At 40.1% G+C, this 72,089-nt stretch overlaps 2 protein-coding genes across 3 annotated transcripts in view; one reads left to right on the top strand and one right to left on the bottom strand.

The window, feature by feature from the left end:
- Positions 1 to 22,736: 22,736 nt before the first annotated feature.
- LOC111870650 (synergin gamma) lies at positions 22,737 to 50,888 on the bottom strand. 2 transcript variants are annotated; one of them, XM_023863118.2, is made up of 9 exons: positions 50,256 to 50,888; positions 49,618 to 49,813; positions 48,323 to 48,433; positions 43,846 to 44,373; positions 36,346 to 38,406; positions 32,158 to 32,308; positions 31,550 to 31,704; positions 27,415 to 27,664; positions 22,737 to 23,006 (listed from the first exon to the last, which is right to left on the bottom strand). In XM_023863118.2, the coding sequence occupies exons 1-8, from the start codon at positions 50,282 to 50,284 to the stop codon at positions 27,419 to 27,421; spliced, it is 3,477 nt and encodes a 1,158-aa protein (XP_023718886.1). In that variant the 5' UTR covers positions 50,285 to 50,888; the 3' UTR covers positions 22,737 to 23,006; positions 27,415 to 27,418. The 2 variants fall into 2 exon arrangements, with proteins under 2 accessions (XP_023718886.1, XP_033609836.1); XM_033753945.1 differs by lacking the exon at positions 50,256 to 50,888 and adding an exon at positions 50,006 to 50,221.
- Positions 50,889 to 67,699: 16,811 nt separating this feature from the next.
- Positions 67,700 to 72,089, top strand: part of LOC111870652 (CUE domain-containing protein 1) — a 7,550-nt gene continuing 3,160 nt past the window's right edge. The window contains exons 1-3 of the mRNA XM_023863120.2: positions 67,700 to 67,962; positions 69,496 to 69,691; positions 70,787 to 70,906. Coding sequence (XP_023718888.1) covers positions 67,840 to 67,962; positions 69,496 to 69,691; positions 70,787 to 70,906 — 439 coding nt within the window. The 5' untranslated portion in view covers positions 67,700 to 67,839. The remainder of the gene's footprint in view (positions 67,963 to 69,495; positions 69,692 to 70,786; positions 70,907 to 72,089) is intronic.

Raw genomic sequence — 72,089 nt, forward strand, 5'->3', positions numbered from 1 at the left:
TTGGGAAATTGTTACAAATTTCTCGGAAAAAGATGGACACAATAGGTTTCTCCAAAATTCCGGTAACCGTCTATCAGAAGACAGGGCGTCATATCCCAGAAGACCATAGTCATAGCAGTGGCCAGTTCCGGGGCTATTTAAATTGTTAACAAGTTGTTCTGAGATGAACTAATCGCCTATTTTCCTTTAATACGACACAAATTGTCCAACAATTCTTCAACTGGTGAGTGCGTATTCATTACCGCGATAACCGTTTTACCAAGCCGTTGCCTAGCAACACACATATAGAGAAACACAGATTGGTAGGATGGATTTATGAAGTACGCCGTTGAGATGGGCTCAGGTGCCGTGATATAAATGCGAAGTTTCATAAAAATGTATTCAGGCCTTCAAAAGTTACACACACAGACACGCGGACAGGAAGGAATCTCATAAGGAAAGCAGGCTAAGAATGGGTGAACAGGCTGTGTCAGATGAACGACTGTGGAGTGAACTTTGGTGTACAGCGTTGCTGAGTAAACCCTTTTGCGTGTTCCTTGAGTTATCTTACAACAGCCTCAGTAGCTACAATTGTATGGCGTCGGCTGGTATGATGATTCATATGTGATGAATTGGAAAGGAATAGGAAGGAAGCGATCGTGACCTAATCAAGGTATTACCCTGGTTATTACCTGAAGAAACTGAGGAAATCCACGAAACGCTACACCAAGACGGGTGCTTCGACTGAGTTTAATGAAAAGAATCCATCAGGAGATGATGGAGTTACATGTTTCTAGCTCTTCTGATTAAGGAAAATTGTTCCTTGGCCTGACATCTGTCTGTTTGTATGTGCGTCTCCATGACGTCTGGCCTGCTGGATGGAAGTTGCCCATATTCGCCCTAAGCTTTATTCATTATGGGCCGGTCGGAGGGTAATCTGAATGCTGCGTCTTTAAAAACTGGGGCCCTTAAAATTCTCCCGGAAAAAAAAAGATTTATCGAAAAAATATTCTACCGATTTTCATTAAATTATAGTAATGTATGGAGGACATAAGGTAAATCTATCTCTGTAAAAGCCCGTGGAGGCCCATGGTGTTGTGAGACGTCGAGGCTAACATATTTTCTAGACAATCTGCTCGAAGACGGCGGTAATGTTGTTAGCCTTATGCGCCGGCCGCCCTTTACCCCCAGGAAGATTCCTGGTACTTTTTTTCTGTTAGAGGTTTAGTCGATCCCAGGGCTATACCGAGGCTGGAAGGATTAGGTAAATTGAAAAGAAATCCACCTCATCGGGAATCGAAATCGCCACCTTCCGGCTTGTAGCCAGTAGTAGTGTCTCAACCAACTGCCCTACCGCGTGCCCTCTTATGAGGACATATCCCTAAATAAAACTCCATAGGTGACAACTTCAGGAAAACAACGGTACGTCCTCTGTGTGAGAAAGTACATGTTTTGCACCTGATATTTTTTGTTGTTGGCGTTTTCATTGTGTGTCAATACCGGATTGCGTGTCGCAGCTGAAACCTTTGTATATGCCAATCGTATAAAATATCTTCCAGGTGAACAGAAAAAGTTCATTAATATAGGCTTTCCTATTAAGCAACAGGCCCGTCTACATGGGCTGCCATTACTAAACTAGAATGTAATGACGCCTCTCTGTAGATAATTATACTAGAGCGGGTTGGCGCAGCGGTAACAAATCAGAATAGCATTCTGGAGGTGTTCGGTTCGAATCTCGGTTCTTACATCTTTTATCCTAACTGAGGTTTCTTGTGACTTTCCTCAGTCCCTCCAGGCAGATGTTGGGACAAACACAATTCAGTAACAAACACATCCTCCCAAATTCTTTCCAATTCATCACTCAACAATTATTATTCTAAATGTACGGCGTCCTTAAATAACCCGCAGCAAAGAAGACTGCATGTAACATGGACTCCCTAAGTAACTCCATGAAACCGAACCAAGAGCTAATACTCGCTCAGGTACTCAAGAAATTCCTTGCTTTTTATGCAACTCGAAATTTCATTACTATGTTCACCCGCACAGTAAGTTACTTTTACTCATTACTCGTTCATGGAACTGAGCCCTTCTTGAGAAGCTGTAAATTGTGCAGTTACTCAAAAACTTCCAATCGTTTTATGGAAGCCAAAGGTTTATTACCGTGTTCACAAGGGCCCCCCCTGGTCCCTGTCCTGAGCCAGATCAATCCAATCCATACTATCCCATCCTATCTCTCTACGATCCATTTAATATTGTCCACCCACCTACGTCTTGGTCGTCCCAGTGGCCTCTTTCCATCTGGCTTTCCCACCAATATCCTATATGCATTCCTCTTCTCCCCAATTCGTGCTAGATGCCCTTCCCATCTCATCCTCCCTGACTTGATCCTTCTAATTATACTTTACGTAGGGCACAAGTTATAAAGTGCATCATTATGTAGTTTTCTCCAAACCTAAGTCTATGTTCTTCCCTTAAAGTCATAGGCTAGTTTTTCACACACATTCAGAACCACACGCAAAATTATAATTTGTATATTCTGATTTTTTATGTTTTTAGACACCAGACGAGAAGAGAAAAGGTTCTGAACTGAATGGTAGCAAGCATTACCCGAGTTCAGTCTCCTCTTAATTTCCTATTGAATCAGCTTTTGATTTGTTATAGTCGTTGCCAAATATCTGAACTGTACCACATTTTCAAAACATCTGTTACCTATCTTTTTGTTCTGAATTTTCCCTGCATTTTGGTGACGAGAGAGCAACATATACTTAGTTTTCTCTGTGTTTACTTCTAGACCAACCTCATTACTAGCGTCAGTTAAAATTTGTATGTTTCTCTTTATAGTAGATTCACGTAATCAGCATAGATCAACAGCTGACATGTCCCATTTAATTTCAGCCCTACCTGGATTTCTTGGACTTTCCTAATTGAATATTCTAAATCAAAGTTGAAAAGTAGTGACGATAAAGCATCTGCATAAGTTACTTTAAAATTCCTTTTTCTTATTATGCCCCCATCTATGTCTATGCTTCTCAAATTTTCTCTTCCGTTGTGTTCCTGCAGCTGCACTTTTGTTGCACTTCTCATCTTCGGTGCATGCTACGTTTCCTGCCCATCTTGTCGTCCTTGTTGTAGTCAGCCTAATGATACTGGGTGAAGAGTAATTATTTTAGAAATCCCTTGTGGACATTGTAACTGTTTCGGTGCGAGAATTCACATTTCTCTTAAGCAGGAAAACGTATAGAGGAAGAAAGAACTATGATATGAGGAGCACTATATTCGTCCTAACAGTTAACATCTCTGTATCACACTGTACGATGTCATATCCCAGAAGACTGCAATATACAGGCTGTAAATATCTTGCAACGCCCTGCGGTAGATAGATGGGTTCAATGTGATCATATTTTGCTAATACCTACACACTCATGTCTGGAAACGATTTGTTTACGCACTGGGGCGTCTCAAATGTGAAGGAGGACGCCTTACCTCTTACCTCTGTGGCTTACTGGGGACATTTACCTAACAATTCTCCAAGAGACCTTACCTGAGCTGCTGGAAGTGGTGCCTTTTGAAGTCCGTCGTGAAATGTGGTTCCAGCATGATGGCACCCCGTCACACTGCACTAATATTGTCCGTAAGTATTTGGGTGAAACACTTGGCAACAGATGGATTAGACGTGAGGCCCAATAACCTGGCCCCCTCGCTCCCCAGAGTTGACTCCAATGGGTTTCTTTCTCTGGGGGTACATGCAAAGCCTGGTGTACGGGACTCCAGTGGAGAGACAACTTGATCTTGTGGCAGGAATTGCAGTGGCACCTGGAACAAACCGGGAAATGCCGGGACTCTTTCAAAGAGTTCAGCATAACATGGTCAGGCGGTGCAGAATATGCAATGAAGTCGGCGGCTGCCATTTTGAGCACCTTTCATAATGTAAAACAACGATAGCATCCCTTAAAACTTATGCAACCTCTCGGAAAAATTTGTGGCCCTTAGTACCAAAAAGAGCGTTTCCAGACATGGGTGTATTAACAGATATGATCAGATTGAACCTATCTACCACAGAGTGTTGTAACATATATTTATTTACACTCTCTCTCTCTCTCTCTCTCTCTCTATATATATATATATATATATATATATATATAGTATGGTGAATTTGAGGGTTTCAAGACTGTGAATATGAAGGATATTATATTGTGGGATGTGACACCGTGTAATCTAGTAGGAGTTCTCTGTTTCGAAGTAACGTACTACCTCCATTTGCATGGGCAAAAAGGAAGCTAATCGACCAGCAATATGCAAGACGCAGCTGTTTGTTTCTTCCTGGCTGCTTGGCATATTCTTCGACCTTGAGGATGGAGGCAATACGTTCCTCCGAAACGACGGTAAACTCATACAAAACTAAATGACGTCACATCACAGATGATGCTACTCTTTATACAGAGCGTTCAGTTGTCGAGGAGACCTGGCTACAGCTCTAACCGGGAACAACATTCCTCACAGATAGCTGCGATATCTGCCGGTAGCGGCATGAGTCATTAGCGCTGACAAACGCGCTCGCGCTCGCACTCGCACTCGCTAGTGTAGTTCGGATGGATCGTTTCTTGCGCGACTACTGTGTCCTTCCCCGCTAGCGAGAGTGCAGTCGTGTCGCTGATTCCCTCGCATCAGTTTCTGCATATGCACACATTTATAGGAATACTGTAAGAAGGTAACACAACCTTACTGTGCTTTATAACAGGTGTTGGAAGTGACCCCTTCTGCTTGCAAACATGCCTCGCATCTCATAAACAAATTATGCGACACTTTCTGACGTGGGTTCACAGTAATTGAACTAATTACGCGTGTTATTTCATTCTGCAGAGCTTCAGTGCTGCGAGGATTATTCTTGTAGACTTTTCCCTTCAGGTTTCCCCAAATATAAAAATCGCAAAAACTGATATCTGAGGATCTGGAAGGCCACAGTCCTCTGCTGATTATTCTGTCTTCAAACACTTCCCGTATTGCGACTATCGTTGCATTAGCCGCATGTGCTCTAGCGTTGTCTTGCTGAAAATGCCCACATTGTCTTTCTTCAGCAGCCGGCTGATTGAAGAACGGATTCAGTATATCATTAACGTAGAGGTCAGAGTTCACGGTTTCGTGGGAAAATAAGGGGCCAGTGATTCGCCGCGGACTTACAGCACACCACACCCCACCTTTTCACTATGCAATGGCACTTGCTGTATAGCGTGAGGATTTCCATCCCTCCATATTCTTACATTTTGTGCACTGACATGGCCACTAACGTGAAACCACGCCTCATCAGCCATGAACAGAAGCTGTGGATCCATAATTCCACTGTGCGCATTTTACAGCAGTCCGTTGCGAAAACGAATTCTTGCTGCATTCTCTGTTTGTTTCAGCTCATGCACAACTGTTATTTTATACGAACTAAATTTGATTAATTTTGTGGCTGTTTTATTCCTAGCGAAACACTGGTTTCCTCTGCTAAGCGTCTTAACGATTTTCAAGGACTGATCTGTAGTCGTGCCTCAATATCCCGAACTGTTACTTCAGTCAGCACAATCCTCTTCGGTTGATTCGTTATGACGCACACTGAACCTGTGGCCCGCCACCTTTTCACAAGCTTGGATACACACGACTTTGTGGGAACTGGCGCGTCAGGATATTTACGACGACATTTACGGAAACATTTTCTGTAAGTTTTTTCCTGGAAAAAGTTTCGACACCTCTAACACAGACTGAATAATAATGCGACTTCCTGCAGTGACAAGATCACGCCACGTAACTGCGTGCGTTTATCAACACTAATGACTCATTCTGCTATTGGCTGTTGCAGCAGCAATCTGTGAGGAATGCTGGGCCATGTCAGCGCTGCAGCCAAGTCTCCTTCTTGATTTAACGCAGTGCATATGTGTCTAGTTGCCTGTTTGATCCAGAGATTCATAAATGTTTCCATTCATTCCCAGATGAGTATATCGTATTAATCCCACTACAAAATCTGTGCGACACTTGCATTTGGTGGCCGATCCACGAACTACATAATGATAGAGCATAACACTACATTGAGCAATTAAATTTGAATCTTGGCGTACATCATTTTTAATAATTTTTAATATATTTTAATAATTTCAATATATATTTCAGTACTTTAACACATTAATACGAAGTCAATATACTTATATAATAAGTCTTAATATACTCTAGGTATATTTTAAATGTTTATGTGATTGATTTTAATATTATGTTTAACTCGAGGCACAATTCTGTTATACAGCATGACACGTTGCACCAATATGGATCCATATTAGCAGTCCAGTGACCCTAGATATATTCTTATATCGCTGCCTATTGATGGTCCTATGAGATCGAAACATGTGGCAGGAAATAAATATTCAATTGTAAAATATTAATTGATTGTAGATCACTTTGTTGTGGCGACGGCTAACCATATTATAAATATATGCGCAATAGGATGGAAGACAGAAATATTTATCTTGAGAATTATTAAGAATGTAGGATTTGAGGCTCTCACATAAGTGTTTACAAAGGATTCTATCTTCTGGAATATAACGCTGTGAAGTCCGTTGAAAGTCAACAGGCGTTTCGAAGGAATACATCACCTATATTTTCATGGTCGAAGAATAACTCAAGCAAGAAACCAGCGTGAAGCAGGTGGCACACAGGCAAGTAAACAGAGGCGACGTGTTACTCCGAAACGTCGGTTGACTTCCAACTGACTACAAGGCGTTATATCCGAGAAGACAGAACTCTTGAATTGTTAAGAATTTTGATAGATTCCTCAGTATTTCGGGTAAATGCATTCCTACTTAAGTAACGATGGAGACGCCTTGTTTCTCGGCAACTTCTCTGACACTTCTTAGCTTCAGGTAGTCTAAACATAACACTGCAGGCCAAATTTCCTCATGCCGAGCGTGGATTCGTAAAGTTCAGAATCGTATTAGTACCCCTCCCACTGTAGGCCTATTCTGTGGTCACAGTATATGTTACTTCACCCACTCCTACTCAGAACTGTACGGAGGAAATTAATATATCACAATTCTGTCGAATATGTCCCTTTTTCTTCCGGGGTTCTCTTGAATGTAAATGGTATTAAAATAATGCGATTGCTTATTTAATAGGCAAGAAATGCAGCTAGGCCTTATACACTGTATATATGAGCATATCAATTTTGGAAGTGCAAGGTTTAGTACTGTCATTACCTGATTCTGAGCTACTATAGCAACGGCCTGTCGGGCATTAACACGTTTCATGAAGGGAAATTACGCAGTAGGTCGCGAAGAACGGAGAAGTATTTTGTTTCAGCGTATCGTGTCTGTTCTGTGAATATCGATATATTGATGTGAACATATAAAACGTAGTGTACTACTGAAGGAAACTGTTTACCATTGACTATTTTTGTGTGTCATTCGTGGGAGACGGTGTTACTCGTCGCCCTCGCGTTATCATTCGTTAATATGTAGGACTGGAAATGAATGCGAAAAAGAGCAAGTGGAGTGAACAGTAAAAGTAAAGTTGCCCCTATGCTTAATTAATTAAGCACCAGTCCATGAAATCATATGGGGGGAGCGGAGGTATAGATCCTCCATTCTTGACCTCGGCCCTAGATGAATGTGAGTGGTGAGCTTCACGCCCCGGCTGCTTTAACCCCAGCACCCATTGGATATGAAGTTGGATGGGGCCCAGAGTCGGTCAGGACGCTGTTGGGTAGAGAAGGGAATATAACCACGGCCATCGAGACCGTAGCCCGTCGCTGTACCGACTGAGCTATCATGATTCCCGGGAAATTAAGAGTACGAAAGTTTATATAAGAAAAGATAAGACTTCCGTTGAAATCTCAACAGGTGTGACGGTAGTGGTATGAGAGACCGTCAAATCCGTTATGTTTCAAGGCATGCCTGTGCGAGGGGCCTCTGCTAACATGAACAGACATTGCCAGAGGCAGAACAGACATTGTCATCTTGACCGGCAGAGACGAGCGAGGAAGAGAGAAAGATACGACATTCAGCTAATATGGGGAAAGCGGCCTCCGTAGTCTAGGGGTAACGTTCAAGGTACGCGGGTTCAAACCCGGCGGAGGTAGTGGAATTTTTAAGGGCGGAAAATGCAGGGAACAAGTCCTCCGGGAGGGACTTTAAGCCGTGGGTCCCGTGTCATAGCTTTACGGCACGTAAAAGAACCTCATGTCCCAAGGGGACCACTGAGCCAAATTCAGGACATTTCGCGCCCAACAATAGTCTCTAACGCCTCTGGTAGATGGGGGAAGCATCGAGATACCGCTAAGCCAGTAGAGGCCGAACTCGCTGGCTGAGTCGGGACTGATGGCACGCACCGGTACCGGTAGGGAATAGAGACTGGTAGAATATCATAGGGGGACGCACAATGCACCAACAGTTGGTCTAAGTGCATGATGAAACTCACCCACTCCAATACAATAATATGGGGAAGTGTCTCAGAATATGACAGGACACCTTCAGGCGGGAACCATGAAGTCATCTTAAACGAACAAGTTTCTTCTGAAAGACGGCCAGTTTTTTTTGTCTGAAACATAGTTTACCTAATACATAGATCCTGCTGAACCTCCAAATTATCGTAGTGACTTATTTGACATTCACTCTTTCGTTGTCTTTCACCACTAGTGATTTCAATATGGCCGCTCCGCTTATCACGTGGATTAAAGATGAACAGCTTTCAGAGATTCAGTTCTTATGTGTTTAAATGGAAGATTTTAAGCAAAGCCCCTCCCCCCACATCTTGGGAAAAATGTCTTCATGGTGCTCATGAGTTAAAGTCTTGACCGTCTTGACGATTTCACGTATGCGGTCTTCTGGCTTCATTGCCACGTCTGTTTACAAAGCTCTGTTGCGTGCAAACGGACGTATTTCATTTGGCGGCCCGTGTTGCTCTTAATAATGATTTCGGTGCAATGGAACAGCAAAGAAAGTTTATTACGACATTTGATAACGAAGTGCCGTGTTCTGTGTCACGATAATATAATTCTAAACAGCAGCAGCAAAAGTTTCGATTTAGTCTACACAAGGTGCTGAGGTTAGCAAATAACATCCCACTCAAACGATAACTAACCCTGGGATTTCATATTACGTAATGTTGCACACCAGACAGCTTACCACTTGGCAGGAGGAATCCCAGTTTTAAAGCTATTTCAGTTCGGTGACGATTAACACTACGGTGTCGTGGTTTATGACACCGTATATTTTTGTATGTTGTTATCATTATTTCGGAGGAACCTCCTGCTTCCATTTTCAGAGTACAATGGAAACTGGCTTAAACAATGATCTACTCTAATTTGGCTCTGTGTAACGTGGTAGGTGGGTACAGGTTGGGTTTCTAGACTTGGCCTTTGGTTTATACATGAGAAATATGGCAAGCAATAGCGAGCCAGTGATTGCAACTGCGTTTCAGAAGGGAGGGAGGGTGACGCACTGTAACGAAAGTCCCTGATGAACCCACACTCCCTCCATAATCCTTATTTAAGTTAGTGTTCTTGACCATATCCACTGCTGACATTACTAATATGTCGGATGAACCTATTGCCTCTATCTTCAGAGTGTACAGAATTACGAATTAAGATTGTGGTCTTCTGGGTTATGACGCCGTATAGCCTGGTGGGTGGGTACCAACATATGATAGGGAAATATTGAGGGGAAAGCAGAGTACTTCTTTCTACTTCTTGCACGTTGACTAGTTGCTTGATCTACTCTTCAATTATGAAGATGGAGGTACTTCTTTCCTCCGAAACGTCTGTAAAATTATAGTAGACCATATGGCGGCACAACCCAGAAGGCGGTATTTTTCAGTCACCTCCTTGAGAGTATGAAGTTCCATATAGTTTATTGCCATGTTTAGGAGAACTCATTATAAAGAGCATGTCCTAGAGGTAGACAAAATATGGTGTGAGGAAACATTGTGATGAAAACTTGCCTTTGATATAATTGTTATTATTTATATCAATATTTCTTAATATTAGAAATAAAAAGCTTTGAGCAGCTGCAAACAACACCATCTGTCAGACTAATGTTGTGATTAACGTCATCCATTGTGCATATTACCGCGTCCCTGCGTATTACAAAAATACTTCAGACATAATGTGCTGACTTCTTTCCGGCCCGGTACTACACTTCCAACCCATAATCGGCCCTCGACCGTAAAATGCACCGCCCATATGCCATAAGATGAATCTAACCTGCATACTCAACACCCAATTGCTCTTCGATTACTTTTAATATTATCCTACCTTATGTACTTGAGTCTTACTAGTGGTTTCTTTCTTCAGATATCCCGACTAAACCTCTGTATGCATTCCTCATCTCTCTAGTGCATGCTGCATGCTTTGCTCATCTTATCCTCACATTTACTTCCACTGAAGGGAGTACTACCTATACTGTGACATGTAGACCCATTGCCAGATAACAGCTGTGAAAACAGACGACAATTCAACAGCCGTTGCTAGGGAACAGCTTTTGGGTATATTGTTTTCCCGGCAACGAGAGAAAACAATAACAGGAGAGATGTCTTCTGCGCGGCCTGTTCCTGGGCTGTATAACGAGACGTGGCGGAGACTTACTGACCAGTTTCAACCCGTGTGGAGGCGGGATCGAATACCTCCACCGTGACCCTGCGAGTCGTAGGAGGGGACTAAAAGGGAAGTCTCAAGACTGAGACAGTAAAATATGGTCGAGAGTCCAAAGGAACTCAGACCCGAGAAAGACTGCGCTGGCAAGGGCCAGCAGCATATATAAAAGTCAGATCCGTCCTCTCGTCAGAGAGGGCGCCCCAAAAAACAACACCGTAACGGTCAAGCAGTAATAAATATCCGGTCATTAGCCCCAAATGGGGCTCGACACCAAGACTTACTGACTGACTGACCGTCAGTCGCAATATGACTTTGACTTTGGTTGTTGAATCAATTGAGAGTTACGGTTGTGAGAAGTGAGAAGCTGGTGGCTGAGGCAGGGGACAGTTCGGGAACCCAGAGGAAGTGGAATGTCCGCCATTTAAAGCCGCTACTGAGCAACGGCTAAGGAAGACTGAGAAAACTTTATATGTGCGGTAGCTGCAGTGATCTTTGGAGTGTATCACTCAATGAGACTGTGGTAGTTATTTGTAGTTACATTCTGTAAGTGTTCAGTAAATCCGATTACCAATCCAAACACCGTCTACAGTCACTCAATCACGTGACAATATTAATATTTCTTAGACATTTCGTTCGTACTTAAATGTTATTTTCAACTAATTATTTTCATTAATTGCAACCGATCTTGAACTCTCGGGTGAGTCATGTAGAGTGGCAAGTACGTGGCCAGCTGCGTAGTTGTCTTTCAGAAGCGCTGATTCGCTGCTGAATAAGCTCCTCTGCGACCTCGCTTTTCCATTTAGACGTCTCGAATATCGTGTCGAGGGGCCTCTGAATCCTCCGGAACCGATGGAAGGCACGGCAAGTTTCTCTGGCGTCGATCCGGGCTCCTGCTACCCACACCCGAGCGGCCCTTAACCTGATTACGGCGCCCGCAACAACTTGTTCTTGGATGCGGTTATCGTTACACACAGCTCCTGCAGCACCCAAGATATTATGCCCTACCTGCTTCAGCTCTGCTAAGCTCGTAGGATTTGAGGTCTCAAGTTCTGGGATATAGCGCCCTGTAGTCCGCTGAGAGTCTAGGATGTTTCGGAGAAACATGTCGACTCCATCTTCAGTGTCAAAGAATTGACCAAGAAAGAAGCCACATTGAAGGTGTCAGGAAGAACAGTCGAAACCGTCGGTTGAACTTCAACTCGCAGCAAGCCACCCAGCCCTTAGCCAGTTGCTATACCGACTGAGGTATAGCGCTCTTTAATAATAACAAAAGATAAATTTGTCCCAGTGCTTAGCTAAATAAGCACTGCGCCATGAAGACGTATGGGAGAGTGGATGTATATAAGATTTGAGGCTTTCACGGCGGTGACTATGAAGAAAGCAGTCTTCTGGGATTTGGCACCGTGTATATGTGGTGTTAACCGACGTTTCGGAGGAACGTATNTCCGGTACCTATTGGATAAGGGGCTGGGTGGGCCTTAGAGCCGGCCTGGACGACTTGGAGAAAATCCTTGAACGTACCGGGATTCGACCTCCGGCCCCTCTGTCATGCAACCCTTAGCCAGTCGCTTTCCCGACTCCCTTTAATAACGATAATAATAATAGTAATAATGCAACTATAGGACTAGAAGTCTGTCCAATAGGAAGCACACAGTGAGTTTGCTTGGAACTCACTTTTATATGCTTTGTGTCCCTTGCTGATAACACTAGAAACGCTGTAAGTAAGAGTCACGCCTCCTTTCGAGTGCTTGCTTGTTAGATTCTGGGTTTAAAAGGTTTTTGCCACCAAACAATTCCGTGGAACTCTTTTGTTTTCTCCCTAAACAAGAGAAATCGTTAGGAATGCCCATGACAGATAACTGTGTCCCTTGAACAGACTGAATGAAGTGCATGTTTGACGATGGATTCACGATTTCCCTTGGGCAAAGTTACACTGCTTCTGTTGAAGTAACTCGCCCTCTTCATTTGTTCGTACCTGATTACTGGAGATGGGCTACTGCGGTGGTGCCAAAGTGTGATTCGCGACTTGTTGGTCAGGACGGGGAAGGATATTTTGGGAAATTTATGTAATGTGAGGTGTATACCCAGTGCTAAGTAACGACTCGGTAAACACATTTCCCCCGAACCCAACGCGCTCAACAAAAGGACGTCTACTGCTATAAAACGGAGCTGTATACACGCCTCCTTAACAACTGAAGACGGTGTGTTCCGTGGCGTCCATGTCAAGGGGTTATAAAGGGACAAAGAAGGTCACTTGAAGAGCAGTCGAGTCGAGTTCCGAGACGCCAACCTGCCAGGACATGACTTTCTTAGGAGAGGAATAGAATTGGGTCGAGTTCTAGAGATGGCAGTTGAAGGTGATTGAGACGAAATGGCAAGAAAGGAATTTTGCTGTGCAAATAAGACTTCATATGTGATTTGAATTTACAATGCGCCTGTTATAAATCCGTTGCCAGCATACGACTAGTCATGACTGAGGACCCTAGTGCGTGAGCAACTGTGAAGTGTGTAGATCAGCGATTGCGCTGTATTACCTGTAGTCCCGAACTGTAAGAATGTATAAGGTGTAATGAATCCAATCATCCAATTCAAAACTCATCCTATAAGTCACCCCTACACGTGACAATAACGAAATTGAATGGATTATAATTTTCAAAGTGTCGTAAAAGGAGGTAAAGCTATCCCCGTAAGAGGCCGTGAAGGCCCATCGGGTTGTGAGACGTCGAGGCTGCCACATTTTCTCTAGACAGTCGTCACAAAGATGGCGGTAAAGTTGTCAGCCTTAAGCGCTGGCTGCCTTTTATCCCCAAGAAAAAATTCTGGTAATCATTTCTGTTACAAGTTGAGTCGACCCCAGGGCCACAGTGCGGCTGGAAGGATTAGGTAAATTAAAAAACCCAATGGCCTCATTGGGAATTGATTCTGCTACCTTCCAGATTGTAGCGTAGTACCTCAACCAACTACGCTATCGCGTGCCCATTGAAAGTGTCGTAGCATTTGTAACATTTTTTATATATTAGTTGATTTTAACCAGGTTTTAGAAAAATGAAATAGAAAAAGGAATACAGTGCAGCACTCACATAGAAGCATCCACCTGATGACTTTATAAGGCCGGAACATGCCGCGGAAGTAACGTTTATATGAAAGAAAATGACAACATAGCACACGAACAGTCTAAGAGCACGAGAAGAATTTGCCCCTTCAGAACTCTCCCTAAGGCTTAAATCGTTGGTGTCTTACCATACATCTAGCAGTCTTTACAGATCTTCATATATTAGCGAGATTGGTACGGCTTTGACATTTTTAGAGCGATACCACAAAAATAGCGATGAATTTCTCAGTCATATAAAATGAGCAACAGGTGACGAAACCTGGGTTTCATTTGTGAATGCTGAAACCAAAGAACAGTCAAAACAACTGATATACACACATTCACCAAACAATGGTCAAGTGGGATTTGTGGTGGACAAAGTGGCGCTGGGGCAGGTTTTCTCAGAGTACTTCGGTTTCCCCTGCCAATCTTCATTCGACCAATTGCTCCACAATCACCCTCACCTATCATATGGGGCTGGTGCAATAGGCCAGAAGTGGCCGCAGTGCAAGGGACTTAGTCCCACCCCAGTAACAATAATTCACCAAAAAAGCCGAAAACGTTTAAACAAACGCTGCCTGTCAAAAAGCTGATGGCAACTGTTTTCTGAGACAGGAAAGGAGTGCTGATTTTCGGATTCATGCAAAATTGGGCCGCAATAATGTCAGTAGTGTATTGTGAAACACTAAAAATTTATGTAGGCCCATTTAAAACAAAAGGCGTGGAATGCTGAGATACGGTGTAGTGCTCCTCCACGACAATGCGCATAGATATACAGCACTGTTGGAGCATTTCAACTGGGAGTTGTTTGACCATCATCCCTATAGCCGTGATCTCGCTCTGAGCAACTACCGCTTGTTTAGCTACCTGAAGAACTGGTTGGGATTACAGCGTTTCAACAGTAATGATGAGCTGATGGAAGGTGACAAAACGTGGCTGAGCTCATAGGCGGCAGACTTCTTAGGCACAGGCATACAATAAGCTATACCCCGGTACAAGTGCCTCAATTCCTGGGTGACTACGTTGAGAAGTAACTCAAGTATGTACCTATTCTTTTGTAGTATATTGTTACGTGTTTTGTGTGTCACGCAACAAATAAAATCCACGTAGGTCTCGAATCCAGCAGAGCCTTTAATGTTCTTCACACTCACACAATCACACGCTTTACAATTATTAGCACTTGGAGTATTACAATGAGTGCTTACAATATCTCGGCCGGCACATCTGTATCTCTAGGCATCTGTCGCGAGACCCTTATCGAATGTATTGACTTCTTATATGTCTGCGGCCGTTGCTATGCATTGGACCTTCTGTTGTAACCGTGAAGACTCCTGTTAGAACCACAATATCACTATTGTTGTTTCCAATGCAACGGTCTATTCCGGCGTTTCCATAGAAGTAGCTCTTCTGGATTCCAAACACGTTACAATATAATATTTCTTTCTCGTTGCTTGTTTTGTTAATAGCTCATCGGAGGTTACTTTCCGACTATCCCTCGTGTTTTCGACGAAGTTTGCTTTTATTAGCACAAAATGATCAATATGCACAGGACCTGTTTCTTCAATTGATTTTTATGCCTCGAATATGTGATGTTAATAAAATTTAACTTTATTCCCGATGCAATATCAACGAGAATTGTGTTATCTCAGTATTTATCACATGTTTGTCATTTATGTGGCAATTTATTGACATGAAAGTCATGCTGCGTATAGCCGCCTTTTGTAGTCAGAGGTGACAGACCACTTGGCGTGGCAAATGTATTGACGTACAGTTCCGGCCTCAGTAGATCACAGATAAAACTCAAATCCTAGCTGTTCTCCTCACTTTATGAGTCAGAAATGTACCGATATGGTATTTCTCTTTTCTTGTTGCAAGTAAGAAAAAAAACTGACGCATTAGCAGACCTACGGATTGCTTATTAAATTGGCTGCATCTCCATCTATACGTATGAAACTAGAGAAACGATGAATATACAAGATGATTCTAAATTATTGTCAGGATTTCCGTTTATAGGTCACGGAAACGACAATAATTTAGAAACACTCTGTATTTGTATACAATTTTATATCGCAGAGTTTTAATAAAATTTGTAAACACATTGTCAGTTACAGTTAATATTTGACTTAAATAACGGGTACTTTACATGAAGACCTACAGGAGTTTATATGGTTTTCTCGTGCATAACACCTTTAGTATTTATCAGAGCTAAACATATTTTCAACAATAATTGTAGAGGAAGATGAAACGCGTTATACACAGTTCAGTACACTTTTCTGTAATTCTTCAAGTGTTCGAGATAATAAAACAAGTAATGTTACGCTGTGTGTACTTACCCCTACTCCCAAACTTTGTGTTCACTAATGAAAAATAGTCTTCTGAACGCATGCGCAGGCTGGCCTGACAGCACTTTCGGTACAACGTGTTAAGATTGTAACACATTACAGCTATGTGTTTCTCTGTACGCGTATTCTATAGATGTAGTTTAATTAATCGTTAGGTTAAAACAGAGATAATTGCAAAAATGCTTAGGGTCTATATTTTGTTGTGTTTAAGTCCTATATCAGCTCATATTAATTATGCGCCCCAAATTTCTGTAGCGGCACGCGGTAGTGTAGTTTCTTGAGGCACTGTGTTACAAGCCGGACGGTCGCGGGTTCGATTCCCCATGAGCTCATTGGATTTTCCAATTTACACAATCCTTCCAGCTGGACTATGGACCTGGGCTCGACTCAGCCTCTAACAGAAATGAGTACCAGAAATCCTCCTGGGGGGTACAGGGCGGCCGCGCGTAAAGCTGACAACCTCACCTCCATCTTGAGCCGATTTTCTAGAAAATGTGGGACCCTCGACGTCTCACAACCTTATGGGCCTCCATGGTCTGTTACAGGGACCGTTTTATTTTTTTATACCCCCAAATTCCTGTATATAATGGAAGACAACCGAACATTCACAGTTGTACACCTGTAAGCCAAATGGGTTGGCGTAGTGATAACTTTCTAAAACTCGTACTCCGGAGGTGCGCCATTCGGTTCTTGGTCGGGACACCGGTTAGTCTGAAAATTTTCATGGTTTTCTTCAGTCTCAGTAACTTGGATTAAGCCAAGACGCCTTCTATCCATGTCCCTTAAAAATTCGCCATTCGTTTATCATCCTACGATTCGTCGCTGAGTTTGCTTAGTCTAGGCACTGTCACGCCTTATGTGGAGATGCCGGGAACTAATTCGTCGAAGCAAAGAAGCCATATCTGCTCCTCTGTCTGTAACTATGAGGGACATGGCCAGACAAGATGGCCTCTTGTTCTCCATAGGTCAGGAAAACAAATTTCAAGCGTTTTGTCGTGGGATTATAAAAATCGAAATATACAAATATAGTATTTTTAGATACGAGATGATATAACAGAACTTCACGTTCGAGTGGTTAGTGTTTCTGATTCGTATTCAGAGGACTCAGGGTTCAATTCCTGCCTCGAAGACATGTTGTATTTACTGAGGTTTTTCGTGGTTTGTCCCTTGAGGTAAATGTCGAGTTCTTAAAACAATTTGGACCACGACCGCTTTCCTTTTCAATTCGTTATGCACTGATCACATCTTTCGGCGTTATATAGTCTTGAGCTATTAACAGCGTCGTTAAATAAACCATAAGTGAATTCGATATCAGAGGCATTGCTTTCATGTTGACTAAGTAACTGAATACCATTACAGGTTTCCCAATACCTGTTTTTAAAGTTCCTTGTTAAACAACTAAACTCTGTGGCCTGTAGTCCGCAAGTGAACTATACCGACCGAGTTACCACCGCTTGTCGGCGAAGTTAGTGCCAACTTTATCTGATAGAGGGAGTCGCGTGGTCAGCGCAACAGATCCCCACGGCCGTTAATATCGGTTTCCTGGATAGAAATAAAGTTCCTTATTAGAAAAACAAATTATTTATTCATTATTTTATACGTAAACTATCTAATAATACCATCTAACGTGTGGAGGCGGGTGAGAACAGCCATGCGAGGCGTAGAAGGAGACGAAAGAGATTATAAATGGGCCACTTTGTCAGTGGGGGAACATAAAGACAGAGACTTGATGCTCCAGGTTGGGGTTGAACACAAGCCTGACTACTTTGCTCTGTACAAAAATTAATGTTGGGGAATTCAAAGAATTGAAAATTGTACGGTCTATAGACAAGCCTGGAAGAATCCTCTACGGAAGGCTATGGCTTAAAAAGGGTTGTTTGCCAATGATGATGATGATGATGAATGATGGCATCAAGGCACATTTCGTGCTGTATAGGCCTTTATTTTCTAAGTATGACAATAAAGTCTCATTTTCGGGAAGTTCTCGTTTCGAACATCTGCTTTCATAATTGTGGTTCTGTCGGCAGATTCAGAAGTTTAAAATTTCCCCCTCTTTAGAAAGGGAAGCTGGTTAAAATGAATGAACCAACAAACGAGATATGGTTCATCATCTCATGGTTTGAAGTATGTAAAAAAAAATATAAAGTTATCCCTGTAACAGGATTTGGAGGCCCATAGGCTTGTGAGACGTCGAGGCACCCCCATTTTCTAAACAATCTGCTCACAGATTGCGGTGAGGTTGTCAGCCGTACGTGCCGGCCGCCCATTACTCCCAGGAAGATTCCTGGTACACATTTCTGTTAGAGGTTTAGTCGACCCCAGGGCCATAGTGCAGCTGGAAGGATTTGGTAAATTAAAAGACCAATGATCGCATCGGGAATCGAGCCAGTGACCTTCTGACTTGTAGCTCACTGCCTCAACCAACTACGCTACCGTGTTCCGTATCTTATAGAAAAATAAATGGTTTTCTATGCAGGGCCAGCGAAAATCTGTGCCGCCACAAGTGAATAACATTTCTGTTGCCCTTCTTAAATCGCACACGGACATTGGATGTAATGTCAAGGCTTCATCCTGAAATGTGCAGCCCCAAGCGTGCGCATTGACTGCCTGTGCTTGCGCGCCGGCCCTCATTCTGTCTTGAATATTTCTTATCCACAGTCTCGCATGCAAACTTGTGTTAAAATCTTAAAATTCACGTATTTTGAATTAAATTTTTTTTCTTCTTCACATCACTGGGGTACTACATGTTTCGATCGATATGGTCATTATCGGGTACTTCGAAAAATTGCTGCGGAAGTGCAAGTAACTGCAGTACATGGGCCGCGCCATAGCTCAAGCGGTTAGTCGCTGGCTTCCCACCGTGGTGGCCCGGGTTCGATCCCGGGTCTGGTCAAGTGGAATATGTGGACAAAGTGGCACTGGGGCAGGTTTTCTCCGAGTACATAGGTTTCCCCTGCCAATCCTCATTCCACCTATTGTTCCATAATCACCCTCACATATCTGGGGCTGGTACAATAGGCCAGAAATGACCGCAGTACAAGGGACTTAGTCCCACCCCACTAGCATAAAAAAAACTGCAGTACATCTTGAATACCAAATTTATCACAAAGGAAACCTGGTATACTTCACCCTCATCTCTAGATGGATGAGTGTGTAGGTTATTTTACGATGTAGTCGGTAGCTAGACCATTCCGCGAAATGGTAGGATGACAGTTGAACTGGAAGAATCTGGAAGGAAGGGGGGTAGTTGTACACACAGGTTGCGACCACAGCATTTGCTTGGAGGGACTTAGGAACCAGGAAAATACTGAGTCATGATGACTACTGTCCTGACCAAGATTCGAACTGATCAGCTCCCGCATATGGGTATAGATTCTTACCATTATGCTGGTCCACTGAGTATTTATCTCTCGAGAAAGTTATCTGTCTCAAATTAAGTTCGCACCGTATTGTTCGCTTTCAATTTCATATCTTGGATTTGAGATTCAATTGGTAGTAACTATGAAGAGCACCGCGGCGGCCCTGGTTCGATCCTGGGTCTAATCAAGTGGGATTTGTGGTGGACAAAGTGGAGCTGGGACAGGTTTTCTCAGAGTACTTCGGTTTTCCCTGCCAATCTTCATTCCACCAATTGCTCCACAATCACGCTCACCTATCATCTGGGGCTGGTACAATGGGCCAGAAGTGGCCGCAGTACAAGGGACTTAGTCCCACCCCACTAGCAATAAAAAAAAGGCCAGTAATGATCAGATTCCTCCTTGCTGGTTGGTTGTATGACTCATTCTCTGACCCTGAAAATGGGGGCAGTACATTCCTTCTAAACGTCAGTAAACTTGTTCCCAACTACACATCATGTACCAGAATACTTTCAGGTGCATAGGGGTGTGGCTATAGACGAAGTATAGATTGGATTTATTAACACCACTCGGATCTACAAATAATTACAATGCTAGCGCTAATCTAACACTTCAAAAATTACCACAGCAGCCACTAAGCCAGTTTCCATTCTGCTATGTCTTCAATTGCTGCCCCTTCTAACAGTGGAGAGTCCTCAGTTTCCCGCGTGCATGTCATTACTGTTCGGCAAATATCCCGCAACCGAACTCACTCAGATGGCCTGGGGTCCCCTCTATATAGCATCAGGGTGTATCCAACAGAAAACACCGACTCCTACAGTTTTTCTATTGTTGTGGGAGGTTGCCTAGCGTTAGCAACGCATGATCCTTCGTGCGATCGTTGCATAGCAGCGGTATTACATGCTACAATATTGCACTCTTCAGCATCATAGATCCTTGATACAATGTTATTATTAAGTTCTCCCGTTCACCCACTGTACGTTTCCGAAAACCAGTTAGTCTGTATGATTTACTGGGTGGGCACAAGATGATACAATCATGGAAAGTTGCAAATGTTTTAACTTTGGCAAAATTCATCTTTCGTGCAGTATAAACAAGAAATACCAACCTTGCAGATGTCTTTTCATTGAATGCTGACAACCATTTACATGTCTGTATGCTCATTTGCACTTTATACTTACTGTTTTATTCATCAACTCTACACCCCTCTAAGAACTTTAGCCTCCTTTATGATATACACCAATTCTTCTTAATATTTGCCTCTGCCTCCATCTCTTCATCTTCAGCTATGTAAATCATTCCCATCCCTCTTCTCATAGGCTCAGCCACTAATAATCTACACTTAATATGCATTCAATGGAAATGGGCCTTCCTTCCCATGTGGCACAAGGGACCGTATCTGACAAACAATTTACTTCCAGAAAAATACTTCCTTCAGACACTATGGATGAGATAAATCCATGGCACCTTAAATGCAGCATACTTTTGACACTGCTTAAATCTTTGAAACAAAGATTATGCCTATAAATTATGTTTTGTTCATTGTCTATATATTAAGGCACTATATCAGAACATAATTAAAACAACATATACATTAAAATGTATCTGTAGTCGGTTGAAATCATTTATGTTCAAAATACATTTCAACATAAATTATAACAAACAATTGATTGTGCACTGTACAATAAACTAACATAAACAAGTACATATAAATACACTCAACTCTTGATTATTCGGGATAATGGTGAGGATGGAAATCACAATTAAATGAAAACCCGGTTAAGACAAATTTTATTAAAAGTAGTACTGTAATACTGTACCTTCATATACTATAGGCCTACCTGTATTTAAATTTATTCAACCTCATTTTTATGTCATCTCATGGCCTATTTAATACTTTTTTTACATTACACTGAAGTATGAATTAGTTACTTCAATCACAGTGTTCAACAACATCTAACAATTTTTACAAATATTCACACTTAACATTTAAAAAATTTAATACTGTCATTTACTTTTTTGCGGCATTTTACTTTTTCTTTTGCATACTTAACACAACATGCTTCCTTTTACACTTGACATTTTGCTAACGCACTTGAAGATTGATACAAAGAGACTAACTTGGGCGGTGTATCTGTCCTTGAAACTTTCCACAAATCCTTGCATTCTTTCACCCCTACCCCAGAACACTGTGTTAGCATAACGGGACCAAAAAATGCAGAGCTCGGTTCACACTAGTGCAAAAGTGGTGTTACAACTCACAATGTGAAACAAAATTGAATGACACTGATATGTTGGGTTTTTGGATTTTATCCATCGTCCTGGTTTTTAAGATAACAAATAAAAACAGGACGTTTCGGAAACTGGATCTGTTTCTGAAACGTCGTGTTTTTATTTGTTATCTTAAAAACCAGGATGATGGATAAAGTCCAAAAACCCAACATATTAGTGTGTTATACACCATCGTCAGAATCCTATAGTAACTAAAAGTGAATGAATATTAAACAACATATAAACCTCAAAAAAGTCCTGCTAGCCCCGGTTAAGCCGCAAACCAATTTATTCACCCCCGGACAATCGAGAGTTGAGTGTACATCAAACATTCTTAAAAAGTAAAAATAGTAACAATTACTGAAGTATGTAAATAGTCTAAACTTTAACATCAGTAAGATGTGACTGTAAATTAATTTAGTATTATCCATTAAACAAAATTTTAATTACACCAAATTAAGGAAAGACAAAGCTGACATTTTCTCAAGTTTTGAAAAGTTCATTTAAGGTAAAGTGTTCTAAGTTGCATATATAATATAATTAAATCTGAAGAAACAAATCAAGATGGGAACCCAAATGTTAAGTTGGTTTAAGAATATTTTAATCTTTGCTGGTGATTAATTTATCAGCCAGAGATAGGAAGAAGGTCTAAAAACCTCTCTCTTAAATCCTTTCTGGTCCACTTAACATAATACTGTCACCACAGGTAAAAATAAAGCCACTTTGCAAAATAAAGATCCTAAAAGTAGTTGTAGTGCAGGTAACATATTGTCACATGTTGGGTATATAACGCGACAAATAACTTCACACCTTATTTGATATAGCGAATTTATTCCACTCGCTCTTACAATCACACAATTTACAATCTGACAATTACTGCCACTGGCAGTATCGGAAATACTCCGACGAAATAGACACCTATTGACTGGTTAACTGACTCCCTGGCTAACTCGTAACTAACTGACTCACTGCTGGCTAACTCATAACTAACTCACTCACTGCTGGCTAACTTGTAACTGGCTGTGAATAGTCTTCACTTCTCCTTATTTAGCCCCGTTACCGACAACACAGAAAACAGTTACCTAATAGGCACCACTGTTGTCCGACACCATGTTTGCTGATAGCCTAGCAACGCTGTCGGGAGTTGTTTACTGCTACATAGCAACAGCGGCATCCCTTGGTGTTGATTGGCAGGGTGTTGACTGGCCTATTACCGTAGCAACAGCAACACTCCAAAAGTGTTACGTCACTGCTGTCGGGGTAGGGGAAGGAGTGTTGACTTGTCTGTTACTGTAGTAACGACAGCGCTCCAATGCCGCCACGTCACCGCTGGGGAAGGAGGGGCCATCCTCCTTAGCACAACACATCACAATATTTTAACTGTGATTTAGAATGTGATATTTCTTATCAAGTTGACTGTGATGTAACTATAGTATACCAGAATCACAGACTGTGTAGAACAACAAATGAAATATTAAAACTGAGAGTATGGGAAAAGACAAAGGAAAAATGTTTTAAACAGTTCCCACATTCCTACATGGAACTGAAATTTTGGGCAATAACAAAACAATTTTTTGTTCATCCACAGACTGAAGACCAGACCTATTCTATCTTCTCGGTTGGTACATAGTTCTGGAATCTCAGAATTAGCAGTCATGTTTAGCTTTTGGTTATATGCCACAATGCCTCAGTAACACACTTCTGTAATACCAGTATGCACGGTGCATTTTGTGAAAAATGAAATACTAATTTCTTTCGTTACTGTATGCCAAACAATGTACACATTACACAGAATTAAATATTAAGAAACAGTATATGGAAGTACTGAAACATTTATTCCGTGAACAGAAGAATAGGTTATTACAGATGCGAACATTTATGTACATGAACAGAATGAACAATGATAGGTTCCCACAACTTGCAGTTCACTACAAAACCTAGGATTATAGGCAGACCATATATAAGAAAGTGACAATGTACAAATACATTTGAGTCTACATTAAAAAGGACAGAATAACAAGAAGAAAACTAAAATGTATTAACAGGACAGTTTATCAGTTCATTCCAGTATGCACATATATGCTAATAATATTCTCTTCTCATTTTCCACAGTCTTTCAGATAAAATTCTAACGTGTGTGATAACATAATTGTCATAGTTTGTCCTTGAATTTTCGCAGATATACAGTGCGTTCAGTTAAAGAGGAAACTTCGCAACACCACTGACCTGGCTTAACATTCCTCACAGATTGCTGCTGTAACTGCTGATAGCAGAATGAGTCATAGTGTTGATAAATGTGCGCCGTTACAGTTACAGCAGCAATCTGTGAGGAATATTGAGCCTGGTCAATGCTGTTGTGAAGTTTCCTACTTGACTGAACACCCTGTATCATCATGTAACTCTTTACATTATCAAAGATAAACAGTAAGATAATAAACCTTATGCACTAGATGAACTTAAAGCAACTTCTGTCACAATCATTTCCAGTTCTACAAGCTGATATATATCTTCTGGCTTTGTCTTTAATTCTACAGTAGTGTGTGAACTATGTAAAGATGGACAACTCATACAGAACAAGCAGAGGAAACACAAGGCCTCAAGAGTAAATATTTGGGAAAAAGAACACTTACTGCAGCCTTACTGTAAAATTTCTGCAGAGGAAAAACAGTAGATTCTACGAACTGTGGACTTATAGAACTTGCAGAAATTTCAGTTTGATTATAACTTCTGGAACTTCTAAAATCTGACAAATTTCTTCTTCCACCTTATATGCATATATATTGTGATGTGCTATATGACGTTAATCACTGTGCAATGGCTGCAATGGGAACACACAATTCCATGACAACAAATACATGGTAATTGTTGAGTTCCCACAGCGACGAATTGAATACCAACAGACTGTTGTGTAGCAATATCCATAAGAATGTATGAAACCAAACACTTCTACAAGGTGTTCTGTATTGAGTAAGGGTAGCATTTCCTAAGCAACAGATTGTTCACTGCATAACAATGGATGAAATTAACCCTTCGATAAGGGTCTGAACGCTGGATATATGAGTGTAGCTCCAGCGAGAGTTTAGTATTACAAGTATCACAAGAGATGCTGAGTGAAATCACAGTAGAGATTCTGAGTGTGGTACTCACAGTTTTGGATTCGACTCTAGCGAGATAGAAGCAGGTTCTGCTCAGACTTTGTTGCAGAAGAGTTCCAGAGTGTACTAATGGTATAATAGTGCTCTAAGTGAATCACTGTACGAGTGTGTGTACAAATAAGCATCAAAATAAAAAATTCATTCCGATCCGAAGGCCCACACAATTTATTCGTGTCGCGTCACACAGCTGACACATTAAACATTATGAATGTCTACCAATCAAGGTTCAACCCATAATACTGTATTTAAGCATCTTGCTTGTGAAGGTTCAACCTCTTAAATGGCCCTGGAAATTTTGCTAATAAAGGAATGGGAAGAAGTATGTTAAACTTGTAATTTCGCCACAAGATATTTTCTATTTTGTTTTCATTAATGACCATTGTAGGCTGCAATGCATGTAGGCCTATACTTATTGAAATTTGTCCAAAAGATATAAAACTGATATGACACAATGAAGATCACATACATTTTTCCACCTACCATAGTAACGGCACAGAGACTATGGAAAACAGTTTAAATTAATAACTGGTGAACATAAATATACGTCTCTGTTCTATTTCAAATACCTTTGCTGTCACTCTGAAGAGGAGAAGTAACAACAAAATCAAGCCACCAACTTCAAGATGTTATAACTGAAATCAGGCTTTGAGGAGAAAGGTATCTGATCCATAACATAAAGGGGGAAAAAACTGTTTTATGGGACATCATAAAAAGAAATCCATTAACTAAATAAGTTAAATCTACATCATGTGGATATACAAATGTACAGAGACGGCATAAACTTAAGCAGAAGCCATTCTATTTTCAGGAGGGTTCTACTGAGTTCCCTCTTAGCTGTAATGATATTGTGGCATGTAGACCATGCTAGGCAATGACCACAAATTAAGCAACTATACAACAGCCACTGCTAAGTAATGGCTCATCAAACAAGCATGAATTCATGGCAACAAGAAAATACAGCAAATATGGAAGAGATGTTTTCTACCCAGTTCATGAGAAGATGTTATAAGCAGGACTGGTTAGCAACTGCTGGGGCTCAGTCATTGTGAGCTGTTGCTGTTAGAAGCTGGTACCTTAGCCTGGGGACAGTTCAGACCCAGAGGAAGCTTTTGTAAGCCACTACCAAGCAATTGCAGTGAAGACGTGACTGTGGATGCTAGTGTGTAACAATGAACTGTTAAGTGTAGTCACGCACTGTATGAAAGAGTCCACTAAATCCGGTCATCAATCCAAAACCCATCTATAGTCACACTCATACAACAATATTGTTTAACCTTAGTAATCAACTGTTTTAACATACAATTAGAAATACGGATGGCAAGTCATGCCAGTAACTATCACAAAACCTATGTCACAGTATAATTAGTTCTTTTATGAATAGTTTAACAGTTAATTCATACCAAAGCATGCAGTGAATTATAGTAAAGTATAACCTGATCAGACTGCAGTCTTCTGAGTTATAACTCTATGTAGTCTTGTCCAAGGGATATCAATGTTTTGAAGGAACTGTCTTCAGCTCCAGGGTCAAAGTGAAAGTATAAGCATGGTGTTAGATTATACAGGCAGAATGACAATTCACACTGACATGGGGGGGGGATTGTTCACCCAAAGCACTAACTGGACCCACTGTGTGCCCCTCATGGGGCCTGTTAAGGCTTTTCAGAGAGTCCTGACTATAATGTTAGAACCAGAACTTTTAGATGGAGGCCCTCCTACCTATCAGATCTAATCATGCAGATTCAAACACCTAGTCTATATCTAGACAAAGCTAGGCACTGTAAATGAACATGGTGGAAGGGGTTCTCCTCCTGTCAATGCTTCCTGCACATGGCACTTTCTGACAGGCCCGAAAACATGTAGGTGCCATCTTAATCTTCAACTGCTGTCAACAACCCTGTCACCAGGTTACACAGTTTCCTGTCCAAGCCAAACCTCAGAAGGTTAAGGGGCAGCATATTCTTTGGAAACACTGGCATCCTCATACAAGACTGCATGACATCACAACCCAAACAACCACAATCTGAACTGGCATCCTCATACAAGACTGCATGACGTCACAACCCAAACAACCACAATCTGAACTGGCATCCTCATACAAGACTGCATGACGTCACAACCCAAACAACCACAATCTGAACTGGCATCCTCATACAAGACTGCATGACGTCACAACCCAAACAACCACAATCTGAACTGGCATCCTCATACAAGACTGCATGACGTCACAACCCAAACAACCACAATCTGAACTGGCATCCTCATACAAGACTGCATGACATCACAACCCAAACAACCACAATCTGAACTGGCATCCTCATACAAGACTGCATGATGTCACAACCCAAACAACCACAATCTGAACTATCACCCCTGTGAACACCTTGAAACTTAAAAAGTAGGATGTATTTTCCCTTCCTATTTCCCTATATGGCTGCATGCATTATTTTGTAATCTCAAATTTTAAAAAATAATACACATACAATCTCTCTCCGAAGTGTCAGTCCTTCAGTTATAATATATGTAACAGTTCATGCACAAATAATTGTAGTGTTAAATAAAACTGAATAGTTCATCAAAAAATTCTGTCACAGACTTAATTGCATACTTTTTCATAGAAAACTGCTGCTCCCTGTGGCTAAAGCTGGCAGACTGGAGTCTACACAGTTGACCCAAAGATTTGCACACACCGAATGATAAATATGGCCACCATACTCCAACTGACTAGTATTTCTACTGCTGTCTGTCCTTGCACCACTATTGACATCCGTCAAACAAACACCACAGCACACAGTTGGGTCACAAACTGAACTGCTTCCATTTCCTGACCCCACAGGCAAATCCATTTCCAGGTGAACCTGTAAAGATTCAACAGAGTACAGTAACTACTGACCAGTGAGCTGATACATTCAGTAACACAACACAAAGCTGTCTTTGATTGTTCATGAGCAGCTTATTCAGTTGGCAGATAGTAACTTCATGCTCGGTATATTTAGTACTTTCAGTGACTTAGATTACAGTGTCAAATGACAGAATGCATCAGTGCTGGATTCAGATTTGCAAGGCCCTAAGTTATGATAATGGCCAGGCCAATGCATGTAGCAGGCAGAAAGAATGATTAATGGACATTAACTCTTCAGTGCCGGGCTCGGTGCACTGCATGCCAGCAGTTTCTGTCACATGCCGCTGGGCTCCGTACCCTGTATGCCAGTGGTTCTCAAACTATGGGGCGCGACCCCCGGGGGGGGGGGCGAAGGGCTTGAAAGGGGGGCGCAGCATACTTTCCTACAGATAAAAATTAAAACTGTCCTAAATCAATTAGAAAAGTAACAACAAATAAAAATACATATAGAAAAACTTTTGATGAGTACAGGCTTTAATTATCATGAATTTCAAAATAACTAATAATTATTCACTTAACCGGCAATTATAAAACGCGTATGCCAGAGACAGCGTTGATAGTTCAGCAGCAGCCGCATCCTCTGAAATCCTCTGAAGTCTAGACTTTTTAAAATTCTGTGTAGGGAAATGGGTGCCAAACACACTGCTCTGTTGTTTTTTAGTCATGCTCGATGGCTTTCAAGAGGAAAAGGAATTAAAGAGAATGTTTAAGCTGAGGCATGAGGTGTTCTGTTTTTTAAATGGGGAAAATAACTCACTGGCAGACAGTTTCAGCAACAAGGATTTCTTTTTATTGAAAATGGCTTACCTCACAGATATATTTGAGAAACTAAATATCCTCAACACTTCACTTCAAGGGAATGAGGCAACTGTACTTTCTTGGAATGACAAGGTGAAGGCATTCATGAGAAAATTAGAGCTCTGGAGAAACAGTATGGAAAGTGACACACTAGACATGTTCCCTACTCTGGTGTCAATGGTACAACACGCTGATAATCTCATAATATTGAAAGTTAGTTTCGAGAAATACTTTTGCAATAATTCTGAAGAATTTAATTGGATTAAAAATCCATTCGAAAATGCTCCAGGGCCATCATCTCTGAAGGTAAATGAGCAAGAACAACTCATCGATCTCACTAGCGATACTTCATTAAAAAGTAAATTTAAGGAATTGTCTTTGTTGGAGTTCTGGATACATATTGGCACGGAATTCCTAACTTTGTACCAAAAGGCACTGAAGATACCGATTCCTTTTGCAACAACTTACTTATGCGAGACAGGCTTTTCTGCTTTGGCAGCTATAAAGTCAAAGAATCGTCAAGGCTAAATACTGCTAAAGAAGTCAGAGTGGCCATTTCTGATATTACACCACGTTTTGACAGACTTTGTTCTCAAAAGCAGGCCCATCCATCACACTGAACTTTGACATTTAAATGTTTGATTTTCTTTGCAGAAAAAATTAAATACTTGTTAGTTAAATATTGTTTCATTTAAATACAGATTTTGATTAATTGCAAGTGTTAAAACTAATTTTTATTGTAGGCCTAATATTGTGATACTTTAATTTTGAGTAAAAAACTGCTAAATAGTATGTAGAAAGCACAAAATAAACTGAATAAAACGTCAAACATACCATGACTTCTATTCTGATAAAAAAAAAACAGGCTGGGGGCCTGAGAGTATTTTCTCTTGTCAGGGTGGGGGGTGGGGCTCAGAGGTAAAAAGTTTGAGAACCACTGCTGCGTGCTTAGTGCAGTGCTATGTTTCAGCTCATTTTGAACCGTTGCTGTTTTTCATGTAAAGCAATTCTTTTGGTATGAAATTAAAGAGGAAATTTCTGGCTATCATTTTTTATATTTGTTGTCCCACTTTGAACTTCCCACGGTATTTGTATTTCATTTGACTTCTTTGAAGAAGTTACCGTACAAACCTATATCCACCTTGTGGAATAGTTATGAACTAAATATGCTAGATCGATATTGTGTGTTCTCTGTGCATGTTGATTCTCTTCAAGCAGAATCTGACAAGTGCTGCTTCTTGAGTGGAATTTGTAACCACGAGAAACTGAGAAACCACGTGCAGAACTTACGACCAGTAGGATACGTGATGTTGACTTTAAAAGAAGTTTGCTATGTTGGATATGAAAAAGTGAATGCTTTTGTACATTCCCCTTTGTTTCATAAATAGCATCATGCAGTTTGCGTGTAGCAGTGATAGCTAACACAAGCAAGAAACGTTCAGCTGTGCTGAGTGAGGACGAGTCTGAATGTCTGCTTCAGAGCGATTCTGAACAAAGTTTGTCACATTCAGATTTTGACACTGAAAATGAGTTAGATGATTGTGCCTTGCTTGATGCTGTGAGAAATGAGGGCAGTGATGATGATGACAGTGCCAATCAAGACTTCGTTTGGGAGAATTTCATGGGCAGTGTTGTACCTCAAGGTCCTGCGAAACATGTCACGGAAATTGTGGAAGTTAATGAGTTGTTTTTCAACAAAGAACTTATTGACACCACAGTCAGAGAAACGAAACAGATATGCGGAGCAGTTCCTATGTGGACGTGAACTATCAGTCAGGTCACATGCTAGGGCATGGAAACCTGTGACAGAGGGAGAGATTTATGTTGTGTTGGGTTTGTTCATGCTCATGGGCATTATACAGAAACCTACTCTTTGGTCATATTTTACCACAAAAAGAGTAATTTCCACACTGGGATTTAGAGACATTATAACATGAGACAGATTAAAGTTAATATGTAAATATTTGCATTTCGCTGACAATGAAAATAGCAGCACTTTTAAAGGACCAGAAAAACTCCGATTCCAGATACTCTTCTGAACATTGTCTGAAAATCTGAAAAACAAAACTTCAGTTTTTCCCAAATTATTACACTTTAAGTGAAATGTTGCACTCTCCAATTTAAATATTTAAATATCCTCCAGCATAGGAGTTGAATAGGAATATAAATGCCTGCCAGCAGTGAAGGGTTAAAGGTATTTGTTTGAATAATTATATGGGCAGCTTTTTCAACATAGAACCAAAGAAAAAGAAAAAAAAATATTTCCCTAACAAAATGTTGTGTCAAACAAAGAATATCAACTAAATTACTAAAAATTTTTAGTTTACATGTTAATATATGTGGACAAGAATGAAATGTTCATGTATGCGGAACTGCAGATATGCAAAATTAAAACAAGAAATAATATTCAATATCTTCTTGGCTCTTGCAAATCTTCTGTGTCTGATGCATTCACTGTTCCACTCGACATGCCACACAGCCATTGCGCTTGTTAGTTTTACAAGAGAACACTGTTTCTGTCTCAAGGAGGAGTTTTCCCTCAGTACCTGGAGGCTCTCCACAGTAGGGAGCTCTAAGGTGTAGCTTACATCCAGCACTAGGGTGTGTGAATAACGAATTTGACAGGATGTGTAAGGATGCAGTTATGATCTAATCTAAGGAAGTAGTCTGGCGTTTGCCTCATGCAAGTCAGGAAAACCCCAAAAAACTTGTTAGGGTACCTAGGTCCACATTTAAATGCAGAAACTCTAGAATATTAAGCAGCAACATGCTTGCCAACAATCACAGTGTGTTTACACATGTCAGTCCTCCCTCAATGCTTAATTAAGTACATCATGAAGATGTATTGTGGATCTTGGCTCTAGATGGAGGTGAGTTGCTGGCTTCACACCCCGCATGTCAGTAGTTCAGATATAAAACAAATAATTACTTGCACAGTTCTCATCTCACTTGAAAAGGTGTTCCAATATTTCAAATGCCATCTTTTATGACATTTAACAATGTATCATCCACTGCCCACAGAAATTCTCCCTACATTGCTTACAGATATATCTGCCTTCACATAATATGACTCCAGAGAAGACCAAGTGCTGTGAATATCTGCCAAGAGCGAGTCCAGCTGCTTGTACTCGCCACTGTTCCCTAACTGTTTGTATGAGCATTCTACTCTGTGGCTTACACCAGCCACTTCCAGCAAGTCTGAAAGAAAAAGAAATGTAGCATTATTGGGTTTCTGGACTTCCTCTATCTGCTAGTATTCCAAACAGAGAAGAATGTGACAGAAACAGGATCTGTTTCATTTTTCAGTAGAACTTCTGTCTGAAACATTTCTTTCAGTCTGATATTTTGTAAGTTACGCTCAAGATGAGCTCAGAAGAACATGCAGGTCTTTGTGTAAAGTGTTTGTTACTGTTGTCCAATTTTAACCAAAATCAGAATGCCCTAACAAATTTCTGTATAATTTCAAAATACTGAATTTCATAAAAATCTATTTAGTAGTTCTTGTTCTTATATGCAGATGGATCTAGAGGCATATATAGCAAAATTAATAAGCACATTTTTGCAACTTTTTATTGGGAATGTACCAAAAATACATGCATAACTGAAAATCAAATTCAGAGCCACATATTTCAATATAGCAATTTGTTTTACTCTGTAGGTATGCTTTTCCCTCCGTTGAGCCAATCACTTCATCCAACACATCTCCACAAGATGTGCCATTGAATATTTCGACAGCTGATTGAAGCAGAGTTAGGCAGCTTTGTAGGCATCGTTGCCACTCACTCAATTGATGATCAATCCCCTGAAATGTGATACAGACACTAAGTCATCATCACATAAAGCAACTAACCCCACAAATTCCTTCATACATATTGTGGTGTATTGGCTCTATGCAGAAACTGTAGAACCACAGAGGCATCGGGACATACGTGCAACGGGAGAGTTGTAGATTGTATCATCGCGTTGCTAGGTGACAACTCTGTGAACGCTTGACTTGCGCAACAGGAAGTGCAAATGACATCACATACCCCATTCATCCCTTAACTAAGCAACGCTCGGTAAACACCCCTCCTCACTAGGCTGTAATGTCACGCAACAGGGGAGTCTGTGCAGAGACTATTGCTAGACAATCTGTAAACACGATGTCATGCAACAGTGGTAGCTATCACGTAACTGCTTTCTGTGTTGTCGATGTGGAAGCTACATAATGATGAGTATCCGTTAGTGTAGAACCAGAGAGAGACTTACTAGTGTTAAGAGCAGTATTCAGTATGAGTTGAAGTCCAGCAGCTACGAGCTATTATTGAGTCATGTGAAGTGAATGGAAGTGACTACAGCAGGCATAGTAATTGTGAAATTGTGAACTGTGTAAGCATAAGAGCAAGTGTGCAATAAATTCGCTAGATCCAAACTGGCATGAAGTTATTTGTCGCATTATAAACACAAAACACGTGACAATATTTAATCATTCTTCGATTATTTAACAACATTTTTAACAGTTCATATTATATAGGACCAAACGATATGACGACTAGTGAACAATGAATTGGAAAGATGACAGGCAGCAGTTATGGTCTGATTTTCTACATTATTGCAGCATTTACCTGCACAGACGAAAACTGTGAAATACCTCAGACTGCAATGCCTTGTCTCTGGGTCAAGATGTGAACCCAAGACCTCATTATCATAGAATAGCACCTAATTAGATATCAATATGTCAGTGCTGGTCGTAACACTACTGGCCAAAATGTTCTGGCCTTTTGCAGCAATGAACCTGGTGAACAACAACCAGATTAAATTGTACTCATTTAAGACAAAAGAATTAATCCATCTGCACAGTTTAGAAAACCCAAGATTTTGATATTAGAGACTTTTCCCACTAAGAAATAAGTAGCAGTAGGCAAACCTCTTTAAACATATAACTATTCCAGATTCAGCTACTTAAACACTCTGACACTACTAATATAAATTAAGTAATATGAACTTTAGGTAGAGTTAGGGCAACATTACAGATGGTTTGAATTTAAGTATACTTATGTAAGCATATACTTCCATCATAAGTGCAACTTATTATCTAGTCATCCTTGTTCCTCACTACATGTTTCAGATGTATATAGCTATTGTAAGGTGTTATCTATCTTATTAAAATTGTTTCATTGTATGTCAAAATTATGTATCGCACGTGAACGTGATATTTCCTAATTAAAATAAATTAACCTTAATTAAAATCAATTAACATCTTATGTTTCCCATTGTGGCCATCGCCCATCTGTTTAAAATGTATCTGCTTGACTATTTCTCATTTGGGATTTATATGTGCACCATTCCCTTTGTGGCATGGGTATCATGGGAGTAATTTGTGCAGTTTGTAAGGATGTTGATGTAGTGTCACCAGTTTTGTCATGTATGCACCAGTGGCTGTAGGTTTTTTCACACTGCTAGAGTAGTTATGTTAAGTGGTCTGTGTATGTAGATATTATCTCTATAGCCTATCTTGAGATAATGATGGTAGTGTGATCAGATTTATTTCAGTTACAGATCCACTTCCCTTAATAAATATGCAGGGTTATTCAAAAAGAATGAACCGATTTCATGATGCATTGCTTCAGTTCTCAAGCATCGTCATGGAATGAGTCAGTGACCATTTGAAAGAGAAGTTATCTAAGTTGTGAATGGCTGCCACAGGGGTGCTGAAGTCGCATCATTCTTCTGGCAACGTTCAGTTGTTCATTTACCCTCGGAATGGCGAATCCTCAGAAAAAGGCATTCTATGTTCTCGAGTTCGCGAAAACAAATTCGGTTGTCATGGTGCAGCGTTTTTTTCAAAGGTGATTCGGCATTAATCCGCCCTGTCCTAAGAACATTCAACGGTGGTTTCGACAGTTTAAAGAGAGTGCGTGTCTATGTAAAGGAAAAGGTCCAGGACGACCACGAGTCTCAGACGAACAAGTGGCGAGAATCTGTGCTGTGTTTGAGAGGAGCCCGCAGAAGTCAACAAATCGAGCTAGCCATGAGCTTGTGATCCCTCAATCCACTGTCTGGCATGTGCTAACAGTACGTCTACATTTGAAACCATACAGACTGCAGCTCTTTGAGGCACTTCCCAATGACGACAAAAGGAAGCGGATGGAATTTTGCGATTCCATGCTGGAGATGATGGAAGACAAAACCTTTATTTCACGTTTAATTTTTAGTGATGAAGCGACTTTTCACTTGAGTGGTACAGTCAATCGTCACAATGTGCTTATTTGGGGAACAGAGCACCCACATGAAACAGTTGAGCACGAAAGAGATTCCCCTAAGGTGAACGTCTTCTGTGCTGTATCTCAGGACAAGATTTATGGTCCCTTTTTCTTTGAAGGAAACACCGTTACAGGACAAACCTATCTCAATATGCTCCAAAACTGGCTCTTCACTTCACTGCAAGCAGATTCGCATGACTTCATTTTTCAACAAGATGGAGCACCGCCCCATTGGCACCTGATGGTCCGAGCTTTTTTAAATGAAAAAGTGTCCCAGCGATGGATTGGTCGGAAGGGGGCCCAAGACCTTGCTCTTTGTGCTTGGCCTGTGAGATCCCCAGACCTCACCGTGTGTGATTTCTTCTTGTGGGGATATGTAAAAATCACGTTTATGTTCCACCGCTACCCACTAATCTCGATGACCTCAAACATTGAATAGCAACAGCGATTAACTCAGTGCATCGTTATATGCTGATACGCGCCTGGGAGGAATTCTCTTATCGCATTCATGTTGCCCGTGCTGCAGGTGGTGGGCACATTGAAAACTTGTAAGACAGGAAATAAAAGCTGATTGTGAGTAGAATACTTGTGACTTGGCTGGAGTTTTGTATTACTTTCCTTTAATAAAATATTGCATAATAAAGTCAGTTCATTCTTTTTGAATAACCCTGTACACAAAAAAAAGTAATTTAGCTGGAGTACTCAAGCTCTGAATATACACTGAAAACCAATTCTTTACTCAGAAAAAAGAGCAACCAATATGTTATTCCTCCTAAGAGAGGCTCAGAGTCTTTAGACATGATGGTCATCTCAAAGGTAAATCTTGGGAGAGAACATTTATTTCTTGATAGTCCTCAAACATGGATGTTGGATCTGGGGTTCTCACAGTGGAAACCACATAGGGCAATATCTTGTGTAGTTGAGCAGAAGTTCACCAATGTTTTGGTGGCTCACACTGCTCTTACAGTGTCAACACTTGCTACACTTCTCCTTGCCCTACTGGTTCCCTCTGGGATCCATTACAGGCCTATATCTGAACCAGGTTTTCCAGGTGTGGCCTGCTTTCCCTGCTGCTTCCTCGGTTTATTCTTAATCCTGAAGATGGAGACAGCATGTTCCTCTAAAACATGGGTGAAATTCTACCATACTGCATCCCACAAGACAGCACTCTTAATAAGCAAAGTTACTTGAAGGAGACCCCAAATTGATAATTATAAATCACACAATAATGTACAAATGAAAATAACAGTTGGCAACACTGTGCTTTGTAATACTGAGCTGGTGCCTGTCTGCCGAGTACACGCAATTTCTGTGATCCCCTTCTGCCATGCTAGCTACAACATTCATGAAGATGGAGTGTCATGTCAGCCCGTATCTCAGGCAGAGGGAAACCTATTTGATCACCTTCTTTGACCCAATTATCTCCATATACACCAAGATATGTACTTGCCAAGGTTTGTTTTCATTGGTTATCAGTGGTAAATTACTATGTGATTATTAATTTGGTACCTCCTCCAAGTGAATCACTCTATACAATGGAAGTCAATTACAGTCCCACAATATTAACAGCTCTTTTTGGCAAGTGACATATACACACCTGTGGGGACATGTCCCAATGATGGCTGCCACCACTCCCATCACTCTTGTCAGCTGTGCTGGGGAATATTTTCAGATCAAGGCTTGGTACAGAGCCATGACGACTAAGTGTTAATGGTGGTAACTCTAGACTGCTTACTGACTGGCTGTCGCTATACAGCCCTTGTCCTAAGTGACCATCGAACAGGCTATCCTTAGTCATAACACTGTACTTCTGCTCATCTGGCCATGTGTTTGGTCCAACAAATTCACCAAAATCATCATTACTACCATGAGTCTGAATATCAATATCAGAATTGTCACTTCTGCCACCATGTAACTGATCATCAGGACTGGGGCAAAGCGTATCTGCCTTTAAAGAATATTGCTCATTTTTAGCACTGTCATCATATATTTTACCTAGAAATCCCTGAAAATTACTGCTCTCTCCTGCCCTCTCAGAACCATTTAAAGCTGTATCATCATGACTATCACCATCATCCTTCAATTTAAAATCCCAAGAACTGTCAGTATTTAAATCCAGTGATGGCTCTGCTAAACTTAGGAAGTCTGAAGTCTTCTCCTTTTCATCCCCGGCCATGCCAATACTGTCCTTCAGATCCCAGACATCACTACTTTCATTACCCAGATATAAATCCATGAATGCAGCTGAAATGTCTGTCTCTGTTTTAATTTTGCTTGTTGTATCACCCAATTTATTTTTATTTTCACCAGTCATATCAAAGGTCTGGTCTAAGTATGAACTGGTATTACATGTCAGAGCATCTTTATATTCTCCCCAGTCATCAACTTGAAACTCTGCAGTTTGAGGTGTCTCTACTGCCTTCCATAAACCCACAGCACTGAGATCTGAAACATTCTTACTTAGAACCTTTTCCCTTGCAGCTATGTCAGCAAATGAATCCTCCACTAATTGTGCTGGCTCTGCAGACAGGAAGTCACCAAAATCATCACTTGCAGGTGACTGTTCTGGGCTTACACACAACTCTGTCTTATCATGACTGGTATCCTGACCAATTAATGACAGAACTCTAAGTGCACTGTATTTATCCTCTTCTATGGACATCAAATTTACGCCTTCCCTTTTTGATTCCTGTAGACCTGATACTGAAATATTACTTCTCGGCCCTGATTCCATATTATGTACCCCCAGTGCAACATTCTGGTCTTCTTTGTCTCCATCAGACTTTGATTTTTCTGAAGATAAACTTGTACTTTTCCTCTCAATGGTGGGCTCGAAATTAGACGTGATTCCTTCAAAAGATGTCAATCTACCATCCTCCACAGTTCCTGCAGTCTGCTGGCTGCTCTCTAACTTCATCTCTGCCCGAATAGCACTTTCTTTTAACAAGTATGTCTTCCCTTGCAGTGTTTTCGTCATACATTTAGAAAAAATACCATCTGCAGTTCCATCTCCAGAGCTACCTGGATTTTTGGCCTGCTGAAACTCTGAAAAATCTTCATCCAATGAAGCCGCCACTTGCGGGTGACTACGATGATGGTGATGGTGGTGATGTTTAGTTTTCTTCTGTTTTGGAGTGCCTAATGAGTGATTGGCAAGTCTACTTCCAATTCCACGCCCATGACCAATACTGCCTATAACCATCACACTGGGGCATTTCTGAGCTGTGCCCACCTCTGAACCTAAAATGGCAACAGTGTTACTTTGATTCTCAGGTGGTTTGCTTATTAAAACTTGTTCCTTTATACTTGCTGTTGTTGTTGTTGTTATTGTCGTCATCACTGCTGTTGCTGTCGTTGTTGTTACTGCTGCTGCTGTTGTTTGTGTCACTGGTAACACTGCACTCTGAAAATCTGTAAATTCATCAAATCCTGCATCATCACCTGCAGGAGACAGTGTAGGTATGGATAACGTACTGGAACGAGACAAATGGAGATTCAACTCCTCCCTCTTCATCTTCCCAGGATTCAAAGTAACAGCCACTTCTGTATTTTTGCTGGGTGTTGATGCTACAGACTGAAAATCTGCAACATTCAGGCTCGGAACTGGCGGTTGTGGAATGAGATTCAAAACGCCAAGATTGTTAAATGTGCACCCATTCTGTAACATATATAGATACAACATGTATTAGTACAGAATGGTTCATTCAGATGTCACCCTGAATTAACACTTGGCAGACCGACGGCATATTTTTATGCCCGCGCTTTTAAACGTGGCGGATCAGTGGCATATTATTATGATTTTAGGACATGTTAGATTGTAACACACTATACCTTTCTCTGGAGCCAGCCAAATGAAATGACTACTGCATAATATTATTCTGGAATGTTTGGTTAGTAGGCAGTAACTTGATCTCGCTGTTTGGGTTCCCCCTCCAAAGGAAAATGATCTTTGACCCTTCAAGCTCTTATGTACCAGGCAGGAAGTCAGTAGTGCAATGAGTCAAGGACAGAAGCGGTTGAAAACCAAGCGAAATATCTGACTTGTTCTCCGACGCTATCTGACGTTCCTTCTGAGACGTGTAGTGATAGTGATTTAGACAGTGGCAGTGACAGGGGACAACAAACAATTGTGGCCACAGACATTAAAAGTGAAAGTAGCTCGGAGGAAAGTGCAGGTAGTAAAATTGTGGGGACAGCCACATGGGGAAAAGTAGACAAAACGCCTACTTTGGGACAGTTTATTGGAAATCCAGTGGTGAAACAAATTCCATCGGACCCAACGCAAGTGTCTGAAGTAGCAGAACTGTTTTTTGGAGATAAGGATACTCATGTTGTGAATATGATTTCCACAATTTACAATTCGAGCATGGTTGATGTTCAAAGGAGACATGGACAAGTAAAGAAGCCTATTTGTATTTCTGAGTATAATATATTCATGAAGGGAGCTGACAGAGCCAATCAATACTTGGCCTATTATTCTCTTCCTAGGAAAATAATAAAGTGGACAAAGAAAATTGCCTTGTGGCTTATAAATTGTGACATTTTCAATTCATTTTTGGTTTACAAAAATCTAAACCCTGATTTGAAATTGAAATACAAAGCATTTCTGATGAATGTGGCAAAGGCCTGGGCTACAGACCAGATGGTGGTGGCAGAACCAGAGTCAGGCACAGACTTAGTGCGACCGGGCCCATCAACTCCCACCCCACGCAATCCTCACGTGGACACCCCTGGGCGACTCTCGGGTGATATGCGGAAACATACCCTCGTGAAAACTGTGAAAAGTGAACATTCCAAGGGGAAGCATTCTTCTAGGCAATGTTGTGTTTGCACTGTTCATAAAAAAAGGAGTATGATTGTCTACATTGCAAATTCTGTGTAATGCCACTTCACGAAGGGGAATGTTTCCAGAAATATCACACTCTCATGCACTTCTAGAAGCATTGGTAAGTGTTCTCCAAAAATTTTAGTTCATAAAATTAATTAGGAGATTTTATATTAATTTTTAAAGTGAACAGTGCACAAGTTAGGGTAGTAGGTTTAAAAATGCCAGTCCCCAGGCTGATTTAAATATTTAAATTGCCAGTCTGCAAAGTGTTAATAAATGGTACATCATGCAATAATTTACAGATGAAAATGAAACTTGGGAATAGTGTGTACCTGGCAATAGACAGCCAGTGACTGCCCACCTGGTTCACACCATTTCCTTCAGTCTGTGATATCTCCTGACATGCTAGCTGCAAAATTCACAAACATGGAGTGTTTTGTCCCAGTGCCTCCAGATGGAGGGAAACCAATTTCAGCATCTTCTTTAACCCAATTATATCTATACCTACAAAGACACATACCTGAAAACTTTCATCTTCATCAGCAAATTATTGTATGATTTATAATTATTAATTTTGGGCCTCCTCTGAGTGAATCACCCTGTATAATATATTAAATAAAGAAAAATAAAACAGATATTATGATATTTCACATCATGTTTTGTGACTTATGACATTCAGCATTCTCAGTCCAGTCCACTATACAGTGAAATACTCATTGAAGATCTTTTTGCAGAAGCGGTGAAATTGAATACATAATCGGGGAAAATCTTAAATGAGGCAATTTAACACAGAGGTTACTGACTTAGGATCACTGAATGTGAACACTAAATGAAGGAAAACCTTAAACCAAGGAATATTAAATAGGCATTCCACTGTACATGTATTATATATGGATTTATTATTAATTTTTACTTCAATCCATGTTAGGTGCGTCCCTTGTCACCATGTCATGGTGCATCCTCAGGTTGTGGATGGAAGAGATGCCCACCAGGTATGGAGGGTGCAAATATATTGAATAAGCAGTTGCAGACAGACGATAAGGGGTGGTTCTGCAGCTTGGGGGTGGGGCATGGGGCTAACAACTCCTCACCGTAAAAAATTACTTTGTTATGAAAATGAACACAAAGCCTTGGACCTGGACAGATCCTCTGGATAAAGGACCTAAGCTAAAGAAAATGGACATGAGACTTGGCACTGGGAATGTTAGGAGTATGTATAGGGCAGGTTCGCTCAGGGCAGTGGCAGAAGAAATCTTAAAATATAAGTTAGATTTAGCGGGAGTACAGGAGGCAAGATGGAATAGAGGTGGCATTGCACCAGCAGGCGAATATACATTTTTCTGTGGAAAGGGGAACGAAATCATGAATTAGATGCAGGTTTCTTCGTACATAAGTGAATCATATCAGCAGTTAAGAGGGTAGAGTTCATTAGTGATAGGAAGTCATACATAATACTAAGAGGTCACTGATGTGATACTGTTCTTATTGTTCATGCCCCAACAGGAGATAAAACTGATGATATAAAGGCCAAGCTCTGCAATGAACTAGAATGCGTATTTGATAAATTCCTGAAGTACCATAAGAAAATTTTGTTAGGAGATTTCAGTGCTAAAGTAGGGAGGGAAGACAGTTTAAAACCAACGATTGGGAATGAGTTTGCATGAAATTAGTAATGATAATGGAGTCGGAGTAGTAAACTTTGCCACATCAAAAAATCTTACTGTCAAAAGTACAATGTTCCCACATCGTAACATCCACAAATTTACTTGGACATCTCCTTATGGGAAGACACACAATCAAACTGGCCATATTATGATAGATAGGAGCTGGCATTCAAGTATACTTGATGTCCGATCATTTAGGGCATCAGATTGTGATACTGACCACTACCTGGTGGTGGCGAAGGTTAGGGAAAGACTGGCAGTGAGTAAGCAAACAACATACAGAGTTCATACGGAGAGGTTCGATCTCAAGAAATTGAATGAGATAGAGGGTAAGGAGCAGTATCGTGTTGAAATCTCAAATAGATCTGCAGCTTTGGAAAACTTAAGACACTGAGGTGGATGTTAATAAAGCTTGGGAAACTATCAGAGAGAATATCAAAATTTCCATCAAGAAGAGTCTAGGTTATTATGAACTGAAGAAGAATAAGCCATGGTTCGATGAAAGATGCTCAGAATTACTAGACTAAAGGAAACAGCCAAATTGCAGCGGTTACAGGATTCAAGCGAACTAAATGGGGATAATCTGAACAATATAAGATGTAAAACCAGTAGGCATTTCAGGAATAAAAAGAGGGAATATCTGAAAGACAAAATTGATGAGCTTGCAATGAACAGTAAGAACAAGAACATTAGAGATGTGTATAGAGGAATAAATGACTTTAAGATGGGTTATCAACCTAGTAGTAACTTTGTGAAGGATGAGAATGGTGATCTGCTTGCAGATTCCCACAACATTTTGAATAGGTGGAAGAACTATTTCTCTCGGTTATTGAATGTACATAGGGTCAGTGATGTTAGGTAGACAGAAATACATTAGTACCTGATCCTAGCCCTTTTGAGGTTGAAAGTGATACCGCAGAGTTAAAACGGTATAAATCACCAGGTAGTGATCAAATTCCAGCAGAACTTATTCAAGCAGGAGGTGAAATATTATGTTCTAAGATCTGTAAGCTAATTACATTTATTTGGCATATGGAAAAATTGCCTGATCAGTGGAAGGAGTCTATGTACCAGTTCACAAGAAGGGTGATAAAACTGACGGTAGTAACTATCAGGGGATATCACTGCTATCAACTTCATACAAAAGTTTATCCAATATTCTTCTCTCAAGGTTAAGTCCATACATAGATGAAATTACTGGGGATCATCAGTGTCGGTTTCGACATAACAGATCAACTCCTGATCAGATCTTTCGCATTCATCAGATACTGAAGAAAAGATGGGAGTATATTGAGACAGTACATCAGCTATTCATAGACTTCAAGAAAGCCTATGATTCAGTTAGGAGGGAAGTATTGTACAATATTCTGATAGAGTTTGGGATATCCATGAAACTAGTCAGGCTGATTAAAATGTGTTTAAATGAAATGTATGGAGAAGTCCATACAGGTAAACATTTGTCTGATAACTTCCCTATCCAGAGTGGTCTAAAACAAGGAGATGCTTTATTGCCACTGCTTTTCAACTTTGCTTTGGAATATGCCGTTAGGAAGGTCCAAGAAAACCAGGTGGGACTGAAATTAAATGGGACATGTCAGCTGTTGGTCTATGCCGATGATGTGAATCTACTGGGTGAAAATATAAATACCATAAGGAGAAACACACAAACTTTAACTGATGCTAGCAAGGAGGTTGGTCTAGAAGTGAACATAGAGAAAACTAAGTATACGTTGCTACCTCATCACCAAAGCAGAATAGATAACTGTGGGTCACAGTGCAAGGGCCGAGAAGGCCCACCCTTTACACATTCATACATTCATTCATTCATTCATTCATTCATACCTCGTCACCAATATGCAGGGCAAAATAATGACATAAAGATAGGTAACAGATGTTTTGAAAATGTGGCACAGTTCAGATATTTGGGAACGACAATAACAAATCAAAACCTGATTGAGGAGGAACTTAAGAGGCAATTGAACTCGGGTAATGCTTGCTACCAGTCAGTCCAGAACCTCTCAGCTTCTCGTCTGCTGTCTAAAAACATCAAAATTAGAATATACAAAACTATAATTTTGCCTGTCGTTCTGTATGGGTGTGAAACTTGGTCTCTGACTTTAAGGGAGAAACACAGGCTGAGGGTATTTGAGAACAGGGTGAAGAGGAGAATATCTGGACTGAAGAGAGATGAAGTGATGAAAGGTTGGAGATAACTGCATAATGAGGAGCTTCATAACTTGTACACTTCTCCAAGTATAGTTAGAATGATCAAGTCAAGGAGGAGGAGATGGGAGGGGCACATAACACGAATGGGGGAGAGAAGGAATGCATATAGAATATTGGTGGGAAACCTGGAAGGAAGGAGATCACTGGGAAGGCCAAGATGTGGGTGGGTGGACAACATTAAAGTTGATCTTAGAGAGATAGGATGGGATGGTATGGATTGGATTGATCTGGTTCAGGATATGGACTTGTGGAGGGCTCTTGTAAGCACGGTAATGAACCTTTGGGTTCCATAAAATGCTGGGAAATTCTTGAGTAGATGCACAATTGGCAGCTCCATGAGTGAGTGAGTGAGTGAGTATTATGGAAATGGTGCACTAACCTGTGCAAGTGCAACAAGGGCCAGCACAATGTATAATTCTTGCTCAGTTAGCTGCCCTGCTACCTTATGATTTGCCAGCCCCCATATGAAGCCAAGTACATCGGTTGGCAACCCGCTAGTGAGAAGAAGCGGAAAGATACGTGTTGTATCAACTAGTCCATTGTCTTGTTCCACCAGTTTCCACACTTGTCGATAAAGCTGGGGAAGAAGTTGTGAGGAAGGTGTCACCCATGTTGGTAAACTGAATGAAAACTGCGCCTGTGATGGTACATTAACATCGAGCTGGGTATTCATTTGAGACACAGCAGCATAGCCCTTATTGGTTGATGATAGTGGGACATGAGCAAACGATTCAGGTGACACAGACATGACATAGCCTCCCATCATACTCATGGCTGAAGATGGCCCGGGTGACACAGATGTTGTAGAGGGTCCAGGATAAATCACAGCAGGCTTTACAGATGAGTCAAGATATGAAGGGGCTAGACCCAGACCCTGTACTGGGACACCAACATTACCCAACACATGCTGTAAAAGAAGAAAAAGGTCATCATTTCATGTAATTATACAATTCTAAATATTTATTTAATGACCCTAAAGGATCTGCTTCAGTTATACAGCACTGAATACAGGAAATATTGACTCAGGATAAGGGAGGAAGAGGATGTGGCCTGTCTAAAGCTATTAATCCGACAATAACCCATAAGGACAGAAAAGATTAGAGCCCTTTCTTACGTTCTTTTTCAACCAATTTTCATAAAAAAAAACACGAATTAATGAGATTACCGTTTGAAGAAACTCCTGCACATAACATAATGGTTTTGAGGGGGGATTACTTGGCTTTTGACTGTTATATTGAAGTTGTTTAAGTTATTCTAACATAGTTAGAAGCCTTCTGAGAAGGGATACTATGTAGTGTAATACAGAGAGATTCACTCAGAGAATTATTAATTATAAATTATGATAATCTGCTGATAATAAGGAAACCTGGCATGTATGTATTTTGGCAGAAGTTAAGATAATTGGTTACAAGTGACAATGAAATTGGTTTCCCTTCACCTGGAGACATGGGCCAACATGACACCCCTGGTTTATGAATGTTCAGCCGGCATGGAGATACCACAGACCAAAACAAATGATGCAAACCAAGCAAGCAGGTACCAGATCAGTGTTGCCAAGTTTCATTTTCATTAATAAATTATTGCAAGACTTAAACAATTATTAATTTGAAGCCTCCTCCAAGTGAATCATCCTGTGAATAGGTATAAATGTTTCAGACAAGCATGCTATTTCCATCTTTAGGATTAACCTTGAAGATGGAAGCAGCATGGTCCTTCAAAACATCTATCTACCATACTAGATGTCACATTTCACAAGACTGCAATCATAATAGTGCCTTGGCCACGCCATAGCTCAAGCGGTTAGTCACTGGCTTCCCACCGCGGCAGCCCGAGTTTGATCCTGGGTCTGGTCAAGTGGGATTTGTGGCGGACAAAGTGGCGCTGGGGCAGGATTCCTCCGAGTACTTCGGTTTCCCCTGCCAATCTTCATTCCACCAAATGCTCCATCATCATAATCACCCGGGGCAGGTACAATAGGCCCATCAGTGGCTGCCGTGCCGAATACACCCAATTTGACTCCACCCACCACTAAGCGAATTGAATACTGCCTTGGGATAGGTTAAGTCATGAACTTAGACCTGTGCTTTGGCTTCCAAGCAAGGAAAAGTAAGAAGTATGGAAAGATGTAATGGGGTGGTTGTTGCAGCTGCACTGCGGGAAGATAAGAAACTGTAGCTACAGCCCTGTACTAGCCCATACATATCCTCGAATTCTTATATTAGATAACTGAGTAGGCCAAGCCCACTGTGCATTCTGTTGAGAACAGCCAGGTATAAAAGTATGGAGAGAACTAAAACTGATTTTGTCAAATGTCTGCGAAATCTTTGCATGAAGCAAACCCATTTAGGAAGGTTATATGTCAATATCATGACTGCTTCTAAAATTATCAGCTGCAAAATAACTGTGTAACGCTGTTATACTACTCTGTCCAAAAAGTATCCGATGGGAAAAAAAAAGTTCTGTATCTGGGTGGTTACAATACCTAATCACCTTCAAAGTAGGCCCCTTGTGACTCCACACACTTAGCCCAGCGGTCCTTCCATCACTGGAAGCAATTCCGGAAGGCTTCTTTTGGAATGGCGTACAGCTGCGCCATCGCGTTCTGTATGATGTCCTCGCGGCCGTCAAAACGGCAGCCTTTTAGCGGTGTCTTCAATCTCAGGAACAGCCAGAAATCACAAGGAGCCATGTCAGGGGAGTAGGGAGCCTGGCGAACCTGTGGAATGCCATGCTTGGCCAGGAAACCCTGGATCAGGTGCGATGAATGAGCTGGGGTGTTGTTATGATGCAGCTGCCAGTTGCGTGCGTCCCACAGCTCCGGTCTCTTGTGCCAAACTACATCACGAAGATGGCGGAGGACTTCTTGGTAGTACTCCTTATTAACAGTCTGGCCTATTGGTGCGTACTCATGATGCACAACACGCCGGTAATCGAAAAAAACAGTCAGTATCACCTTCACATTGCTCCGAACCTGTCGTGCTCTTTTGGGCCTCGGGGATGTTGAATGCTTCCATTGTGATGCCTGGACCTTGGTTTCCGGGTCATACCTGTATACCCACGACTCGTCACCAGCGATCACAGTCTTCAGGAACTCAGGATCCCTCTTGGTGCACTCCAGCATGTCCTGCACGACCTCAAGGCGGGGTTGTTGCTGCTCTGGCAAAAGCAGCTTGGGCACAAATTTTGCCACCACTCTTCGCATGCCCAAATCCTCAGTTAAAATTGTTTGCGGAACCTCTGCTGATCCCAACCTCATCAGCAACTTCACGGACGGCCAAATGACGGTCCTCCATGATCAGTGTCCGCATTTTTTCGATGACAGCATTTCGGCTCGTTGACAGTCTCCTGGCATGCTGCTCAGTGTCCACTGACATACGGCCATGTTTAAAGCGGTTGAACCACTCTTTAATTTGAGTGACCCCCATTGCATCATCGCCGAAAGCCTGATGAATTTTGCGAATTGTTTCCGCTTGGGTATCCCCAGGTTTCTGACAAAACTTAATGCAGTATCGCTGCTCCAAGCGTTCTGTCATCTTGAGCGAAACAAGAATGCGACGAACACGTGTTACACCACTTCGCTATCTGGCAGCCACAGACGCATCCGGCGGTGTTGCGAGTCAGCAAAAAATCACGCATGCACATGAAAGTCCCTTCTACCACTACACTCAGTTTCCCCACCCTTTGGCCATTACTTACAGTGGAAAAAAATAAAGTCGGATACTTTTTTGGACATACGGTATATGGAGCTATATTTGGCTAGACAAATGCCTAAGTTTATAAATGTAAATATAAAGAGGGAGCAGGTGATCAGTTTGTGTCAATATCTCATTTGCATTCAGGGCAGTTACCCAACTTATATCTAAACTGGAAAATTGGATTCCTAGATCTCTGAAATCCTTCCCGGACAGAATCATCATTAAACCACGACTGCCACCTTTTATGTTTTTATCATAATTGATCATAAAATTCCCATCTTCTTTATATAATCTCTTGCGACTGAAACACCTTCATTAAATATACTGAATAATAAATCATTTGAAAGATTCAAATTTCGGTTACACCTGTGTGTACTATGTTTAGACATCTCTAAGGGTGCATCATTACACTCACAGAGATCATCACATCATGATCAGAAAGTCAGAAAATTCTTTTTTCAACACACTGTCATGAGTTAGAGTGACTACGGATGGGGTTAGGATTGGTGAATAGATTTAACGACCACTTACAGGTTATAACTACAAATAACTATAACACTACCGCTGATTTTCACACTAAAAATCACTCAACGCTAAGTCTTCTCCATCTGTTTTCACCAGTCATTACTTGCATTACTTGGTAACAGCTCTCAATAATGGCTATTCCTCTGCAATGTTTTCACTACACGTTTCCTCGTAACAGATCTTAACAATGGAAATTCTTCAGCTACCATGGTTATGCCGTTGCCTGCTGGTAAACACTCCACAACTCAGCACCAGTTGTCTTCAAGATAACTCCTCGGCATTGACCGCGCAGAAAACATAACCCCCTTACTGTTGTAGACATGTGCAGACCACATACAAAACACTGTTCTTCTATTGTTGCGTCTGTGTATGTTGAGAGCGTTATTTAGCAACAACCGCTGTTTACAAAGTCAATGCTTAGCAATGGGTCTAGACGCCACAATACAATGGGAAACAAAACAATCGTATCAGAGATCCTGTGGAGCACACAGGCAAGGTTGCCTGCTCAAGGTATGATATTCCCTCAGAGATGTTTTACACAGACAATATCATCAGCTTACAGCATAATAATAATAAAAAAATCTATATATTCAATTTTGTTTCTAGGAATAAGTATCGGTAATATGGCGATGTTACCTGGCTCCCAGGTGCAGTACCCAGCACCAATCCATGTTGACTATTTTTGGGTTTGAAAGTTTCCTTTTTCCCCAGAAGATTCTCAATTAATGTATCAGCACTTACTGTTTGCTGTAACACACAATCAAATGACTTACACCCTTATGTCACTAAAGCTATGTTGTGAATCCAATGTAAGGCAAAGAAAGCTTACTGTCAACATGGTAATCTGTGGTCCACCAACATAATGTGTGCATATGTACCACCTGCTTTAACATTTAATTAACTCTGCATTCTTCCCACACATTGTATTAGTGTTTCACACAATTCTCAGAATACAAAGAGGTCATTTCCTTGTGCAGCATTATGTGACTGGTCTTTGTTGTGGAAGTACCATGTGTTTTCTGTGAAGTAGGAAGTAAACGTTCATGCACAGTCCCAAAAGAAATGACATAAGTAAATAACATTATTCACAACCTCTGACTTTCAAAAAAAAAAAGGGGGGGGGGAAGCTATTCATGTTGGACCCAGTACTGATGCAGTTGTACTGACAGTTGCAGCCAATCCGCATACAACTCATGCTGCTGCAATGAGTTAATAAAAACTGACCAAAAATTACATATCCAAAAAATAGAATTTAGAACTTCAGATATGAACCACAGAGCTAGTGACAGATAAAACTACTAGAAAAGTCAATCCTAATAACATATGTGTAGCATATTCTTGATGTTATGTTCTAATGACACATGTAACTTCATATTTCAAGGTTTAGCCATATTGTATACTGATGTTAAAGACTGCTGTCTTCTTGGATGTAATGCTGTGTATTCCACCTTCTGAAACACTGGTCTACCAGACATCACATCCTAGAATATGGTAATATTCATTATCATGAGAACCTCAAATCTCTCATTTACTGCAGGTGTTCCATTTTGACACACATTTCTTTCCATCTGCAGGATGAACTTCTCCCTCCTTTTGCCTCATTCAGTCTGAAGATGATTGCAATGTATGCCACTACAGAAATATTTCAACATAGGATATAGCTAATTCTGAAAGCAGAAGCAGAAGCAGTACACAACTCCTGCATTTGAAAATATAACAACCAAATTTCAATGAAAAGTTGGAAAATATTTCATAACTGGACATGGTGTAATGATAACTAATCACATACTTCAGTGTGTATTATAATTACAAAGACTGGTATATCTTGACATCCAATTTACAAAATTTAACATGTCTCAAAAAAATTACAATTTCAACCATACATTTAGTCATTCACAGAAATCATGGAGAATAAAGAAGAAGATACACACAGGAGTAGAAGTAGTAGTCATGAGTCTGAGTTTCTGCTGTTGCTTCAGGTATTCACGCTGTTTTTCACTCTGCTCATCTGCTAACTGTTGATGAGGTGGAAGCTGTGGCCAGATCCCAGCTTGCAGTCTTGGAAACCCTGGAGTTATACCATTTCCAAGATTCTGAGATTGCATCTGTGGCTGATGAAGTGGATACCTAGGTAAGTGAATACATAATTTCATAAAACATGCTATGTAAATTGAATTATTAGGATTATAAGATGTAATTGGCACTGTGTTACATGAACTTCAGCATCAGAAATTTATCTTTTCTTATTCAATGCTTTTCCAAAGACATTTTTGGTTCTATTCTAGCATCTGCCACCAGACAGAGGAAAAGAACGAAAACCTTAGCCAAGCGTGTCGGCCTCTGCGCCGAGAATCGAAATCGGACCATTCTGAACATGGCGCTAGTGTGCTAACCACAAGATTGCGACCTTTCATATCATTCAGGATTTGAACATTTATTATTTTCGATTTACGTAATTTAAGAAAGTTGCTAGGGCCACACATCTGCTATTTCGACCTTAATTGTATCATTTATTGGAATAAAAAAATGCAGCGAAACGTGCATTTTTTTAATTTCACAAGGTATTTACCTGTTTGCCATTTCTTGTACACTGAGCATTAATTGTTATTGTTATAGGTGATTTACACACAGTATAATTTCAGACATGCAAATTACATAGCGTTATACTATATACTTTGTCATTTTAAATATTATTCTACGTCGCTTAAATTGCCCGTACATAACTTCCTCATTTCCATGACGTTCAACAGCCTGATTTGACAGCTGTGTTACTGCTTTCACAGATCACCTGCCACCTCTAACAGCACTTCGAACAGGAAGTCCGCTGTGACGCTATCACCATTGAACTCTACTTATGGTTGGATCAACATATAGATTTACGTAGAGTTCTGTTTTCTGGGATATAACGCCGTGTAATTAACTGAGAGCTAACCATCGTTGCTCTCCACCTGGTTCACGCTGGTTTCTTGTTTGGCTTATTCTTCGACACTGAGGATGGTGACGTTCCTCCGAAACGTCCATTGCAAGTCAGCCAATACTTCAATTTCAATTTATTTAACGTTCCATAGATCCACAGTACATCTAAATTATAGAACATGTCAAAATAGAAGGAAGAAGTTGCAATCATCTTCTGAACTGAAGAGTAAGCCAAGCAAGACATCATGAAGCGGATCACAGCAGGATTTGGAGTTCACACAGCAAGGGTTATGAAGAGTTCAATCTCCTCTTACAGCGGTGTATTTCGTAGAAAGTCAACCGACAATGACCTCTCCATCTTCAAGGCCTGAAGAATAAGTCAAGCAAGAAACCAGCTCTACTTCTTTCCTGCTTCATGCTGAAAATGGAGTTCACATGTTCATCCGAAACGTAGGCTGACTTTCAACGGACCACATGGCGTTCTGTCCAGAAAATAAAACCCTTCAAACAACCGATGTCAGGATCTCAAATCCAACTTTAGATGGTTAAGAATTAACCTTGGATATTTGCAGAGGCCACACTAACTGAGTAGGCCATGAATTGTACATACTCAGTGGAAACTAACTTTACACTCTTCCATTGCTATGGGAAAGTTAATTGTGTTCCATGAGATAGCGCTAAATTAGTTGAATTGAACATGGCCGCCGAAGAAGACTTGAAGGGAGGAAGATACATCTGTTGTGAAATAGCTAGTGCAGCAACTCACAATGGATTGTAGAAACCCCTATATTCCTGATTCCTGCGAAAAACTGCACCAAACTGTATTTTGGAATGTCTAGCTAGCCTGTATTTTCTTACCTTCTGGGTGTTTGAAACCAAGATTTTTAGGCTAAGTGCAATGTTAGGTATCTGGCTTATATTCACATTTCATATACTCTGATGAATAGTAATATCCTTAATACATACTTAATCATTGACACTGTCTTATACTCGTAGTAACTACCTGCCTTCATAGCTGTTTTTTTTAAGTATGGTCTAATGATTCTTAATAATGAATTAATTTCTTCCTGGGAAAACCATGAACATTGCCAAAGTACTATGAATTCAGCCAAACAACCCACTGCAATATTTACAATGAAGTGATCCGGGAAATTTAAATTATATCACCTAGAGGAAGAAGAATCTCAGTGATGGCTACAGTACAACAGCAAACTACCCAGCTTGAATTTCATCAGGCTATGGCAGACTTCAAGACAATGTTTCCTGATATGGATGATGAAGTAATTGAGGTAAGGACATACTTGTTTTCCTTTTATTCAATTTTGAAAAAGATTACAACGTACTGGGAAACAGAATATTGTTTCATGTTCCAGTGGACTTCCTGACCAGGTGAGTGTAGTGACATACTGAACTAAACTCCGTGGCCTGTAGTCCGCAAGTGAACTATACCGACCGAGCTACCGCCGCTTGTCGACGAAGTTAGTGCCAACTTTAGCGGATAGAGGGTGTTGTGTGGTCAGCACAATGAATTCTCATGGCCGTTAATCTCGGTTTTCTAGACCGGAGCTGCTATTTCCTTGAAATAGCTAATCAATTATCCTCACGAGGCTGAGGACCCCGTTCCAGACCCACTATTTCTCAGAAAATCTGGTAGCGCCGGGAATCGAACTTGGGACTTCTGGATCTGTAGGCAGGAACTCTGACCACTAGACGACAGAGGTGCCTGGGATTATAATAATAATAATAATAATAATAATAATAAATTAATAATTTATTTAACATCCATGACTCTTACATAGGCACAGTTGGACAAGTCAGTTGAAAACAAATGCTACATGTTAACAACCCTTTAAAAATGCACAAAAAAATGTACAAGGGTGAGTCTAATGAAAACTGTAAACATTTTTTTTAATTTAATTTATTGAATGAAACCGGTACACAACTATATAATTTTTCTGCATAGACTCCATTTTGTTCAATACAGGCCCTACAGCATTTACAAAGTGTATGGATTCCACTAGAAAATAATTCTTGTGGTTGTCTGTGCAACCACTCATGCACCTCCTGCACCTCCTGCTGTACCTCTTCATCAGAACGGCATTTCTTTCCTCCCATTGCCTATGAGTGGCCCAAACATGTGGTAATCACTTGGGGCTAGGTCTGGTGAGTATGGCGGATGTGGAAGACACTCAAAGTGCAAGTCTTTGATTGTTGCAACTGTTGCATGGGCAGTATGGGGCTGAGCATTGTCGTGTTGCAAAAGGACACCTCTAGTCAAAAGTCCATGTTGCTTTGATCTGACTGCAGGTCAGAGATGATTCTTCAAGAGATCTGAATATGAGGCACTGGTGTTCCCCCAAGGTGTGTAGTGTTCCAAGAGTAAGCCTCGTTTGTCCCAAAAGAGCGTCAGCATAATCTTCCCTGCAGATGGCTGCTTCTGGAACTTCTTGGGTTTTGGTGATGAGGAATGATGCCATTCCTTGCTNTATGGGGCTGAGCATTGTCGTGTTGCAAAAGGACACCTCTAGTCAAAAGTCCATGTTGCTTTGATCTGACTGCAGGTCAGAGATGATTCTTCAAGAGATCTGAATATGAGGCACTGGTGTTCCCCCAAGGTGTGTAGTGTTCCAAGAGTAAGCCTCGTTTGTCCCAAAAGAGCGTCAGCATAATCTTCCCTGCAGATGGCTGCTTCTGGAACTTCTTGGGTTTTGGTGATGAGGAATGATGCCATTCCTTGCTCATGCGCTTTGTTTCCAGTTGCTGGTAGTGCACCCAATTTTCATTGCCAGTAACAATTCTCGAAAGGAAGCGATCACCTTCTGCTTCAAGGCGCCACAGAAGTTCTTCACAGGCATCAACATGTTGTTGTTTCAATTCTGGAGTCAGCTACCATGACACCCACCTTGCAGACACTTTGTGAAACTGGAGCACATCATATGACATGGTTTGCTAATCCGTGACTCATGTTAAGAATTTTGGCCATTTCATCCACCAACACTCTTCGATTCTCCATCACTAGGGCTTCAACTGCTGCAATAGATTCAGGGATCACAACTCTGTGCCCCTGACCTGGGCAAGTATCGTCTGCCACAGACATCACACCATTTCTGAATTTCCTACTCCACTTGTACAATTGCTTCTGTGACAAGCACGCATCACCATACTGAACCTTCTTCCATCAATGAACTTCAATCAGTTTCACACCTTCACTTATCAAGAAACGAATTACAGAACATTCTTCTTTCATGCATGTACGTAGTGGAGCAGCCATCTTCAAACCGTCACTGTAATGGCATTCTGTTTGTCTGCATTATACTGCCACCTATAGGATACTCTTTATAGCATTGGTAACATGTCTGCCAACTTATAGGACAATGGCACGATATTTCAAATTTTTATCTCAGTTTAATTGTTTTCATTTGACTCACCTACCTACAAGACCATGTAAAATAAATCCCTTTTTTTATTGATCAGTATCTACCTGCCATAGCTTACCAATCATGGATGACAACTCTCAGCAATTCAGTATAAAGCTATAAATATACTTAACCACCAAAAACACAAGTCAGCCATGTAAAACCAAACATCACATATTTAGTGAAGATAGCAGTCCAAACACCATCTATATATTTCTATATCATGTCGAAAGTAACTTGAATTACCCAACTACCATCTATCATTGTTACTAAAAACTCTTGTAGAGAACAGAAACAGTTTTGTAATAAATAACTTTTTAATATATTTTTAAAAAATTAACATTTTCTGTTCTTTTTAATTCAAAGGGTAAGTATGTGTTTTGATTCCCATGTTAATTTTACTTTTTTTACAGTGAGCAGTGTTGCATAATTGGACATACAAATTCTGTTTCTCTTTTGTGTTATACTTATGCATATTGCAGTATTGAGTCATATAAATCTTATTCTTTTTATAAAACACAAGATCTCAAATATGTATAATGAAGTTACAGTTAAAATCACCAAACAAACTTCTACAAGACACCCTGTTATGAACTCCTGTAATAAGTCTTAGATCTTTTTTCTGTATTTTAAATACTGCATTTCTGTCATTTACTCCCCCTCCAAAATAAAATACCACATTTTAGTATAGATTAAAATTTTTAAAATAAACATTTCTTAATACAGGTATACTTACTGAGTCACAAAAGGATTTAATCAAATAAAGAGCTTTGTGTAATTTTTAATAAAGGTATTGTATATGAGTGGTCCAGCTTAAGTTTTCTGTGATATAAATACCTAAAAATTGTAAATTTAATAAATAAGTTATTTCTTTGTTGGAGTGAAGAGAGATGAAGTGACAGGAGGTTGGGGAAAACTGTACAATGAGGAGCTTCATAACTTGTACTCTTCTCCAAATATAATTAGAATGATCAAGTAAAGGAGGATGTGGTGTTAAGGGCATGTAGCATGAATGGAGAGAAGAAGAATGCATATAGGATATTGGTGGGAAAGCCAGAAGGAAAGAGGCCACTGGGAAGATGGCGGCATAGGTGGGTGGAAAATATTAAAATGGATCTTAGAGAGATAGGATTGGATGGTATAGATTGGATTGATCTGGCTCAGTATAGGACCAGTGGAGGGCTCTTGTAAACACTGTAATGAAACTTTGGATTCCATAAAATGCTGGGAAATTCTTGAGTAACTGCAGAATTGGTGGCTCCTCCAGAAGGACTCAGCTCCATGAGTAAGTAAGTAATATAAATACAGAAGGGGTCTTTGAATTAATCTAGATCCTCTTCCCTGAAATAGTATTGCATTGACATTTTCTGCATTTATTATAAGATTATTTATCAAGAACCAATATTCTAATTGTTTCATAACTTTTATGATTTCCCATTTTAAAGATATAAAATATTTCTGAGTGGGTAATATATTTATGTCATCCACAAATAACACCACCTTTGTTTCTTGAACAGCTTGGGGCAAATCATTTATAAAAAACAGGATCGAAAGGGTCCCAAAACAGAACCATGATGTACACAATATTTTATTTCCTTACTTGATAAAGCATTCATCTTTATATTTGAGATCTTTTCATCTGATTGCTGTATTTCCACAAATTGAGTTCTGTCAGTGAGATATGAACTCATCCATGAGTGCATTTTTTCTCTAAGTCCATGCAGCTCAAATTTAGCAAGCAGTAGTTTATGGTTTATTACATCGAAGGCCTTATTTATATCTAAAAATATACCCATAACTAACAGCTTGTTATCTAATGCTTTCTGGATATTTTCTATAAAGGTTTGTGTTGCTGTTTTAGTAGATTTCTTCTCTCTGAAGCCATTTTGAGCTTCAGATATCATGCTGTGTTTGTTTAGGAAGATCATTACTCTTTTATACATTAAGGTTTCAACAATATTTCTAAAAAGTGGAAAAATTGAAATTGGTCTATAATTGGAAATTTCTTGTTTCCCTCCTTTTTGTGAATAGGCCGAACTTTTGCAATCTTCATTAAATTTGGGGAGGTTCCAGAACATAATGAAATGTTGAATATAAAGGTTAGTGGTTTTTAATAAACTGAATACTGAATTTTACTAGCTTTTCCAGTATTTCATTATGCCTGCTGAAAATTTACCTTTTAATTTACTGGTTACATTTAATACCTCCTCTTCAGTAATTGGTGCAAGAAACAGGGAATTTGGATTTAATATCTTGTTACCAACATATCATGACCAGATTTACAATCCTTATTTTGATTTGATGTCCTATCCACGTTCTCTACGAAAAACAAAAGCATTAAATTGATGAGATGTGTACTGTGGATTTGTAACTATCATGGAGCCTATTTTTAAAGAAATGTTTTGGTTTGTTTTAAGATAATTCCCTGAGTCCTTTTTTATTGTTTGCCATAATGCTTTTTTTTTTTTAAATTCACTTAGTGTGAGGTGGAGTCCGACTGGGTCAACTCGGCATGGTGGCCACTGATTGGCGTATTGTAGCCTGCCCTGGGTGATTATGATGATGGAGAATTTGGTGGAATGAAGATTGGCAAAGGAAACCGAAGTACTCGGAGAAAATGTGCCCCAGCGCCACTTTGTCCACCACAAATCCCACTTGACCAGACCTGGGTTCAAACTCGGGCCGCCGTGGTGGGAAGCCAGCGACTAACCGCTTGAGCTATGGCGCAGCCTTGCCACAATACTTGGTATGGTTGCCTGTGTGATGAATATGTTTATCACTGTATTACATAAACTTGAACTATGATTTAATTTGTAAAGAATATATCTATGATTTTACAGTACAATGATCATTTAGGTTGGGTATGTTCAATTTGTGTTTCTTTTGTTATCAGAAGCAGCTATGTCTTTCTTGTTTGGTTTATATTGGTTTATTTTCTGTAACACTGCCAGAATATCAGTGCTGCTAGGAAAAATGTGTAAAGTGTTCAGAGTTCATCCCAGGCCGTGTTACAGGCTGTGTTGCGTGCAAATCAAGGTGCGGTGGATGCTACTATTGATCAGCTACTGGCAATGACTACAGATAATGAAAATGAGAAATTACGCAATGAGATGGAACAGAAAGAAACCCTATCTGTGATATCACCCGTTGGTGCTAGAACAGAGGCAAAATCACAAGAAACATCACCGGCCAGGTAGGACAGACATTCAGTTGTCAGAATGTGTACATCATTATATTTACACAAGTTGTATGTTCTTGATTCCTGAGTGCTTTCATAGTAAAAGTATGCTAGTGGGGTGGGACTAAGTCCCTTGTACTGCGGCCACTTCTGACCTATTGTACCAGCCACAGATGACAGGTGAGGGTGATTGTGGAGCAGTTGGTGGAATGAAAATTGGCAGGGGAAACCGAAGTACTTGGAGAAAACCTGCCCCAGCTCCAATTTGTCCACCACAAATATCACTTGACCAGACCCAGGATTGAACCCGGGCCACCATGGTGGGAAGCCAGCGACTAATCGCTTGAGCTATGGCGCAGCCTGTTCTTGATTCCTGAGTGCTTTCATAGTAAAATTATGAGATGTAAGTTTATCATTTCCATGCAGCATATAAAAAAGCATGCAGTTAAATTTGAGGAGCTTTGTAATTTGTACTGTTTCATCAATGTTAATAGGGTAATGGAGACAAGGAGGATGGGGTGGGTGAGGCATGTTTCACACAGGGGGGAGGTAAGAAATATGTATGAAATTTGAGTAGGAAAACCTGAATGGATGAGAATTAGGGTACGTATTAATGGGTGTCCCAAGTAACTTTAAAATTTTACTGCCATGTTAACACTGCCAACCATAACGGTTCATTTGTAAAAACTGAACCCAAAACCTAAGTTTAGGAGTTTTTTAATATTTGTTCTTAAAAACAAAGCAAAAGCCTGACTTTTTCACCTAACATGATAACTTCCAAAGTTACTTGGATCATGTAAGTGTCAAACTTAGTAAGATAACCTGCAGAGAAGTGACCACTTGAGAGATTGAGGTGTAGAAGGAAGTCTTGGAGGTGGATGCTGTTTCATTGGAAGAAGACTTGATTCACCTGGTTTGGGGTGGGAGGGTTTGGTGGTGCAGTGAATTTTGTAGTGAACCTTTAGGTTCCACAAAAGGCTGGGAACTTTTGAGAAACCAAGTGATTGTCAAGAAAAACGCTCCCCTTCTTTGGAGTCCGAAGTTCTATCAGAATACACCATATGGGGAGGTAAAATATGAACTGTTTTAATTTAGCAGGAGGAAGAGAGAATCAGTATATTGTAACATGTTGCGCAACGGAGAACCCCTCCCTCCCCAACTGCAACGTGGCAACTCAGGCCACAGGCGCTTGGCGGTAACGTAGTGCTCCCTCCCACCCCTCCGCGGTGACGTAACGTGCAACGCTACGTACCTGTAATCAACTTCCTACTGTGACGTGGCACTCATTACGCAACAGGCAAGCACTGCAGCTATATAAGTGAGCTGCACAGCAGCCACCAGTGAGTTGTAAAGTAACAGTCGCCAAGTCTAGTTGTACTGTGACAGCCGCCAAGCTGTAAAGTAATAGTCGCCGAGTCGAGTTATACCGTGGCCATCGCCGAAGACGTTTCCGAGTTATAAAGTAGCAGTCGAGCGAGTGTGTTATCAACAGTTCTCCAGTCAGCCGACTACTGTTGGAGTATAGCAGCAGCCGCGGATAGAAGATCCGGACGTGTGTGTGTGATTGTGTAATTGGGAGCGTGTGATACAGTGATACCTAGCTCCCCGACTGTAAACGTGTAGACTACTGAACACAGAGTGAACTGATTTGCGCATAGGGTTATAAATCGTGAAACCCCGCAACAGTGTTAACAGATTAATGCAATTAGGGTTATAAAGTGTGAAACCCCGCAACTGTGTGATAAGTAATTGTAGCCGTTATTTGTAGATTGTTAAATAAACCAATTAACCGTCTCTACGACGGGATCAGTGTCAAAACACGTTACAATATATTGAGAAAGAGATAAGAAGGTGAGCAAAGAATCCAAACCCTTTTGAAAGCTAGAAATATTATATTTTAGTGTCATAATGTGTTTGTGAAATTTCTTTTATTCCGTCACCACAATAGGAAATACGGATACACCATACGTTCATCGTTTCATACAATGTGTTTTGGCTCATTAAGCCATCATCAGGTATTTAACTTTTACATTCACTTGTATTCGTCTGTTCATATTCCTAAATTGGTCAGTGTTTACATATTGGAATACTGTTTTTTTTTATAATGTAATGCTGTTGCATATAAAAACGTGTGTTCACCTCTGAATTAAATATTAATTGTTAAAATGTTAAATCATTAGAGCTAAATATAGAGAAAGGGTTTTCTTATGCTTGTCTGGATGTAATACTTGTGTGTAGGCATGTCTCTTGTACTGTAGTCTTAGAAATAGAAATAACGATAATAACATAAACAATTTTAATATTGCATAATTTTATGTATAGTGATGTAAGACTGTTTTTTTATATAAATTTAACACATGTTTTTTTATCTATTTTAATGATTATAAACTGTACATATATATTTATATTTGTATTGTACTATATTAATTATGTGACTGGTTCTATATCTATGTATATGGATTTATGGAATATACAATGAATGAATGAACGAACGAACGGACGGACGGACGGATGAATGAATGAATGAATGAATGAATGAATGGGGTTCTTCCTTGTCTTATGTTGATGTAGAATGTGTTTTGATGGCTTCTAGATATTTGATGGCATTTTCTCCTTGTATATGGGAGAAGTGTTGTGTCTTGTCTTTTGAAATTAATGCCTTGATATTCATCTGTAAGAAGTTTGGTATGGTTTACATTATCTGCCATATTTATACAGTATCGTTTAGTTATTGTATTGTATTTAACCTCTGACAGCAAGGAATAGGGATTTTAAATCACTTGACCATTAATTTGAGTGAATCATACAGACATAAGAGATTCTGAATTTCCTACTTCCACAAGGCTTGCAGCCATATTTTAACTTTAGGGTGACAGTGTTGGTATTGAATGAATATAATATTAAATCAGCTGAACCATACACAAGTTGATGCAGTAGCATAGCCAATAAATGTTGGTACTGAGTGCTATAAATATTGTCTGCCAATCTCCTTCTGCATGTGCCTACAAATAGTGACAGACTGTCGAGATGATAAGAGTGTTTGTGATACAGAAGTCCACATCGATCTCCACAACAAGTCCAAAACACTGAGGTGGCAATGAGAACTGTCCGAGGATGGGCGCCTCCATTGTTGGGCCCATTACCAGATGACTTTTTGAGGCTAGCACCGGCTCCGTGGGTAGTTTCACAGAAGAAACAGGTCAGTATTGCTCTAAATGGAGTTTCTGATGTACAACACATATGGACTTTAATGTTCTATGCAACAAATAATTAAACCCTTTGTCTTAAAATTTTTCCACTCTAAGACATTTTTAAGCATATTAAACGTCTAAACTGAAAGAGTTGTGCAAAATACAAAGCAGTGATATGGAGGAACATTATAATATTTATGAACATGAAAGCTGTGTTCTGTTATGTTCAAGGGTTTGTTATGCTGGTATTTATTACTTCAGTATAGATGCCAATCAGAATATAGAGTAATGGGCAGGTTCCTTGTTTTTCTGCATGATTACCCAAGTGATTGGGGTATCAGCTCCCTGTTTGATTCCACTGGAAAATAAATTAGAACTCACTGTTTGCACCTACCAGCCTTTCACCTCTTCATCCTGTCAGAAGTATCTTCCTTCACTATTCAAGTACCTAATGATCTGGGACATGAAGGAGGAGAATGCTCTGTGGGTTCCCAGATGTTGTCAGCAACTTCCTCTCAACCTGGGAGCATTCTGCCTCCTTTTTTCAGGGTCAAGGAGTAATTCAGGCTCTGCTTGGCTTTCTCTCTGACCTTGAAGTTGGAGGCAATATGTTTTTATGAAACATCAGTGAATTTCTACCAGAGTACACAATATTACATTTCAGAAGGTAATATTTTTACACTTTTATTTTGTAAATTGAGTTTAAATCCTTTTAAAGTTTTAGTTACTGTATATGGTGAAATTTACAAGGAAAGCAGCCTGGGCAAAGTAGTTACATATCTGTTTATTTTTAAAATTTATGAGTCAGTTAACATAATGACCAAAATTTGTCATGGATACTAAGAAACCAGTCATCTGTTTGGAGCATGTCATTATTTTAGGCATATGGAAAGATGTTTCTGTTATGTTGGCAACTCTCAAATACTGAAATATAATGTTAGAGTTGGCAACATCGTAGTAAACAATTTAAGAACTAGGTTGTTTCTTGTTACCTAAGTGATGTTTACTGTTATGTGTAACTACAGTTACGTGTGTAACAACAGCATCTTTATATTGTTATGTGTTATTATGGTTATAAGTTTGTATGTACGAGTATATAAGGCGTACTTCTATGTCAAATTTCTGTGTCTTAACGGACTGCGCACCCTTTAAAAGGTTTTTCGCTTTTAAACATGGCGGACTGTTCGTGTGTTAACAGGTTTTTAGAACACAATATGTAACGCCGTGGTGCAGGGGGGCGTGGAGGTACCCCTCCTTGCCACCACAGCTTACGCTGTAAGGAGTTAACACAATAATCCTGGCTTACCCTCAGCTAGGATTCTCCTGTTTCTGGGCTTCCTTCTCTCATAAAGCTGCCACCATCTATTTTATTTCCTAAGAGAGGTGATGAAAGTACTAAGGGCCGGTAGCACAGTAGTCGAGCATTCTCTGTTGGCTGGCCCTGTCATCCTTGTCACCTCTTATTATTGGCGTAGAGCGGGCGTGCTGGGTCTGACCCGCCTCTACCTATTGTCTGTCATCTCTATGGTGGGAACTACCCCATATTATCCTCTATGACGGGTGGATAGGATATCTCACCGCTGTCGCCAATTATGTCTTAGTGACGGGGGTGGGTGGAGGTCGCCCGCTGCTGTTACCCTTATTACGTCTTAAGGGGGCATTGATAATATTATACTCCAGTGTCCCTGCAACGCGACTTGCAGAAGTGCTATTGCGCATTCCGCTAAATCAGGCATTCTTAACCTAGATTGCCTGTCCAGCTGTTGACATACTAATGTAATTGCTGTAAAACGTTTGTCGCAAGTCTTGGAACATTTAAGCAACATCTTTTGATTTTCAGTCTCGAATTTGGGACATGACACAATAAGTTGCAACACACTATACGTCGCTCTGGTACCACCTACATTGCACGCAGCTGCCTGCAGATGTGTGATAATACTCTGGAATGTTTAGTTAGCAGTCAGTAACTTGACCTAGCTGTTTACTTAACTGACTATAAAGGAAAATGCTTTGCCTTCTTCAAGCTGTGTGTATCAGCCAGCAGCTAGTGGGGAGAATGGATCAAGGACAAATTCTCCTCCGATGACCTAGCTGATCTGCCTTGTGAGACGCGTAGTAATGGATTAATTGTCATTCAGACAGCGACAGTGATGGGGGACAACAAAGAATTGTGGCCACAGACAGTAAAAGTGACAGTAGCTCCAACGATAATGCGGGTAATAACATTGCGCGTAGTAACATTGCGGGGACAGCAAAAAATCTAAAAAAAAATCTAAACCCTGATTAAAAATTGAAGTACAAAGCATTTCTGATGAATGTGGCAAAGGCCTGGGCTACAGTCCAGATGGTGGAGGCAGAACCAGGGTCACACAAAGACTTAGTATGACCGGGCCCATCAACTCCCACCCCACGAAGGCCTCATGTGGAACGCCCAGGGCAACCCTTTGAGTGATATGCAGAAAAATACCCTCGTCAATTGTGAAGGGTGAACGTTCCAAGGGGAAGAATACTTCTAGGCAATGCTGTGTTTGCACAGTTCACAAAAAAAGGAGTATGTATACATTTGCAAGTTCTGTGTAATGCCACTTCACAAAGGGGAAAGTTACCAGAAATATCACACCCTCAAGCACTTCTAGGAGCATTGGTAAGTGTTCTCCAAAAATTTTATTTCAAAAAATTAATTTTATATTAATTTTTAAAGTGAACAGTGCACGAGTTAGGGTAGTATGTTTAAAAATGCCGATCCCCAGGGTGATTTAAATATTTAAATCCCCCTGGGGATTGGCATTTAAATATTTAAATCACCGGTCCGCGAAGTGTTAATAAAGCAGGAGTAGAGTGAACACTGATTCTTACTTATCATTTGATCTATGGGAAACTGAAAATAACAGGTTATGGGCCCAGGATCGTATCATTCATAAGTGTAAAAAGTATAGAAGTGAGAAGTGTTATTTAAAAATGATCCTTTGGACTGACGCCACTATCAAGACAAAGAAACAAGTTTCATCATGGCCACTTCGAAGCCCTTCACGAATATTGATAGGCTCAAAGGATGCGAAAATTATAGAGAATGGTGCTTTGATATTCAAAATATTCTAGTGATTGAAACTGTGTGGTCAGCAGTCGAAGGATATCCTGCAGAAGACACAGCGCCAGTATCCATCAAGAAACAAAAGGACGAGAAAGCAAGAGCCATCATTTGTCTGACATTGGAGCCCAAAGTTAAACCTTACGTCGTCCAGAAAACTACAGCAAAGGAAGCCTGGGACGCGTTGGAAAGAACATTAAAAGATCAGGGAGTCAATAGTTGGATAAGTATTTTAACTGATTTGTGCTCTTTGAAACTTGAGGACTATAAAAGCATGCAGCAATATGTTAATGCCTTCATGTCAATAAATCTTAGATTATGAAGAAAGCAGTCTTCTGGGATTTGGCACCGTGTATATGTGGTGTTAAACGACGTTTCAGAGGAACGTCAGGTAACACCACATATACATGGTGCCAAATCCCAGAAGACTGCTTTCTTCATAGTCACCGCCGTGAAAGCCTCAAATCTTAAATCTTAGATTAGTCTCAGTGGACAAAAAAATAGAAGATGAGCTATTAGCCACATTAATGTTAAAGGGTTTAATTAAAGAGTATTATCCCATGCGTATGGCGCTTGAAAACTCCAACGTAACTTTGACTAGTGAGCTCATTAAATCTAAGCTATTGCAAGACACTGAATTTGGTAAAAATGCAAATTCAGATTCACCCTTTCTGTCCACATATAAGTTTAAACGTAAACCACCAAAATGTCAAATTTGTGGTAAGCTAGGCCATATAAATAAAAACTGTTGGTTCAAAGATAAGGATAAGGCAAACAATAAGAATCATAACAATCAGCATAAGCAAAAATTTAAGAGCAATCAGTCTTCTAAATCAGTTAATAGTACTGATGAAAATAAAGAAGGATCCGATCATAGGTGTAATGAAAATAAATGGAAAAATAAGACCAGTAAAAGATCCATGTATATGGTGTCTGCCCATTGTGTTAAGTTAAAGAGAACACTTGGGTAATAGACTCTGGTGCTTCACACCATATGACCGGAAATCAGATTATTTTGCAAAATTATAAAGCGCATGATTCTAAAGAACATGAAATAACCCTTGCTGATGATAACATGTTAATCAGTGCAGGTTTTGGTGATGTAAAACTAATGAGTGATAATTATAGCCATATCTCAGAAGTATTGCATGTACCGGGATTGTCTACAAATTTGTTGTCTGTAAACTCAATTGTAAATAAGGGTACAATTGTGTTATTCACCAAAGACTGTTGCAACTTATATGATTCTGATGATTTTGAGGCAAGAGGCAAAGTTCTTGCCAAAGCATATCCTAAAAATGGGATTTATTGTTTAAATACCAAAGCTAACATGACCCAATCTGCAAATATAGCAACTAAAGATAAGATTAATAGCAAAGAGAAAAATGACAAATGTGAAAAATCTTGTATTAATACTGTAAAGAATGAACAAGTTGCAAGTACCCAGCAAGTTGATGAACAACTATTGTGGCATAGGCGTTTGGGGCGTTTAAATAGGTTTAGCATGCAGTTGCTAAAAAAAGGTTTAGCTAGTGGCGTCGATTTTCAAGAACAAGAAGATCAGTCAAAGAAATGTGTTCCATGTCTGGAAGGCAAAATGAGAAAGAAGCCTTTCCTACAATCAAAGAACAAACGGTCAAAAAGAGTACTTGATCTATTGCATTTAGATCTGGTTGGGCCATTTGAAGTACCCTCTTATGGGAATGCTAAATATTTTTTGACTATTGTGGATGATCACAGTAGAAAAGTCTTCATTCGCTTCTTGAAACAAAAAGGTGACACATATGAAGCCTTTAAAGAATTTATAAAAATGATTGAGACAGAAACTGGATTGACAATAAAAGCTGTTTGTTCCGATAATGGTGTTGAATTTTGCGGCAAATTATTCAATGACATGTTAAAGCAAAAGGGAATCAAAAGGGAATTCTCTGTGCTGTATAATCCACAACAAAATGGAACTGCCGAAAGAGCTAATCGCAGCATTTTGGAAAAAAACAAGATGTATGTTGTATGATTCCGGCTGCAACAAAAGATACTGGGCTGAAGCAGCTCAAACAGCCATATATCTTTTAAACAGATCATCTCACAAGAAACTAAAGAACCAATTGCCTGAAGAAATATGGACAGGAGAAAAGATTGATCTCTCCCATGTAAACATTTTTGGATGTCCAGCGTATGCACATATACCATCACAGAAACGCCAAAAATTGGATGCTGTGAGCAAGAAATAAATTTTTATAGGATATAGTGAGCAAAGTAAAGCTTATCGGTTATCAGATCCCCGCAATCTGTCTCAAATAATTGTGGCAAGAGATGTAGAATTTCTGGAAGAAGATATAACAAACAAGAAAGAAAGTGAGAAAGGATTTCAGCTTAAAGATATTCTTCCAATGTCGATAAGTTTCTACCTCGACTCACAAGATGAAACAATGATTCCGCAAGAACAAACCCCTGAAGAAGAACAAACACAAGTAGAAGATGAAGGAAATGAAGTTCTATTAGAGCCAGATGATTTAGAACAATCACAAGGAAATTTGGAAGAAAGAAGATATCCACTTCGAAACAGGAAACAGCATTTCCAGATTTTGTTACTTACTTAGCCATGCATAAAGATGAGGAGTCAGAACCAGTCACATATGAAAAGGCACTGGCAAGCTCTGATAAATCTAAATGGGAAGAAGCCAATAAGAAGGAATTAAAGGCCTTTCAAATGAACAAAGCATGGACAGTAGTGGATAGACCGTCAAATAAGCCAGTAGTGAAATCAAAATGGGTCTTCAAAATTAAACGAGATGCTGAAGGAAATGTCGCATGTCACAGAGCTCGTTTAGTGGCGAAAGGTTGTAGCCAAACAGAAGGAATAGACTGTTTTGAAACTTTCGCTCCCGTGGTGAAACATTCTTCAATGCGATTGTTATTTGCTTTAGCTGCAAAGCATGATTGGAACATTGACCACCTTGATGTCTGTATCACATTTTTAAACGGAGATCTTGAAGAAGTTATATATATGGAGCTTCCTGAAGGATATGACATTAAGGGGGAGTCTAATAAAGTTTGCAAATTAAGAAAATCAGTTTACGGACTGAAACAAGCCGCTAGGTCATGGAATAAGAAAGCAACAGAGGTTCTAAAAGGCCTAGGGTACAGGCAAACTTGTTCCGAACCATGTATTTATACCAAACAAAAGGGTAATTCTATAATTAATATAGCATTGTATGTTGATGACTTCTTCATATTTCACAATGACAATGTTGAATTTGAGAATTTAAAAGGAAAATTGCAACATTGTTTTAAAGTCAAGGATTTGGGACCAGTTAAGAAATGTTTAGGAATGGAAGTGAAAAGAGATAGGGCAAAGAGAACTATAAAGTTGACCCAAACTCAATATTTGAATAATGTTCAAATTATATTATGTTATGTTGGCAACTCTCAAATACTGAAATATAATGTTAGAGTTGGCAACATCATTGTAAACAATTTAAGAACTAGGTTATTTCTTGTTACCTAAATGATGTTTACTGTTATGTGTAACTACAGTTACGTGTGTAACAACAGTATCTTTATATTGTTATGTGTTACTTCTATGTCCAATTTCTGAGTCTTAATAAAGCAGGAGTAGAGTGAACACTGATTCTTACTTATCATTTGATCTACGGGAAACTGAAAATAACAGTTTCATACAGAGAGAGGCATTGATATAAAATTTCTAGATTATTGGTATGCAAGAGCTTTTCCATGTGAGTCATTCAACATTCATCAAGTTTGGCAAGTTTGAAGCAAATACCATAATGGAGAATGTACTTATGGACTACCCTATAGCACCTCAAGAGACTGATGACCTTGGTTGAATGGCATGTATTATGAGAGTTAAGTGATGTTAATTGAATTGATCAGAGAAGTGAGGTCTAGTTTTGAATTGCCAGTGACAGAAGTTGTTGCGCTGAGCACAGAATTGCTTAATAGTATTCAGAGACGTTTCTTGGTTGGGTGTGTGTTGGGTGTGGTAAATTGTCAAGATCTGAATTTCTGTAATAAGAAAGGATGTGGGAACTGTTTTCAAGAATTATAACTTTGTTGACTTGTTTTTCTGTTATAAGAGAATATATTCATTTTGTTGCTGGTGGTGCAAACCCTTCTTCAATATTGTATTTAGGTTCAGTTTTGCTTAGATATAATTAAAATGTCGTACTTCAGTATGATACTTTCTTATGACGGAATATCTATGTGACTCGTGGTTATAAATGATGCAGAAATTAAAGTGTTGAGTAATTATTTCAGTATAGAAAATTTAAGTTACAGTGAGTGAGTGTTTCAACCAACTGACAATCTCTGTTAGCGTGCTGTTCTTAGTAGTTAGATAAAAAATGTGGAAACAATTTTTTATTCGCTTGCAAGCAAAACGTCGTTGTTTAAGTGCCCGTTGGCAGGAACGCTGTGCTCGACGGCGATGGTTAAAGAGAGAGAAACGTCGTCATAAAGTGGAACAGGTTAGTTTTCCTCTTAACATGTACATTTCTCTGTTGTCGAAGTGCAGCACACTTGATGTGTGGGCCGCATTATGGAAACTCACCTTAATATAAGTGGAAAATTGGAAGTGTGTTATTCACCATCTGCACAGAACTAAATGTTGAGTGCTAAATGTAACTAGAAACGGTATGTACTATATTTGATTACATATGACTGCATGTTTCAGATATTTGTTTATTGATCATCATTGGTCCTTTATGTTTTACATGAACTACTATGTTTATGCGACTAGCAAATATTAATGTGTTATTAAGTTTTTGAATATGTCAAAACGAGTAAAATGTAGTTAAAAATTACACAAATACGTCAACTGTCATATCGTTATTAATAATTAATATTATTTTAAAACTATTTTGAGTGCAAATAAAAGTAAATTTTAATTTGTTAAATTGTGTTATTTGTGCCCTGGATGATTATTGTTAATATTTTGTCTTTCACTTCCTCTTCTCTCTCCCTGCCATCCTCCTCCTCCTCCCCCTCCCCCTCCCTCTCTCGCATTGTTTTTGTCTTGTACAATGTGGACAGAAAGTCTCCAATTCGTTCTTTCTTCCCACAGTCTTTCCTTTTCACTTTCTTGCCAGCCCTTGATGTCTCCGAGTACATGGTTAAACTATCATATTCTGGGACATTCTGTAGGTCTCTTTACTTTAAATTTTAATTATAATCTGTTTGTTGGTATCCTCATTCTATCCACTCTGTTTACATGGCCAAACAACTGTAATCCATTGTCTTCTCTCCCTGTTAAGAAATTTTTGATTCCACCTTGGCTACTAATATAATTTCTAATTATGTCCCCTTCATGTTTTTCCTTTAGTACTTTTCAGAAATTTCATATCCATGTTTGGATTTTTTCTAGGGTCCATGTTTTGACATTAGATGTTAGCACTGGTTTGTGACATGCTTTGTAAATTGTTGTTTTATATTGTTTTGGGATCTCTCTTCCATGACATTTCTTTTGTAATGTGAAAAAATCAGAACTATTTGATATTGTTCTGTTGATTTCTACATCAGTTTACAGGTCTGAGTTTACTTTACTTAGCATATAAATTTGTTAATATTTTTAACAATTATGGCATTAAATCTCTACATGAACACGTGTGGGATGCTCTGGCCACTTTACCCCTAAAAATGGGTCTCTTCACCCCTTTGAATGGGTAGTTGGGTCCCAGAACCAGTATGGGCACTGGAGAATCTCTTGTCCCTACCAGGAATCAAACTCAAATTATGTAAGATTTGAGGCTTTCATGGCGGTGACTGTGAAGAAAGCAGTCTTCTGGGCTTTGGCACCGTGTATATGTGGTGTTAACCGACGTTTCAGAGGAACGTCGGTTAACACCACAAATACACGGTGCCAAATCCCAGAAGACTGCTTTCTTCAAACTCAAATTACTTGATCATCCAGCCTGAAGCTTAGCCACTACTGAATGAGCTACGTAGGCTAACATTTGTGATGAGTACAAATTCTCTGACAGATATTGGTAATGTCTGCGCAGGCCATGGTGTTGAATCAGCAAATGTTGCAGCAGAAGTATGCAGAAAATCAGCGCGTACGTGGTGTTCTGTGTGAAGTGGGGGATCCAGAGCTCGATCGGTACCTTGAAGACGAGAGGATTGCTCTCTTTCTTCAGAATGAAGAGTTCATGGCAGAACTCCGGTGGAACAAAGATTTCCTCTTAACACTGGAGAAAGGTGGCACTTTAGTCAAATATATTTTACAATATATTTCTTCTTTGTGCTTGTACGATCAGGCTGAAAAAGCCGGAGAAAGAGAGAGAGAAGAAAATGGGGGGAGTGGGGAGTAGTGATAGACACTACAGTTTATGGGGAGAAACAGAAAAACACATGACCATGAAGGTTTCCAGGCACTACCCACTCATCCATCTGGTATGGGTGGCCTAGGGAAAAGGTAAAGTGACGGGAAGTGAAGAAGATGTCGCTCTGAAAAACTGTTATTTTTGGGTTATGAGCAGAAGAAAATTTAACAGCCTGAAATTTGTCTAAATAATATTTAAAAATTCAGTTCTTACTCACAGAAAACACAGTATCCCAATTACAAAGATCATTTACAAACAAAGGACCATGGAAAATATTTAGACCTAAGAGAGGAATGAAGAATGTTACACAACAAGGAACTTATCCTTCAGAATATTATTACTGTACTTGGGTTGTTAACGAAGGAACACAGCCTGCAACACTGGTTCTGGTTAGCGTGTAAAATGTGAATTTCATAGACAATCATTTTACAGGACTGAATTAGCCATTTGTATGGTGCATTCTGTAATGAAGATGATATTTGAATATTGTTGTCTTGTGGAATGTCATGCCATATGTTCTAGTACATATGTGCTGCACATGTCTTGAGGGCCAAAGATTAAGTAAGGCATACAAAAAGTTATACTGAAATGTGGATCAGGAATACTGGTACTGAGGCACTGAGTGAAGCATTCTTCTTCCCCCATCTTAAGCCCCTCTTAATTAGCTTATGCTTCTCTCCTTAGCTTCATTTCCTCCCTCCTCTTTCTTTCCATCCACTCTCTTGAAATTGGCCTGTTAGGAGCAGTGTTTACCCCATTCTCTTTATTCCTTTTGATTTTCTTAAGTCACCATTCTGATATGCCAGGTCCTGTATCCATAGCACTCTTTTCTTGCTTTGCTTGTTCCACTGTCCTGAAGATTGAGACAGCATGTTATGTTAAACCAGGTTACATTGCATCACATTCAGGACCTGTTAATCATAATCACCTCTTGTGAAAACATCATATGATATTTGTCATTCTGTTACAGACCAAGCAGAGGAAAGTCCACCTGAAGAAACTCTAGCCTCATTTCCACTCAGTAAATCATTATCTGGTAGCCACGATGAGGATGCACTGTTTAAGGAACGCCTTCGTAATATGGGCAAAAGTAAGCATTTTAATGTTGCTAGCAAGGCTTTGTTTATAAATCAGTTTTGATAACATCAAAAATTGAGGTCAGGTGGGTAGCTTTCCTGCTTCTTGTGTGGGAGGTTGAGACGTCAAGTCTTGGCCTGGAGATCAGCTGTCCTCAGGATGCAGCAACTAAATGATAAATGAAGAGATTGTTGAAATGGAGATATACTGTCTATTTGGAAAAGGTATCCAGCACAATATTTGTGAGACAATACATTTAGTGGTATTAGGAAGGAATAAAGTTTGTCTTGTGCAAAATTTAAATCAGCAGTGGATACTCAGTGATGTGTGTAAAATGACAAAGGACACATTTCAGAAATATATTTAACCCACTCTTTGAATTTTTGTTTCACTGTACATAAGGAATTTGAAAGACGAGATTATTACGAGGCTTATTCAAATGAAAACCATTTGGGGATTGTTTTGGGCAAAGGAGAAGAGACCATTAAAAACAGTTCCCATAGGCACTGAGGCTGGCATCCCAGTGATGCATCAGCTGATAGATCGCCTCCACAGAGAACTCACTGGAGTGGTGCTGGAACTACTGTGCCAGTGTGACCTTGATGTCTTTATCTGAACTTAAACTTCAGCAGTGACAGATGACGCTGTATGGGGGATGCTCCAACACCACCCGATACTTGGAGGACAACATGTCCTGGATGGTACACATCTCATGGCAATAGATGTTGTGCAGCATGATTAAATGCCTTGTGAGCATACCAGGACCCTTTCTCTGGATGGCAGTACAAAGGTCATGGATGATATCACTATAGTACTTTGCATTAGCGGTGATATCAGGGGCCTTAAGTGCCAGCATCAACACTTGGACTAAACAGGTGGGTCTAGCGCTAATGCTCTTGACTTGTGTTCAGGAGGTGCTTGGTTTGAACTTTGGCTGGAACACCAGGTATTATGAATGAGGTTTTCTATAGTTTTCCTCAGTCCCTTGATGTTTGGGTGGTATCACAAATAGACCATTACCACTTCCCTCAAAATCTCTTCTGATTCATTAGTCATCCTATCATTTGATGCATTGATTCTGACCTCTGTTAGATAACTAACCAAAACAATCAGTGCTCTACCATCATCAAGAAACAGAATGACGGATTGTTGGTTTGAATGGATTCTGCACCTGGATGCTGTCATTTAACCATGTC

Source organism: Cryptotermes secundus, unplaced genomic scaffold, assembly GCF_002891405.2.
Source record: "Cryptotermes secundus unplaced genomic scaffold, Csec_1.0 scaffold588, whole genome shotgun sequence".
Lineage (NCBI taxonomy): Eukaryota > Metazoa > Arthropoda > Insecta > Blattodea > Kalotermitidae > Cryptotermes > Cryptotermes secundus.

Coding starts and splice junctions, on each gene's coding strand:
- LOC111870650 (XM_033753945.1), bottom strand. CDS start 50,169: ATGTGTGGCCCTAGCAACTTTCTTAAATTACGTAAATCGAAAATAATA. Junction 44,374..48,322: donor GTACTGCACCTGGGAGCCAG/GTAACATCGCCA, acceptor CTTCTTTTACAG/CATGTGTTGGGTAATGTTGG. Junction 38,407..43,845: donor CCCTTGTTGCACTTGCACAG/GTTAGTGCACCA, acceptor TATATGTTACAG/AATGGGTGCACATTTAACAA.